Source organism: Euleptes europaea, chromosome 6 (assembly GCF_029931775.1).
Source record: "Euleptes europaea isolate rEulEur1 chromosome 6, rEulEur1.hap1, whole genome shotgun sequence".
Lineage (NCBI taxonomy): Eukaryota > Metazoa > Chordata > Lepidosauria > Squamata > Sphaerodactylidae > Euleptes > Euleptes europaea.
Window position 1 is genome coordinate 99,444,422 of NC_079317.1, and position 72,089 is coordinate 99,516,510.

At 44.6% G+C, this 72,089-nt stretch overlaps 1 protein-coding gene across 1 annotated transcript; it reads left to right on the plus strand.

Moving 5' to 3' along the window:
- Positions 1 to 5,523: 5,523 nt before the first annotated feature.
- On the plus strand, positions 5,524 to 43,776 carry LOC130479319 (acyl-CoA (8-3)-desaturase-like). Its single transcript, XM_056851705.1, has 12 exons — positions 5,524 to 5,770; positions 9,232 to 9,342; positions 14,722 to 14,919; positions 22,759 to 22,860; positions 24,341 to 24,469; positions 28,063 to 28,120; positions 30,634 to 30,710; positions 34,311 to 34,408; positions 36,577 to 36,673; positions 37,457 to 37,536; positions 38,853 to 38,978; positions 43,645 to 43,776. Exons 1-12 carry the CDS (start codon positions 5,549 to 5,551, stop codon positions 43,694 to 43,696), a joined length of 1,350 nt encoding a protein of 449 aa, XP_056707683.1. The 5' UTR covers positions 5,524 to 5,548; the 3' UTR covers positions 43,697 to 43,776.
- Positions 43,777 to 72,089: the final 28,313 nt, after the last annotated feature.

Below are 72,089 nucleotides of genomic sequence, written 5' to 3' on the forward strand. Positions count from 1 at the left end.
TCCCTCTCAAAGTGTTGTATTGATTCATAATAAGTTTATCTATATTGATAAGAGTTTGATCTCTGTTATGAATCTTTGTGTGAATTGTATTTTGTGTTTAATCCTGCAGGATTGCCACTGATGCAACCACGTTACTTCACGTCTCAGAAGCCATTGTTGCAGCAAGCTCCTTAAATGTTATATAGCTGTTGTCTTCATCGCAGAAGGGCGGATACCTGGTAGCTACCCGTCTTCTGCATGGAGGGGGTGTATGGAAGTAACATGTGTCTGGCTTTAAGACTGAAAGTTGCTCTGTGGAGAGTGATTAAGTGTTCGATCTTGATTGGCAGGGGAGGTTTTCTTTAAGGCATTAGCCTCCTCCTGGTGGGGGTGGGTTTTTTTTCTGTTCTGGTGGCCTTCACTAGTGAGTAGGATGGTTTTATTTGCTTGCTATGTATTGGGAAAATTCTTTTATCAGAGGTTATTGGATCGTATGATCATGGCTGGTGAAAGTCAGTTTAAGGCACACGCACACAATGAATAGACAAAGTCCTTTTGTCTTAGCAAAAACAAACTTTACTCACTATAAAATAGGGTAGGGTACACTTGAGGTTAAAACAAGAAAACTCTTGTTCCAAGAGAGTTCCCAAACCTTGAGAAGAGAGTTGCCAGGTCCCTCTTTGCCACTGGTGGGAGATTTCTGGGGCAGAGCCTGATAAGGGTGGGATTTGGGGAGGGGAGGGACTTCAGTGCCATAGCGGCCATTTTTCTCCAGGTGAACTGATCCCTATCAGCTGGAGATCAGTTGTTATAGCGGGAGATCTCCAGCTACTACCTGGCTGTTGGCAACCCTACTAGAGAAAGATTGTCTTGTAGCCATGGGAGTTTGGGTTGAACAGATAGATATATTTCTGATAGTTCTTGCTATTAATCTACACAATTAGATTTTTAAAAAAACTATTTTTAATAATAATCCCAATTCCTATGTGAAATTGTTGCAACCCCATCCATTAAGGAAGGCTGGCTATGGTCCTGAATAGACACTTGGGGACATGAGTTGAAGAAGCATTGTTTTAAGTTATTTATTTGCGTATTAAAGGTAAAGGTGAAGGTCCCCTGTGCAAGCACCAGGTCATTCCTGACCCATGGGGTGACGTCACATCCCGACGTTTACTAGGCAGACTGTGTTTAATGGGTGGTTTGCCAGTGCCTTCTCCAGTCATCTTCCCTTTACCTCCAGCAAGCTGGGTCCTCATTTTACCGACCTCAGAAGGATGGAAGGCTGAGTCAACCTCGAGCCGGCTACCTGAAACCGACTTCCATCGAGATCGAACTCAGGTCATGAGCAGAGCTTTTGACTGCAGTACTGCAGCTTACCACTCTGCGCCATGGGGCTCTAACCATATTGGGAGGCTACAAATAGGGTTGCCAGGTCCTTCTTTGCCACTGGTGGGAGGTTTTTGGGGCGGAGCCTGAGGAGGGTGGGGTTTGGGGAGGGGAGGGACTTCAATGCCATAGAGTCCAATTGCCAAAGCAGCCATTTTCTCCAGGTGAACTGATCTCTATGGGCTGGCGATCAGTTGTAATAGCAGGAAATCTCCAGCTATTACCTGGAGGTTGGCAACCCTAACTACAAAACATCTGCAAATTGTGGATGGCAACACAACAAAGTTCAACAGACTTGTCATGTCATAACATCATCAGGGATAAGGTTTCTGATGGGTTGCGATGCATTTGTGTGGGATGTTGTTGTATTGGGGTTCTTTTGCTTTTCCTTTTGACTATAACGTTAAACCTGGACAATGAAGAAAGCTGATAGGAAGAAAATAGATTCCTTTGAAATGTGGTGTTGGAGGAGAGTGTTACGGATTCCGTGGACTGCCAAAAAAACAAATCAGTGGGTTATAGATCAAATCAAGCCTGAACTGACCCTAGAAGCTAAAATGACTAAACTGAGGCTGTCGTATTTTGGTCACATCATGAGACGACAAGAGTCACTGGAAAAGACCGTCATGATAGGAAAAGTTGAGGGCAGCAGGAAAAGAGGAAGACCCAACAAGAGATGGATTGACTCAATAAAGGAAGCCACAGCCTTCAATTTGCAAGATCTGAGCAAGGCTGTCAAAGAAAGGACCTTTTGGAGGACTTTCATTCATAGGGTCGCCATGAGTCGGAAGCGACTTGACGGCCCTTAACACATACATAACGTTAAATTGCTTCCCAGTCTGAGGGTAGTGTTGTAGTCTGTACACCTGGGATTCAAGATGCCACTTGGCCAGCCTAAGCACGATAACAGAAGCACTCTGCAAAAGTCTCATTGAGGGCTGCAACTCTCTGGAGGGGTCCGTGTAGAGCCTTCCTCTCTGAAACAGTAACATCTGCTATGTATATCAGAGCACAGTGTTGTTCAGTGAAGTGGTAATAGGGCTGTTGAATTTTTTTTTGGTAAAATTCGGATTCGGCAAAATTCGACCTGTTTTTATTCGGGAAATGCTGAAGTCCAAACTCCCCCTATTCGGATCCGTGGAATTCGGCATGAAATTCGGCATTCCTGAATAAATTCGGCCGAATAAAGCTATTTAAAGCACATTCGAGGGTTTCCGTGACTTTGGGGGGGGGCTTTTTTGGAGGTAGAGGTCCCAAACTTTCAGGGTAGCTTGGAGGGACCCTACGTGTAAGAACCCCCAAGTTTGGTGAAGATTTGCTCCGCTTTACCTTGGGAGCAAAGCCCCACCATGCTCTTACTTCCGAGTAAGCAGGCCGGAGGATCAGGACTGCCCGCCCTTTCCTCTACATTTCGCTTCCTCCTGTCACCGCTTCCTCAGCCCCGGGGGCACCCCAAAACAACGAAGACCGGGGTGGGGGGGAGTTGAGGGTGGAGACAACGTGGCTGAGCTGTCACTGTCAGGGGAAAGGAGAAATTCTGAGCAGGGACACCTGCTGGGGGCTGGGGAGGGGGGGGAATAAGCAGGATACTGCATTGTACTGCACACAACACCACTGGCGCATACAGACATGCATGCCTGCTAACTGCCGTTCCCTCCCCCCCCATTGCGCAAAAGAAGGCAAAAGCTCGGATTCTATGGACACGGCCCACAGAGACAATCAACCCCCCAAGCAGAACAGCCCCACCGCAACAAGAAGATGCAAATTCCAAACGAAGGAGAACAATGGGGCAGCCAGAGAGTGAGGCTCACCAACCCACACTGACCTCCAGGCAAAGGTGGCAACCAGTGAAAACAGAAAAAAAAAACTAGCACAGAGGCAATCAACTCCCCCAAGCAGAACAGCCCCCCCGCGACAAGAAGACGCAAATTCAAACGAGGGAGAACAATGGGGCGGCCAGAGAGACTCACCCACCCACACTGACCTCCAGGCAAAGGTGGCAACCAGTGAAAACAGCAAAAAACAAACAAAAAAAAAAAACACTAGCGCAGAGGCAATCAACCCCCCAGCAGAACAGCCCCCCTTTGGCTTCCCCCCCCACAGAATCTCTCCCCCCCACATACACACACACAGGAAAAATGTTATAGAGAAAAGCCCTAAAATGGGTCAAACTGTGGATGTCTTCTCTTCCAGCAGAAGCAGGGGTCAGGAGGAGTAATCCAATCTGATTCCAGCAAGCAGCAGCAGGTCAGCTCAGCTCAGGATCTCTCATGATCAGCACAGGAGCAGCACAGGAGCAGCAGCAATGGAAGGAATACAGACTCACACGCACAGACTCTCTGGCCATTTAAGCTCGGGAGGTTTTGCCTTGGATTTGCTGCTCTCTAGATGCACATTTTCCCTGTCCAGATTCTCAACACTCTGCATGGGAGCTTATTGTTGAGTTTTGAGAATTTGGATGGGGAAAATGTGCATCTAGAGATCGGCAAATCCAAGGCAAAACCTCCCGTGCATAAATGGCCTCTCTCTCCTCCCCCTGGGCTGCACAGCAACCCAGGACCACACACATGCACCCCCCCACACACGGGGATCTCTCTCTCTCACACACACAGACACTCTCTCCCCCCCCGGGCTGCGCAGAAACCTGGGACCACAGCCCCCCCCCAAGGGGATCTCTCTCTCACACACACAGACACTCTCTCTTTCTCTCCCCGGGCCGCGCAACGGGCTCACGCACTCATCCACGACTGATTGGCCAGAAGAAGATCCAGCTTGGCCACTGATTGGCCGCGGGAGAATGCTGGTTCGGGGGCTCTGAATTTGTACGAATTTATCCGCCATCCGCCTGAACTCGCCAAGTTTGGCTCGTAGTTTTCCTGCCTTTTTTGACTTTGGTTCTATCCGAACTAGAAACCGTCGAATCAGGGCAAATTCGGCTGTTTTTCAATTCGGATGGAACCGAATCGACAGTCCTAAGTGGTAAAACTATTCCTTGAGTTGGACTGCAGAAATAAACTAAGGTTACAATCTGAATTTACCTGGGAGTAAGCCATATTGACCAGGCAGCATATTAATTGGACCTGGGGTATGGTTGGAAGACGTGCAATATAGCATTCTTGCAGACCCCTGCCCCCCAATTCGCATCCGGGTCAGAGTAAAGTTTTTTAGCCTCTTTGACCCAGCTGCTTTTTAGGTTCATTTTCTCCTTGCAATATATTTAAAGACATTTTGTTGCTTTTAGCAATATGCTCCTCAGTTTTCCCCCTTGCCTTATTGTCAACTAACATTTGTTTTGACAGAGCATGTGTTCCCTTTTTTCTCATTTGGGCAAGTTACCCTCTTGGCTTTTTGTACCCTGGAATTGTGAACTGATTGGGACTCAGATTTCTAGTCTTCCAGTGCTGCAGTTTGTGACCTATCACCCCAGGGACTGTCTGAAAGGAATATGGGCAGAACATCCCTTGATCAGGCTGGTTCCGTGAAAGTCAGTAATGACTGTGGTCTCAAGCAATCCCAATCTATACACTGAGAAGGTACTTCTAGTGTACTGCAAGAAAACACAGGCTACTCTAAGAGCGGATAATGCTTGATTATACAGCCTCTAAAGTAAACCCTTTTGAGTGCAAGAACACCTCCAGTTTTAAGTCAGAAAAGTGGCCTCAGCTATTAAATCTTTGGGAAAACACTGTTGCAAAGCTGTGGCCAAATGATAATGTATATTTTTGAATTAGAATGTTATGGGAATGATCTTGTCTTTCCTCTCATTCCATCCCTGACGTCTTTCAGGATTTATTATTATTTTTCTTACATTCCTGTTAATGTACCACCTGAATTGATACTCCTTCAGTGTCAGCAGAGTCCTGTGGCACCTTAGACGTAAATCACAGTATGAACGCTTCTACTCCCATATCTATTTTGCAATAACATTATGCATTCATAGAGCAGTGTAACTGATGTTATCTAGGGAAGTCATTGTCTGAGATGAAGAAATAGCATGAGTTCATGTAGGAAGAGCAGAACTGGAAACAGTTGGGGCTGGAAGATTTGTGGCTGGTAGAAGGTGTCCTCTGCTCTTTTGTTGAGTGGTGGCATGAAGCTGGTAGAGTTTACAACAGCTAAATAGTCTCTGGCGGAGCAGCAGAAAAGGCCCAGGGGAGGAGAAGCTTATTACTGGGTATACAGAATGGCTCCACAGTCAGAACCTACACTGGGAAAACCGGAAATTGGAGCCAGTGTTCCACAGCTTTTTACCTGGGAAGAGATTGGAATTCACTCAGGTCAGGGTTCTTCCAAGCAGGACCAATGGCTGGTCATCAACAGGAAGGTTTATGATATCAGCAACTTCTACCGGCAGCATCCGGGAGGAAGCCGTGTCATCAGCCACTTTGCAGGACAGGATGCCACGGTGAGAGTCTTTGTTAGAGATTTTTCACATTTGCTACGAGATAGCATAGGATTTCAAACCATGGGTGCAATAGAATCTTTGGAGAAGATGAAGGAAGTATCTCCACCAGGCCTGGTCTTTCATGTGGAAGCAGCAGGTAGAGGGGACTTTCTGTGATGACTTAAAGCATGTGTACCTGATTCTCAGGAACAGTAGATGATATTCATAATGGGTCTGTTTGTATGTGGGGGCAAAAAGTACCATACGACAATCATACACATCTGGGATAGAGGTAGCATGATGTATGATTTGGATTAGGTCTTTTGTAAGCTAATCAATAGGGATGATTACAGCAAATTTAATGATCAAAGCAGATCCCCTTCTCCTCCAGCATGCTTGTAGGATCATATTCTAATTCATGAGACTTCTGGCAAGGAGTCCAGTTAGGTTTACTTAAGCAAACAAACCATTGTTTCCCTCAGACGCAGGAGGGAATTGTTTTTAATGCCATGTTCATACATTCCCTTGATTTAGGATCATGCCAGATGTACTCTGTAAGATTTGCTGGTATCTGCCAAGCATGGACACTGACATTTTATTTTTGCAGTTCTTGGTGTACATTTTTGAGATTAAGGATTCAGTCATATTCTTAAATATGAAAATGTCATTTTTAATGTGATTAGGGGTAAGAGAATATTCCCTGTTTAATATCTTTTAATATACATTTATATTTCTGCAGGGGTTTCAGATCTTCTTTTTTTGATGTTGGTTTTATAGATCCATTTGTATTGTGCACACATGTTGTATGGCTTTTACATGCAATATATATGGTGTGTCATGTATACACATATGATAGCATTATGTATAATTCTGATTTATCGACACACTAATGTTGAAAAATGTGCACCTTTTATGGGCTAGAAATTAATGTGAGGAAACATACAGTGGTATGAAAATAAAGAATCACAGGTTTGCTTTGGATATGGGAGGCACAAATTGAAATGAGGATTTGGAGGCTGAAACAGTGAGTATGAGAAATTCAAAAATAACCCCTAACAGTTTTAGTAAGTAGCACTTTGTAAAAGAGTTCAGATCCTTGGCAATATGACAGGTCTTTTGCAAGCCAATTAACCTAAAAAAGTTAGTTCCTTTGCATAACAGTTCTGATTTATGCAGCGGCCATTTTTTCTATTGGCTGGAGATGTAATAGCAGGAAATCTCCAGCTAGTACCTGGAGGTTGGCAGCCCTAATTATTAAGTGTGTGCAAATGGGCACATCATCATCTTATATTCTAATAGCAAAGGTGGCCAATCTTTGGATACTTAAATCTGGCGACTGGAGCTGTGATCGGACAAGGCATATCTTTCTACAAACCTGAAAAGGGCCCCAGGTTTGTAGAAAAAATATGAAATCTAATAAATAAATAAATAAATAAATATGGGGGGTTTAAAAACCCAAAATGATAAAAGAGTGCCTATATCTATAAGCAACAGTGGCCTTCAGTGGCCACTGCTGGGCAACCACAGTATTGTAGGCTTGGTTCTCTCAATAAAAGTTAGGGTGAGGGGGCAGAGCCCTTCCCAGACCTATTTTGGCCTTTGAGGGAGGTTTTATTGAGGCCACGCCTGGCTAGGGTTGCCAGTTCCAGGCTGAGACATTCATGGAGATTTTGTGGTAGAGTCTGAAGAAGGCAGGGTTTGGGGAGGGGAGAGGCCTCCGCCAAATATAATGTCCTACAGTCCATACTGCAAAGCAGCCATTTTCTCCAGGGGGACAGATCTCTGTTGTCTGGAGTTCAGTTGTAATTCTGGGGGATCTCCAGGTCCCACCTGGAGGCTGGCAACACTAGGCCTGGTAGCCACTTCTGAGAGGCTTGATATGACCCAACCTGTATGACTCAACTAGGCTTGGCTGTTTGCTACTGTTCAACAGTAGTCACTCTATGAAAGCCAGGGTGATCTAGCAATTAGAACTTCAGAGTAGGGTCTAGGAAACCCAGGCTTGAACCCCATCTTGCTGTGGAATCTCACTGGCTGATTTTGGACCAGTCATATATTTTCAGCCTAACATACCTCACAGGGTTGTTGTGTGAATAAAAAGGAGGAGGAGAGAATAATTAGGCTTGCCAACCTCCAGGTGGTGGCTGGAGATCTCCAGCTGTTAGAACTGATCTCCAGCCGATAGAGATCAGTTCACCTGGAGAAAATAGTGGCTTTGGCAATTGGACTCTATAGTGTTGAAGTCCCTCCCCTCTCCAAACCCCACCCTCCTCAGACTCCCCCCCCCAAAAAAATATCCAGGTATTTCCCAACCCCGAGCTGGCAACCCTAAGAAATATGTAAGCTGCTTTGCCCCTACTGTTGAGAAAGGTGGGGTATAAATGAAGTGAATAAATAATAAATATAGCTGAAGATTGTGGGAGGACGGGGATACAGGGGAAAGTGAAGTGCTACCCCATAATTCTTTGAGGGTTCCCTATCATGCATGTGGGCCGCCGGCATCACAAAACTGGGCCACAGTTTTCCTAGGTAGAGGCTGTCGGGGTCAGGAAAGCTTAAGGGCAGAGAAAGGAAGGTTGGCTGTTGGGTAGGAAGGAGATACAGTTGCCAATCTAGTCTAGGAAATTTCTGGAGATTTGGGGAGGGTGGGGTTTGAGGAGGGGAGGGACCTCAGAAGTGTATAATGCCAAGTGTATAATGCCACCCTCTAAAGCACCCATTTTCTCCAGGGGAATAAGAATTGCCAACCTCCTGATAGAGATCAATTGGAATTAACAACAGATTTCTAGATGACAGATCAGTTTCTTGGAGAAACTGGTTGCTTTTTGGGTGGAGTCTATGTCATTATACCCTGCTGAGGTTGCTTTCCTCCCCCCCCCCCCAAACCTCCCCATCCCAAGGCTCCACCTTTAAATCTCTAGGAATTTCCCATCCTGGAGCTGGCAACCACACAGGGAACCGATCAGTGTAGCTTGGAGATCTGTTGTGATTCCAGGAGATCTCCAGGCCCCACCTGGAGGTTGGCAGCCTTAGAAAGAGAGAAGGAAGTAGAAGAATGGGAGAAGCTATGAGGGCTTTCAGGAAAGGGAAAGAGGAGATAGTGGGGGAGGGGGAAATGAGACACCTCCTGCAAGTCCTTTGTGGGTTCCCACTTGTTATTCATCAATTATTAAAACAGGTGTAATTCTTATGGCACTTAAAGAAATTCAGAGGTGGTTTGCCGTTGCCTGCCTCTGCATTGCACTCCTTAGTATTCCTTTGTGGTCTCCCATCCAAATACCATACAGGGAAGACCCTGCTAAGCTCCTGAGATCTGATGAGATTGGCCTAGCATAGGCTATCCAGCTCAGGACACAACACGGCTTAGCTGATCATGTCCTTGTGGCTGACATTGTAACATAGCTTTCCTGATTGTTCATGTGAGAAATATTTCTGACATGCTTTCTCTTTCTTTCATGTTTCATTTCTATTGCGCTTCGTAGGATGCCTTCACAGCTTTTCACAAGGATGAAGCTTTGGTGAAGAAATACTTGAACTCACTGCTGATTGGAGAGCTGGCACCAGATCAGCCTTGCTGCGAGCCCAGCAAAAATGTGAGTGTCTCGAAGGCTCTGTGGTTACGATGTGCTTTGATCTCTCTGTTGAATTTACTGAGTAGTTATCTCAGTTCACAACCTCAATGATACATCTGTAATTCAGGAATTATGGTCCTTACAGTTCCTAGGACCAGAATAGGGGCAGATTGGTACTGACGGGCATTGACTTGCCCTTATGTCCTCCCATTTATTTATTCGTTAATTAATTAATTAATTAGATGTTTATTCCTCCCTTTCCTGATTGAGGTTGGGCTCAGGGCAGCTCACTACCATAATAACAAATACCAACACAATACATCATAATACAATAAAACTTATGATGAAAACCTATTATTCATTTTCAGTCTTCAGTGCAACCCCACATGTGGGACTGAGCCTGCGTGCAGGCCTGCCACCGGAAAACTTTTACTAGCCTCAGAACTCTAACTGGGGATGCCCCTCCCTTCAGCCGCGGTCGGCTTCCCGCCGAACCCATCGCGTGCTCCTGGGCGGGGCATCCCCTCCCTCCTCAGTTCCTTCTTTGCCGCCGCCGAGTAAGGAGCTTCTCTAGACCTCAGCGTTTAATTCTCCTTGGAGTTACTTTCGATATCGTGAGTTTTTTCTCTGCGAAGCCTACTGCTCGATCCCTATCAAGCCTTTTGGCATTCTTGCGCAGAGCGCAAAATCCTCGTCCATTGCCTTGATCCCCCCGGCCGCGTGCCGAGGGCTGGCATGGTACCCAAGATGCCGTTCAAGCTGTGTCCTAGGTGCGCAACAAAGATACCGCATACAGATCAGCACGAGTTATGCCTACTCTGCCTGGGTAAGGGACATAATGTCTCCATGTGCAACATTTGTCAAAACTTTTCCACCCGCGCTCGCAACGCCCATGCTAATCGGCTCAACGCAGAGCTCTGGAAGAAAGCCTTGACAGCACCTCCCCCCTCCACTGACCTGGGAACCCCACGAGATGCCCGCTCCGTTCACTCGGCTCCGACCTCCAGGAGCCCCGAATCCGGCTCGGATCCGTCCCCAGCCTTGGATCCGACGCATAAGAAGCACAAGCATAAGTCCAAACATAGAGAGAAGACTGCCAGTGCTAGTTGCCCATCCTCCAGACCGGCTACGCCCGCACCATCGACCTCGGATCCGATGATCCTACTGCCGGATCCGACCCTGGTTCTGAGGACCCTGTCTTTTCACTCGGGATCCCCACTCCATTGCTTCTCAGAAGTGGAGCTGGATCAGTTGGACGAACCACTCCTGCCCCCGGATCTGACCCCATAGGATCTGAAGAGAATCATCCAACCCCACATGATTCCAGCTGCTCAACCATCCATCTCTCCAGCGCTACTGCAAGAGTGGATTGGATTTTGCAGATTCAAACAAGTTACTCTGCAGGGCAAGCCTTTACAGTCAGGCACTTCACAACTACCTTCACCCTTCTATCATCTCACACAGAGGAGTCCTAGAACTGAATCTGAACCAGAGGACCCAGGGACCAGAGCCTCAGTCGACGGTTCAGAAGGCATATCAGAACCATCCCCTGACAAATTAGTAGGGGACACGGAAGCAGTCTCTCTGACTGAGGACCTGAAACTCAGAACCGAGCAGATGATCCGTATGGTGGAAGCCTTGGACATCAATATATCCACCTCTGATAATAAGCCTAAAGATAAGTTTCTGAACCGCCTGTATCCTGACAACCCAGGCATTGCGGCATTCCCCATCCTTGAGGGTCTCTCAGGGGTCACCAAGTTGGTGTGGAAGAAACCAGCTTCTGTCACCCCTTCCACAAAGAAGATAGAGAACCTTTACAGGGTCAAACAGGACTCTGCAGAATTCCTAATGGTTCACCCTCCCCCTTATTCCATAGTGACGGGGGAGATGCAAACTCGTCAACAACAAGGTCAGCACTCAACTCCCTTGGACAAGGAGAGTAGGAGGATGGATCAGCTTGGCCGGAAGGCATATACCTCCGCAGCCCTGAACTTTTGCATTGCGAACTACCAAACTATAATGGGCGGGTACCAGCTCTTCCACACTTGGAATACTGTGTACAGTTCTGGTCACCACACCTAAAAAGGGATATTACAGAGCTTGAGAAGGTGCAGAAAAGAGCAACCAAAATGATTAGAGGACTAGAGCAACTGTCTTATGGAGAGCGGTTAAGACGCTTAGGGCTGTTTAGCTTGGAAAGAAGGTGGCTGAGGGAAGACATGATAGAGGTCTATAAAATTATGCATGGTTTGGAGAGAGTGGACAGGGAGAAGTTTTTCTCCCTCTCCCATAATACTAGAACACGGGGTCATCAGCTAAAGCTGGAGGGTGAGAGATTCAAAACAGTTAAAAGGAAGTATTTTTTCACACAACTCATAGTTAAATTGTGGAACTCCCTGCCCCAGGATGTGGTGATGTCTGCCAGCTTGGAGGGGTTTAAGAGGGGAGTGGACATATTCATGGAGGAGAGGGGTATTCATGGCTGTTAGTTAGAATGGATACTAGTCATGCTGCATACCTATTCTCTCTAGTATCAGAGGAGCATGCCTATTATTTTGGGTGCGGTGGAACACAGGCAGGATGGTGCTGCTGCAGTCGTCTTGTTTGTGGCTTCCTAGAGGCACCTGGTTGGCCACTGTGTGAACAGACTACTGGACTTGATGGGCCTTGGTCTGATCCAGCAGGGCTTTTCTTATGTTCTTATGTTCTTAAGTAGGGCATCAGCTGCTTAGCCTGGTGAGGATGGAAACTGCCAGTCTGGCTTGTGACTTGTGCCTCCATTGACAGGGAAGCAACCAGAGTGCATGTCCAGGCCCTTAATGGTTGGTGCAAGTGTTAATGGCACCGTGTAAGAGTTGGGAGCCGATGACCCATTTCCGACTCTTCCCAGCCCAGCCGCGGGACCTCTATATTCAATGGATTCCGTTTCAGCGGGCTTTGTTTCAACCATCTCACCATGACTTTCAGGCACCTGGCCAGTGTATCTGGGAGAGTATCCAGCCAATCCTCCATCAAAAGATATAGGTGGCTATAATCTGCATACTGATAACAACCTAGCCCGAAACTCTGGACCAGCTGGGTGAGGGGGCACATATTGATGTTAAATAACATTGGGGAGAGAATCGCCCCTTGAGGGACTCCACATACCAGAGGGTGTCATGGTGAAACCCTCTACCCTAGTGCCACCCTCTGTCCCCAATTGTGGAGGAATGAGAGCAGCCACTGAAGTCCTATCCCACGTACCCCAACATCGGTGAGGCAGTGGGTCAATAGATCATAGCTGAGTGTGTCAAACACTGCTGTAAGGTCTAATAATAACAGCAGCACTGACCCACCTCGATCCAGCTACCTGTGGAGATAGTCTGTGAGGGCGACCAGCACCGTTTCCATCCCATAACCAGACTGGAAACTGGACTGAAATGGATCCAGAGCTGATATATCCTCCAGAAAAGCCTAGAGCTGTTCTGACTGCTACCACTCTGTCAACTACTTTACCCAGGAAAGGTAGATTAGGCACTGGGTGGTAGTTGGCTAGGTCATCAGGATCCATGCTGGCATCAATTGGGCTCTAGATTGTTTAGCTCACCTCTGGCTGATGGCAGAGGGGGAAGAAGGTGACAGGTGAGACTGTGCCTCTTGTTCCTGGCCAATGGCTTGTGCAAGGGCTTCTTGGCTTATATGCACGTGGTGGTGGTGGTGGTGTGAAAGAGGCCTTTGCCAATTGCTTAGACTTGGGCAACAATTACAACAGGCATAAGCCTCTTACATTCTGCTGTTGGCTGGGTCCAGAGTTCTTTGGCATTAACCTGACTGGCAATGGATTGGTATGGGAGGAGGTGACAGGTGAGCCTGTTCCCATGGTCACATCTAGAGAGCTTCTTGGCTGGGACCTAAATGTCATGGCTGCTGTAGGAGGCCCCCTATCTGCAGAAAGGGATTTTAGCAGTGCTTGTTCTGGTGAGCATAGCTACCAAAGGGGGAGAGGTAACAGGAAAGGTTGTCCCCTAGATTTGTGTGCACCAGCCATGAAGAACTTTAAGGATACAATCATATCTACACTTATCTGGGAGTACCCATCATTAAACTTAGTGGGACTTCTGAGTAGACAAAGGATAAGATTGCAATGCAAAAGTAGTAACCAACACCTTGAATTGAACCCGATAATTAATAGGCAACCAATGAAGTGTCTGGAGCACAGATGTAATATAAGTAATGTTCTTTGCCTCCTATTATAGACGTGCCAGTGCGCATCTATAAAAGGAGTTTCCAAATTGACTTCAAGAGTAGTTCCATGTAAAGAGTGGTACAATAGTCTCATTTTAAGGTTACTGTGACATGGATCAGCATGACCAGATCAGCTGAGTCAGTGTAGGGAGCCAACTTCCATACAAGTTGAAGTTAGAAGAAGGTACTTTTCACAATAGCACTTGCTTGGTTTTCCTAATAACAGAGCAGGTTCCAACATGACTCCCAAATTCTGAACTGTTTTCAGAGAAAACCAACCGAGCCCCATCAAAACTGGGGACAATCTACCTTCAAAATTTCAGTTTTACAAACCAGTATCACTTCAGTCTTGTCAAAATTCTTGTTCACCTGTAGCTGCTTAACCATGGCTGTCACAAACTGTCCCAGGATGAAAATGGCTGCTTCTGGTAGTTTAGCCAATGAAATGTACAGCTGGATGTCACCAGTTTATTGATGAAACCCTACGCTGAATCTACAGATGATCTCTCCCAAATACTTCAAGTAAGGGTTAAAACAGTGGTTCCCAAATTTCTCGGGCCACCACCCCCTTGGTCGCACAAACTCCACCCCAGCGCCCCCTACCCTATCCTATAAAAAGCATTATTCAAAATAGGGGTTTGCATGCCTCACTAAAGAAGATAATAACAATAAAATTTCAAAACAGTAACAATTGCACATCTATTCAAAATCAAATTAAAACTTTTTAGTTGAAATTTATTCAACAAAACTGATGAACTTGATCCAGTGGTACCAGCTCTTCAAAGTCTGAAAAAAAATTCTGATAGTTTCCACCAAATTTGCCAGCATGGTGCCATCGCTTGATCTTTTGTAAATTAGTGAACAATGATTAGAGAAGAGGCCCACCTCTAGCGCCCCCTTGCTGCCCCCTTGCCTCTTAGTGTCCCCCTAGGTAATACCAGCCCCCCAGGGGGTGGTATGCCCACTTTGGGAACCACTGGGTTAAACAATACTGGGGATAATACTGAACCCTGTGGCACGCCATAGCACACCTCCCATGCAGCTAACCTATGCTCTCCCACAGCAACCTTCTGTATATGGTTGGAAATATATGGATCTAAAACATTTTAACACATAATGTTTTTACTATTACACATGCCCAGAAAAGAGTTTTACTGTTGATTCCTTCCACAGGAGTTGCTGGTAAAGGATTTTCGTGATCTCAGTGTTACTGTCAAGAAGATGGGACTCATGGATTCCAATTATCTCTTCTTTGCCCTCATGTTCCTACACATCATTCTGTTGGATATTGCTGCCTGGATGATTATCTACTATTTTGGAACTTCCTGGGTGCCTTTTATTTTTAGTATGTTCACATTTGCAATTGCTCAGGTAAATATACCAGTGTGAATGATAGAGTTAGGGCCAGACTGCTCTTCAAAGCCCTAAGAATCCGCGCAGTGATATGTAGTGCTTTCTCTATGGAATTCACCTGCCCCTCTAAGTAACATTACAAACACCATATTATGAGTGAGGTGAGGCTGAGGAATTGCTCTCTACTTATCCTGAGTCAGACCACTGGTTTATCGAGATCCGTACTGCTTATTCTGACTGGCAGCAGTTTTCCAAGCTCTCAGGTAGAAGTCTTTCCCATCACCCACTACCCATCCTTTTAACTGGCGATGCAAGCATTTTGTATACAAAACAGATGCTCTGTCCACCCTGACCTCCATTTCAACTGTTACTAGTGTTGGCAAGACTTCTTACCACAACTTAGGGCCTATGACCTTTATGGTCTGGAAACCACTGCAGGGTGACTCTTCCAACATCCACTTTGGAAGAAGCCCTCTCTCTGTGTGTCTCTCTGTCTCTCTCACACAGGCATACACTTTCCCTTTTCTCCACCCCCACCCACCATTTCCCTCTCCTTCTCCAGCTCTTGTTCTTTCCAGGTTTTTCTTCCCCTCCTCCCATTTTCTACACTGTCTGTCTGCCTGCCTTCCTAGCTTTTCCTTTGCTTTGCCCCAGTCATCCTGCCATGTTCCTGTCCCAGCTGCTGCTGCTTTAACTGCATAAGCTGAGGCTCTGGTACCTTAACTGCTAGGCACCCCTACAGTGGATTCTGTGATCTTCTGATATTTCATAGGTTCTCAGTCAGCATTCTCTGTTTTGGGGAAATTTTAACTCCTCACTCCTTTTTAAAAAACTGTTTGTATTTTTCTGCAAGCCTTGCCTATAGAAACATGCCCGTTGTCTGACATGGACTTTTTATGTGCATTTATTGATCCACATTTCGTGCCCAGGTTCAGAATTAGATATTAGAGATGTTTCGTTACTATTAGAGAACTCTCAAATCCAGCAGGTTCAGTAGGCAAGTGCACAGTGTTTGCCTGCTGTGTCTGCCTGGGGGCCAAGCCTTGGATTTCCCTGCTTCACCATAGTCAGTGTTGAGCATCTGCCAAATGGTGACAGGTAAGGCATGGCAGGTGGCACTTAGGGGTGGCAATGGTGGTGGCTGTTTTCTGCAGGAGAGTAGGTGCAGTGTTGGTGGTGAGACTCCAGGGAAAGGTGCAAGGGAAAGGGAGCAGGCGCAACAAACAGAGTTGAGCCTCTCATGGACAAAAGAACAACCTGTTGAGCAGATGACTCCCTGATTATAACCAGTGGGCAAGGTGTGAGCTGTAATGGTGCATGCCCAAATGGGGAAGTAGATAGTGGGGAGAGAGGGAATGTTCCTTGGAGACTGTCAAAGCTTTTAAGCTGGTACATGTATTGCAGCAGAAGTTCTCTGAGCCAGAACCCATTTCGTCAGGTACATAAAATGTTAATGTCTATGGTTGAAAGGCATATGAGGCAGCAGTTCTGCTGAAGCTGATCAGGTCTGGTCTGCATCATACTGAGTGTCTTGCTTAAGATACCTGATGTTCCACAGCGGAAGAAAAGCAGGCAAGATAAATGCAATAAATGAAATTGTACTGTAGGGTTTCCAGATCCATCTATATGATGTGTCACATATATGCACAGCATGTTTGAAAAAAAGAATTCAAACATAGGAGTAAATCATCTCATCAGGGTATATATGGACCATTTCCGATTTCTAATGAACTGACAAAACAATTTGAATAAAGTACAGAAATCTCTAAAACAGAGACAGAACATTTATGTTAGATAACTAGCTAGGCAGTTGCCAGATGACTGAAAGTATCAATCAGTCAATCAATAATTTATTTGCAGTCATAGACCATCAAATAAGACAAATTTGCATAGTTAAATAGCATAGGATAAAAACAAATACAAAATAGGTTTGCTATTAAAATGGTTAAATGGAAATGGCAAGATTATCAAAGTGCATAACTAATTAATATCCGAGCAAATACTAAATGTGGGTAAAATTGGAATGCTTGATAATATCCTAAAATTACAGAGGCTAAAACTAGAAGGAAAAATAAATAAACAAACATGTATTCAAACTGCAGGATTAAATAGTATTCATTCTCTATTTCCTTAGCTATTGTAGGTTCTTAAGCACACTCTGCCTGATTTTAATTGCTAGCCAAGCAAACCTGGCCATGCTTGCAGATAGGTTAGCCATAGTATCCGATAGGAGGAGCTCTAAACGTCGCTTTCTTAAAGGTCTGGGGCAGTCCACTAATAATGGGATCAATGAGCCTGTACGAATGTGATCATAAAGATTACACTCAAATAGCACGTGTTCAGTGGTTTCAAGCGCACCCTGTTTACAATATGCATTTATGTACTTCTAATGGTCGTTTATTATATAACCCATCAAAAATATGGAAGGCAGGTTATTATTTCCCGAAGAAGTATCAAAGCTCTGCGATATTCAGAGTTAGTAATATTAAACTGATAGTATCAAATCTGCATATAAATTCCAGTTCATCAGCTTCATGCTGTGCAACCGTTTTGCATTTCTTAATGCAACTTTCAAGTTTAACGGGCTGATTCCAATCAGTTATGCAGTTTGCAATCACCATTACTCATTCACACACTTTTAATGGAGAAACCTGACAACATTATTTGCAGCAAGCTCCATTCCAACGTTCTGGTGTCATCTTTGAGCCTAACTAGATGCTACAATCTGCACAAGTTCACCACGGGAACTTGCAACTGTTAGTTCCTGGTGGCAACTTGAGTGTAAATGTGCAGCAGGGCAGAATTTGGATTAGGACCACTGCACAGCAGGCGGAATTCCTGCCTTCTCCCCCGTGCTGTTTTTGGTGGCTGAAACAGCCCAGGGACCTCAGGGAAGAGCGTTAGTTGCTCCGTCGGGAGCCAGTACCTGCACTGGCTGCTCACATGTGCTCACAAAGTAAGGCTTCCTTGCTGTTTTCCCACTCTCAATTACTAGGCTTACCAGGTCCCCCTTCTTCGGCAGGCAGTTTTTGGAGTGGGGGGGGGGGGTCGCGCGCATTTGGAAGTGCTGCATCACTTCCGGTTTACACCTGGAAGTGCTGCATCGCAAGGGGCCTTTACCACTCAAACTGGGAGTTTGAATGGTAAAAGGCCCGTTGTGATGCAGCACTTCTGGGTGTAAAACACATCACAAGGGGCTGTTTACCACTCAGGCACCTTATTCTTCTCCCTCCAGGACAAATAGCAATGGCAGTTGGCTATTTTGATACAGACTTTCTGTGAAGAACAAGGTGTATCATACCACCAGCTCCTGGCTCCTCTAGTGCCCTGCAGCTAGGCTCACTTCTGTGGCTAAATGGGTGACACAGTGGCAGGTTCTGTGCATCCTCTGTACTGTTTATGGTTGGTTATAGTCTAAAAGTCAAAGCAACAATGAACAGATAGCAGATTCAGATCTACTAGAGCTGTTGTCCTCATCAAGACACCTGTTTGATGAGGCAGATTGTACCAGAGCCAAGCAGTAGCAGGAATCCCAAGGCCATTTTTGATGTAATTGCGACAGTAAACAGTAGGACTGACTCACTGTGATCCACATTCATATCTTTTTATTATTTTATTTTTGAATGCACAGTTGACAGTGATTATTATTACCATTTATAGCCATGCAGTCTGAAAATTATTATGCTTACAAGCAGGGGACCTGCAAGGACTTTGGGGGTATCTCATATCCCCCTCTTGAACTATTTTTTTGTTCCCCTTTCTTGAAAGCACCCATAGCCTCTCTCCTTATTTTGCTTCCTTCTCTCCTTCCTGCCCAACAGACAACCAATGTTTATCTGCCCCCCTATCTCCAGCTTTCCCTACCCTGGAAGCCTCAGCTTAGGTAAACTATGGCCCTGTTTGTGAAAGACCCCTTGTCCCACAAGAGAGCTTCAGGTGAAGGTCAGGAGCAAAATGCACAATACTGGGGAGTGAATCCTCACTGCCTAGGGTAATGAGCCACCGCAGCAAAGCTAACCATCAGCTGAGAAACAGAGGGACCAAGTCTCTAGCCCTACCGGGTGTTAATCAAGAAGTCATCCCTGCAAGGTAGGGCACTTGCAAGCTGAGTTCCACAAACAATTACATGGTAAGAACAGAAGAAGAGCCCTGCTGGATCAGACCAGTGGTCCATCTAGTCCAGCATCCTATCTCACACAGTGGCCAACCAATTCCTCTGGAAGGCCAACAATAGGACACAGAGGCTGAGGCCTTCCCCTGATGCTGCCTCCTGGCACTGGGATTCAGAGGTTGACTCTTCAGCCTTTCCTCATAGGGAAGGGGCTCCAACCCTCTAATCATCTTGGTTGCCCTCTTCTGTACTTTTTCCAGCTCTAAGATGCCATTTTTTAGATAGGTTGACCAGGACATTATCATAATGGCCATTTAGAGTTGTGAGTACTGACCATTTATTCCTACTCTTAGCTTGCTGTCATTTAACCAATTTTAAATCATCAAGCGAAGCCGTTCTCTTATCCCATGATGGCTAAGATTACTGAGGAGTCTTTGGTGAAGTACCTTGTCAAAAGCCTTTTGACAGTCCAAGTATATAGTGTCTACTGGGTCACCACTATCTACATGTTTGTTCACTTTCTCAAAGAACTCCAAAAAGTTGGTGAGGCAGGACTTCTGTTTGCAGAACCCATGCTGATTTTCTTTCAGCAGGTTTTGTTCCTCTGTGTGCCTAACAATTCTATCTTTGATTACAGCTTATACTAATTTTCCTGGGACAGACGTCAGGCTGACCGGCCTGTAATTTCCTGGTTCCCCTCTGGACCCCTATTTAAAAATTAGTGTAACATTTGTTAGCCTTCTGGTACTGTGGCTGAGTCTAGTGATAGGTTATGTATACGGGTTAGTAGATCAACTATCTCACATTTGAGTTCCCTAAGAACTCTCGGGTGTATGCCATCCTGGAGACTTATCAGTTTTTAGTTTCCCCAAAAGATCTAGAAGTTCATCTCTTGTCACCTCAATTTGATGCGGTTCTTCAGACTCCATTCTTAAAAATAGTGGCTGTGCCATGGGTACATACATGCCTCACACATTCCACAGTGAACACAGAGGGGGAAAATTCATTGAGTTTCTCTGCCATCTCCCCATCTTCCTTTAGCAATTTCTTTATTCCTTGGTCATTCAAAGACCCAACTGCTTCTATGGCTGGTTTCCTGCTCCAGATATATTTAAAGAAATGTTTATTGTTTGTCTTGATGCTTTTAGCAACCAACTTCTCAAATTCTCTTTTTGCATGCCTAATTCTCTCTCTCTCTCTCTCTCTCTCTCTCTCTCTCTCTCTCTCTCTCTCTCTCTCCCTATCTACCTACCTACCTACCTACCTACCTACCTACCTACCTATCTTTGCCAGAGCCTATCGTCCCTTCTGTTCATTGGGGGCAGACCTTCCCCCTTTTAAAGGAAGCCTCTTTACTCTTTATAGCTTCCTTGACTTGAGCTGTTGGTAGCTGTAGCCAAAATAGGCTAAGGTACTGTTTAGATTGAATCCCCAAAACCCAAATAACATCACAGGAGTATAATTACTAAGGTTTATTAGAAGAAATGTGCAAAAGTATACAAATATACCAGCAGCGCAAAGCAGGGAATAAAATAATAAAACCAAGTAACTATCCTATAATACTTATTCAGGCTTTAGGCCTCTGACCCAGATGTTATCTCATCAGGTTGAAGGTACAAAGTCCAGATAGAAATCCCAAGTCCAAAATTCAAGAAGCAGGTATTCCAGATGCCAAGGACCAACCTATAGTCAAAAGGATGGGAGGAAGGAAAGAAGGTCCAAAGGATCAATTAGAATCAATGGTCTTGCTTTATGCAGGACGTGCCACAGCTGGCCTATTTGGCCAATCAGGTGTGTTGCTAAGACCACATACCTTGGCAGCTGGCATGTACTCACAATATAGCAATTCACTCATGCCCAGGGTTCCTTGCACTAATAAGATGAAACGAGAATGCAAAATTCTCTCTGGGTCTCTGGTCTTGAAGCTCCCAGGCCTATGATCTCACTTGCACCTATGCCTGACTCCATCTTATCCCTTATCTCTCTTGAAACAGCATGTCATTGTGATATTAATTTCCCAGAGAGGAGCCTTCAGTAACTTGACTAGGGCCAAAAGCATGGACCAAAATGTGAAAGGTTACGAAATGACAAGACAAGGCCATTTTCTTGACACAGTTGTCTGGGGCTGGCTGCTGGGCCAGGTTGCCTTGCATGTTGGGGAACTCACAAAGACTTGTGGGGGTCATCTCACTTCCCCCTTGCCTGCACAGTTTCCTTTTTCCCTTCTGGCACCCCCACCCAATATCCTTTCCCTTTCCCTGCCTTAACCTCTTTGGGTTTCCCAGACCCTACTTTGAAGCTCTAACCCCTGTATCACACTAGCTTTCATAGGATAGCTGCTATTGAACAGTAATAAACAGCCAAGCCTAGGTGATTCATTCAAGTTGGATGGTATGAAGTAACCCACTGGCCCCTCTGAATCATCCCTCAAAGGCCAAAACAACCCTGGAAAATGGTCTTGTTCCCTCTGCCTTTTACCGAGGAAAACCAAGCCTGGAATGGTTTGGCTGCTTAACACTGGCCACTGAGGGCTTCCATTTCTGAAAGCTACAGGTGGACCTTTTATCATTTTAGGAATTTAAAAACCCTGACAAGGTTTATTTTAAAGTTTCAGATTTTTCTGCAAGCCTGGGGTGTTTTTCAGGTTTGTAGAAGGATCTGTCTTGTCCATTCATGGTGCCAATTATCAGATTATGTATCCTCAGATTTGGCCATCTTTGCTAATAGTATATAGATGATGGTAATGCTTAGAATGATGCACCTCCCAGATTATTATTAAGCGCTTTCTGGGAAGCCTTAACTAGTAGAAAGTTGATTTGACAGTTGTGTGTCCTGATGCGTTGTGATACACAGATGTGAAATTAGCTCCCAGGCTACATTGCTTGCGGTCTTTCAGATATCCCTGTTGTGAATATTCAGCTATATTAACTTTGAAGGATTACTTGGGACTCTTGTGCTGCTGCTAAGGTAGCTGTTTTATTTCTTGTATAGTTCTATTTTTATCCACTGGGTATTCCTATATAGAGAAGAGGCCTATAATTACAGAGGCAGGGTTTGGGGAGAGGAAGGACTTCAGCAAGGTATAATGCCATAGAACCTGTCATTCAATTTTCTCTTGGGGAACTGAGGACCCACCTAGGGAGAAGGAATAGGGTGGTATACTGTATACAGTCCTCTCACATCCAGTTTAGAGGTGGCCCTTTCTTCTTTGGTGTCCTTCCTTCCGGTTTGCTGCAATTAGCTGGCTGCATGTGAGGAGAGGGAGGCTAAGGGAGGAACATCTAAGGATCTTCCAGGCTTATAAGCACCAAGCCATGGTTTGTCATTACTTTTGAACAGGGTTTAGGCCAGGGTCTTGATGTTTGAAAGCAAGATCTTGTCACTAAAAATAAAGATGGCACTGAAGAACACTGAAGTGCAGCTAAGAACAGAAGAAATTTATTAAAAAGAGGGCGGCTACCCCCAGCTATAAAAAGAGGCAGTTTTCATGGAGAGTGAAATGAAATCACAGGCGCAACAGCAGTTTCAACACCACCCAAAGTGTATAGTTCTGCTTATTCTTTTTTTCTATTAGGCAGTCCTGCTTTGATGCATGAGTAACCATGTATATTGCCCAACATCAATGTTGGTGCAGTTGGTGGGAGTACAGTGATGCATACATGTATATGATTAGGAGTAGTTAGAACAGTAGAACAAGTTACTGGGAGTCAGATTTGGCTTTATGAGCAATCTGTTTTACTTTTCAGGTCCAGTATGGGTGGTTCCAACATGATCTGGGGCATATCTCAGTCTTCAAGGGCACCAAACACAACCGATGGTTTCACATGTTTGTGATGGGTATCTTCCAGGCAAGTACCTAGTGATGCATTTATTTAAATATTTTTATTTAAATCTTTCTCTATGTAAATTCAAGTCTGTCTGTCTGTCTGTCTGTCTGTCTGTCTGTCTTCCACAGGGACTCAAGGCTTTCTCACAAGGACTCAAGGATTACACACAGTGCTCCAGCACAATCACAAAAAAAGGGATTTAGATGTCTATAACCATCAGAAAGAACTGAAGCATAGCATAAGTATTCACCTGACACATTAAGTGGTACAGAAACAAATTACATAATTACTCGAAGTGGTCATACAATACAATATGAACATAAACAAAAATATCCAACCAAGCTGACCACGTGCGTGTTTGTTAAGTGCCGTCAAGTCGCTTCCGACTCATGGCAACCCTATTAATCAATGTCCTCCGAAACGTCCTGTCTTTAACAGCCTTGCTCAGGTCTTGCAAACTGAGGGCTGTGGCTTCCTTTATTGAGTCCATCCATCTCTTGTTGGGTCTTCCTCTTTTCCTGCTGGCTTCAACTTTTCCTAGCATGATTGTATTTTCCAGTTACTCTTGTCTTCTCATAATGTGATCAAAGAACAATAGCCTCAGTTTAGTCATTTTAGCTTCTAGGGTCAGTTCAGGCTTGATTTGATCTAGAACCCATTCTGTCTTGAATGACTCTGCTAGGATTTTAGTCTCTTGACAGAGTCTAGACCCTTTACCGCATTGCTCCCAGCTTCGCTTCGCTGACACATACAAACGCCCTCACAACATTAAGGTGTGCACCAAAAAAGGGAAGCTGACCATAGTCAAACTCAAAACAGGCAGTGAGACACAAGGACATCCTAGGGTGGTCCTGGTTCTGGCAGCACAGCTCACATAGGGTCTCAGGATGCAAGCAAAAGGCCACGGGCCAAAATAGAGGCCTTTAGCTCATACCAAAGTCTCACCCCCATTTGTTACCATTGCAACCTTAATATTTGTGTGTATACCAGATGCATACACAGACTGCAAGACTACTTGGAGGGGAAGTTGCCTCTATTTGTGTATTTTTTGCACAAACAGAAGTTCTCTCAAATATGCAGAATGCTTCCCGTTCTCTGTGGCTGGCCCCATTGCATGGATTTTTCTATCTCCATGGGGGAAAGGATTTAAGAACATAAGAAAAGCTCTGCTGGATCAGACCAGTTGCCTGTCTAGTCCAGCATACTGTTCACATTGTGGCCAACCAGTTGCCATGGATATATTAGATGTATAGATGGGTTGTGTCCTATACGTTGAGTGGGAAGCAACCTTCCAGTGCCAGAAGCTTTCCTCTAGAAGAACAGCCCATTTCACCATGGGAAGGCTCCTTGGGATGATGGAAGGGTCCACATTTAGCTAAGTAAAGTCTCAGAATACAGTTCAATGGCTGTACCTTGCATGCACCAAGAGATCAAAGATGAAGAGTCTGATCATTTTTGGTACCATTCTGGTTGGAAGGTTTCATTACTGCGTTTTCAACAGGGTGGACCAGCTAGCTGGTGGAACCACATGCACAACCAGCACCATGCGAAACCCAACTGCTACCGCAAGGACCCAGATCTCAATATGCACCCCATCCTGTTCAGCCTGGGGAAGACACTGTCTCGAGAGGTGAGCATATATATGGGGTTATTGTATAATTACAATTATAGCCAGTTGTTTCAAGGCACAGAATGACAGTGGAGAGAAACAAAGGTTCATAACTGATAAAATTCAAAAGGAAGATTTCCCCCGTTCTTCTCCTGTGTTTGCTCCTGTCTAATTCACCACCTCATCCTTTGCAGCAAGAAAAAGAATTAGAAAGAAGTGGGGGGCTCATCTTTCTCTTTCATTTATGCCACTGGCCTGGCACTGGTGGGATAGTTGCAGGGCCAGTTCCAGGTTTTCATGGGCCCTGGGTAGCAGGTATAGCTGGGCCCCTTCCCCCTTTGGTATAGCCCCTTTCTTCTAACTACACCCCATCCATTTGGCCTCTCTCTTTGGCTCTTCTTCATTCACATCATTTTCCATTTCAATTTGCTTACTCCAGTAAGGAGAAACCATACAATTTTTTTGCTCAGGATGAGGAGCAGACAAGAAGCCCCCCCACAGACACACATGCTTCATTCCCAGCTGCCATCTCTCCCCACCCTATAGACCGCTGATTATCTCCCCCAGCCTCTCTCTTTTAGAAACAACTCTTCAACCTCCCCAGCACAAACATCTAGACCTGAGGTTTGACTCCGACTAGGGCTATGCGTATTGGGTTTACCACCCAAAAAAGGCATTTCGGCTTTTGTTGGGTTTATTTGGGCCGAATATTGAAATAGAGAATAAAGCCTAAACCAGATGGCCAATTGCCGAATTAGCCAAATAGATGTTCGGCTTATTTGGCCTTCTTTTTTCCCAAGGCTTTTCTCTATGGAAATTTATTTTTGAGGAGCTCTGGGGCGAGGGCATGTTTAGAGGTTTAGTTTTCTAATTTTTAGGGTAGCTGCAAGGGACTCTCCTTGCATGAACCCTGAAGTTTGGTAAAGTTTGGGTCAGGGGGTCCGATTTTATGGGTCCCTGAAGAGGTCGCCTCCTCCATAGATAAGCATTGTGAACTTCACAATGCTTTTCTATGAAGAAGGGGGTGACCACTTCGGGGCCCCATAAATCAGACCCTCTGTCCCAAACTTTACCAAACTTCAGGGTTTGTGCAAACAGAGTCCCTTGCAGCTACCCTGAAAAATTGGAAACTCTACCTCTAAAAATGCCCCCACAGAAGCTTCGGAAAAAAAAAACTCCCATGGGCTAAAATGAACCCATTTTTTCCCCGAGAAAACCTTAAAAAAGCCGGAATAACCATTTACTGGTATGGGTATTTGGCTTATTTCAGGTGTCCCCCCCCCCCAAAAAAAAAATCGGGTTCAATAAACCCGAACCCGAAATTTACTGATTAAAGTTTTGGAGTAGGACTTGGGAGACCCAGCTTCAAATCTCCCTTTTGCTTATTTATTGGCTTTTTTAAAAAAAATTATATCCCACCTTGATCAGGACTCACAATGACTGTTCACATTGTTCCCCCCTCCTCCACTTAATCCTCACAACAACAACCTTGTGAGGGTAGGTGAGGCTGAGAGAATGTGACAGGCCCAAGGTCACCTGGCAGGCTTCCCTGGTTGAGCAAGGAAAGCGAACCAGGGCCCTCCTCTCTTAGAGGATGTACTAAAACAAATGACAGGACTGTCCATTGGGAACAATGGGAGATGCTGGCATGCCCATTGGATTTAATGGGAGCCAGGAATGCCAGTTGACTTGGGTCTGCCCATTGAAATCTGTTGTAGCACACATAAGTTTCAATGAAAATGTGGAATAGATTTTGAATGAAAGTTTCTGGGCCTGGAATGACAGCCCCCAGAGTGGAATCCCTAGCAATAGAATCAGTGCTCAGGGACTAGATTGACAGCCCTTTGAGTGGAATGACAGTCCCAACTCCCTAGGAATAGAACCATGGGCCTGGACTAACAGACCCTAGAGTGGGATGACAATCCCTGGGAGTAGCAGAGGTGCTCTGGGACTGGAAAGACGGGCCCCACAGTGGAGTGATGGTTGCTGGACCTGGAAAGACAGGTCCCAGGACATTTCTGCTACTCCCAGGGGCTATCTTCCTACTCTGAGAAGTGGCATTCCAGCCTGGAACACTTCTGCTACTCTCAGGGTGTCATTCCACTCAAAAGGCCATCCAGTCCCAGACCACACCTGCTACTACCAGAGGCCGTCATTCCACTCTGAAACCGGTCGTCCCAGGCCCAGAACACTTTTGCTACTCCAAGGGGCCATTATTCCACTCTAGAACCTGTCAGTCCAGTCCCAGAGCGCTGATTCTATTCCTAGCGACAGTTATTCCACTCTGTGGGCCATCATTGCAATATGAGCCCTGATTCTATTCCTAGGGACTACCATTCCATTCTAGGGGCTGCCACTCCAGGCTCAGAGCACTCAGGCTACTCCCAGGGGCTGAGAGTCATCATTCCCTGAGAGTCATCCCAGTCCCAGAGTATCAATTCTATTCCTAGGCACTGTCTTTCCACTCTGGGGGTCATCATTCTAGATGCAGAACACTTCTGCTAATTCCAGAAGCCGTGTGTGCGTGTGTGTGGGGGGGCACGCACACCTTATCTGAGGCTAGGGTTGCCAACCTCCAGGTAGTAGCTGGAGATCTCCTGCTATTAGAACAGATCTCCAGCCGATAGAGATCAGTTCACCTGGAGAAAATGGCCGCTTTGGCAATTGGACTCTATGGCATTGAAGTCCCTCCCCAAACTCCGCCCTCCTCAGGCTCCACCCCAAAAATCTCCCATCGGTGGCGAAGAGGGACATGGCAACCCTATCCGAGGTTGTTTTGGCACTTGAAAGGAGCTTCATGCCTTGATAGGGTTGCCAACCTCCAGGTGGTGGCTAGAGATCTCCCGCTATTACAACTGATCTCCAGGTGACAGAGATCAGTTCCCCTGGAGAAAATGGCTGCTTTGGCAATTGGACTCTATGGCATTGAAGTCCCTCCCCTCTCCAAACCCCACCCTCCTCAAACTCCACCTCCAAAATCTCCAGATATTTCCCAACCAGGAGCTGGCAACCCTGTGCCTTGAGCTCATGCCGGATCGGGGTCTTGCATCATTTTAAAATCACTGTGAAATGGCCATGGCAAACTTGTGGTTACCACGAGTTTGCCATAAGGTTAGCTGGATTCTCAGAAGCATCTCTCCCCCCTCCCCCATTAGCCCTGAATTGCAGAAGAAGCTGCAGCCTGCCTCTTGCCAGAGAGGAGTTGCTGGCTGCTCCTGCATCACCTGCACCTGACTACCAGGGGAAGGGAGGAAGAAGACTGGGCCCATTCTTCCACTTTCCTCTGCTCCTATGAGTGGGCCCATAGGAAGTCCTTGGGCCCCAGCAAATGACCAAGTTTGCCATCTTTTCTTGCTGGCTCTGGCTAGTTGGATCCCTCGTCCAAGTATGCTGGGTTAAGGGTTGTTCATACTACAGGACTATGTGTCTGGAAGGATTAAAAAAAAACCAGAGGTACAGATCAAGGTAAATTCAGACATAGGGCACTTTCACACAGGAATGAATGAGAGGGAAGAATCTATAGGTATGAATGCATTTAAGGGCAATGTGAGAAATATATTAGGTCCTGCCTCTACTGCTAAGCTTGCTGATTGTGGTGCTGTCTCTGTTTATAGCTTGGGAAAATGAAGAAGAAATCTATGCCTTATAACCACCAGCACAAGTACTTCAGCCGTGAGTGTCTTTACTACCTTCCACAACCCAATGTACTGCAAATAATGCATCTGTCTCCACATCCCCCTTAGGGCATGCCTTTATGGTTTTATACACATAAAAGTGAGGATGTGCAACAAAATGTTGCTGGCTGCAAAGGAGACAACAGTCTCAGCCCTGCAGCAGAAAGAACTGCCTCTCTCCCCCTCCCCTTTCAGAAATCATCAGGGCTATGCTAGCATGCCCTGACCTGGATAACCCAAGCTATCTTGATCACATCAGATTTCACAAGCAAGCAGGGTTAGCTCTGGTTAGTATTTGAATGGGCAACCTCCAAGGAACACCAGGGTTGTGACACAGAGGCAGGCGATGGCAAACCACCTGCAAACGTCTCTTGCCTTGAAAACCCTACAGGGTTGCCATAAGTCAGCTGTGACTTGATGACGCAAAAATATATATGCTAGCATGCCAGCTAGGACAGTCGCTGCAGGGCAGCTCTCATAGAATTTAGGATACCTAGAAATGACGGGGGGACTGCCCTACCCTTTTTCAAGCACCCTTGAGCCTCTGACCGCATGCCAGTTACAAAAATCCCTGGCAGGTGTCTTCTTGCTGCCTGAAGAATGGCTGGAACCGGGAGACTGTGTCAGCCATTCCTGGAACTATGAGAGCACATCTGCTAGGACTACCCCAGGAGGCATGCTCTCTGACCTGATAATGGGGGGAGGTGAAAGGGTATCTGAGAGGACCCACAGGGGAGAGGAAATCTCTTTTTCTCACCCCTGCTGGTCCCTGCTGCTGTCTTTCTTGTATCCTCCATCCCCTCCCTGAACCTCATTGTTGGGGCCAGCAGAGTTCCCAAAGGTGGCTTGGAGCAAATATCCCATCCTACTCTGACTCCCACTTTCCCCCTACTTCTCCCATCATGTCCCCAGTTCTGCATCTTATTCTTCCTTCCCATCTCTCTTGCTGGACACCTCTTCCTCTTCTTTTCTCCCCTCACCACCTAATTTCTAGGGTGGCCAGGTTGGTGCTTTTGGCGGGCAATTTCCTGCCAATCCACCCAGCTGCTCCAGAGTAGCGATTGTGAGTGTGTGCAGCCGCGGTGACATCGCTTCCTGCTTTACTTCTGGAAGGTGCATTGGCGTGGCTGCTTTAGCACTCAAACCCTTAAAATTTGGGGGGTTGAGTGTTAAATCGGCCACAGTGATGCGGCGCTTCCAAAAGTAAAACCGGGAGTGACGTCATCGTGTGCGCGCGGCCATGCATGCACGCAGCTGCCCCCGCCCCACCCTCTAAAACCTCCCTCCGATCAAGAGGGGGGACCTGGCAACCTTTCTCTTCCCCCCTCAATTGCCACTTTCTCTGGTTCTCCATCTCCCTCTGTTTCTCCAGCGTGGTGTAGTGGTTAAGAGCAGTGGTTTGGGGCAGTGGACTGTTCTGGAGAACCGGGTTTGATTCCCCACTCCTCCACATGAGCAGCGGAGGCTAATCTGGTGAACTGGATTGGTTTCCCCACTCCTACACACGAAGCCAGCTGGGTGACCTTGGGCTAGTCACAGCTCTCTTAGAGCTTTCTCAGCCCCACCTACCTCACAGGGTGTCTGTTGTGGGGAAGGGAAGGTGATTGTAAGCCGGTTTGAGTCTCCCTTAAGTGGTAGAGAAGGTCAGCATATAAAAACCAACCCTCCTCCTCCTCCTCTTCCTCGCCATTGCTCCAAGCCTCTCACCACACTGTTGACCAGTGGGGTTATGTATAGTGCATCGAATGTGACTCTTGCATCACCTAGCTAGTGGCAGAGGCTTGGAGCTGGAACAATGCAGGTCCCACTTTAAAGCCTTCCACCATTCTGTTGACCTCTGTATTCTTCACAGCTTTGGAAGTTTGAGTAGCAGTTTCTCTGCTTTCACAGAAATCACCTCTCAATTTTTTGGTTTTTTAAAAAACCACCCACAGTTGCCTTCACTGCTGATTCCGTTGCATCTATCCACACAAAATATATGAGGAATGGCAGGCTGTACCAAGCGGGCATGCCCTACGTGTGGAGAAAAGCTATTGCCAATGCATGAACCACCACCCCCACCTTCACATCTCCCATCATTATTCCTTTTCTACCGAACATGGTCTGTGGGAAGCTTCTTTGAAAATGTTCCCTTAAATTTATGGGAAATTCCTGCTCGTTCTTGGACAATGGGGTTCAGAATTAAGACTATATGTTGAATACAGGATAGTCTTTCAAAGATCTGACAGAAATATGATAGATTTATCATTACCTACTCTATACATATTCATTATTCTCTGTTCCTCTCTGTTCAAAGAGGTTTTGTAGCTTCCTGAAGCACTACTAAAAAACCTTCAAATGTGTTTGAACAGAGGTCATTTTGCCACAGGAAATAATATGGATGCAGGCAAAAATAGATTTATCACGCTATCCTGAAAACTCTGGTAATGCTTATTCATGGCAGAGGGGAGATTTAAGCCAAGGACTATTTGATTTGTAATGTAATGGCAACATTCTTGTTTCTTCCTCTAGTGGTTGCCCCAGGTGCACTTGTCCCTTTCTTTCAATGTATTTCACTCTACTTCATATACTCGAGGAAAAGGTGGTTGGTATGTATTCCTAGTTACTATTACTGTGATCCTTGCATACAGTGTGCACAGAAAATCATATTAACAATGTTCACTTCACACAACTATTTTCTCTTAAGCTGAGTATCCTATATGCTTGAATTGCTGATTTGTGTGCAATTGAAAATTAGCATTTTTTCAGCTGTATTTGCATTAGGGTTGCCAACCTCCAGGTGGTGGCTGGAGATCTCCTGCTATTACAATTGATCTCCAGATGACAGAGATCAGTTCCCCTGGAGAAAAATGTCTTCTTTGGCAATTGGACCCTATGGCATTGAAGTCCCTCCCCTCTCCAAACCCCACCCTCCTCCGGCTCCACTCTTGAAATCTCCAGGTATTTCCCAACCATGAGCTGGCAACCCTGACTTGCATCTTCACAGTTGATGGTCTACATCATGACAATGGAAGTTGGTCAGCTGCCACTATTAATACATTCTCAGATCATATTGGATTGTAGTTTTCTTAGCCTTCTGATGCAGTTAGGGAAGCCTGGTAACTATAGCTAGTAAGACGTTGTGTGGGAAGAGTAATTTATAGGGAAAACAGATCCCAGTCAGGCCTTTGTTTGGCAGCTTCCAACACGGCGACCATACTAAATTATAACAGATCAGAATCGATCTCATTCTACATTTATACTATTAAAATTCAATATCAATATCAAAAACCTTTATTGACATAAAAAAGAGCATGTTAAGATAGTACAATACTTATCAAGTTCAATTTAATACAATAGTTGAGTTCCACTATAAACACCAAAGAACACAAGCAATTGGCATAACTATTACTTGTCAATACTAAAATCAATAGCTAAAATTTTAGCCAAATATTCAGCAACTGCTTCTGTAGAGTTGGGGGACTTATCCGCTAGTAAAAGTTGGGTAGTCCTATTCGCTGGACCAGGGAGATTCATGATGATTGGATCTATAAAACGATTTATTAAACTGGAGAAAAATGGGCAAAGCAGTAAAATGTGAGTTATGGAATCGGGTTCGAGGTGGCAGAATTTACATAGACTGTTTCTAAATGGGATATTATGGAATCTAGTAAAATTAATCCGAATTTAAAACTCATCTCTATAGTGATATGGCACCCCTAATGTTGTGGCTGGATAAAAAACTTCAAGGAGATGAGAGTGGGAGACGCAATGAATAAAGGGAGACACTATATTTCTCAACTGGGTCCAACAAGGAAAGGAAAAAGGGAGGGGAAGAAGGGAGAAGAAGAAAGGGAAAAGAGAGGAGAAACAAGGGGGGGAGGAAGAAGGGATAAAGGGGGAAAGGGGAAGGGAATCCTAGCCCCAATCCCCTGCTAGTGGCTGGGGAGAACCTGGCAACCCTCGTGTACAGTAACACTGAAAAGCAAGTTCTGTGCTAGGTATTAGTAGGAAAGCAACTGAAAACAGAGCAGCTGGTCTTATAATGCATTTGTATAGATCTATGATGCAGCTTCATTTGAAATACTGTGGATAGTTCTGGTTGCCCTATCTTGAAAAGGATACTGTAGTTCTGGAACAGCTGCAGAAAAGGGCACTAAAGTGATCAAGAAAGGCTAAGGAGTTTGGTGCTTTTCTACTTTTAGAGTAAATTCAGTTGAAGAGGGGTCATGACAGAGGCTATACGTGGGATTGAAAAAGGGAAGAGACAGAGCGTTTTCTTCCTCTCCTATAGTACTGAAACGTGAGGGTAAGCAGTGAAACTGATGAGCCATATTTTCAGGACAAACAAAAGTGAATATACTGTCACAGAATGCAGTGGTGCCCACTAGTTTAATTGGCTTTATAGTGGGATTAGACAGGGAATACAGAACCATTAGTGGCTATTACTGTCAATGATGACAATGGACTCTCGACGTCCAGAGGAAGAAATCTCTTGAATACAAGTGCTGCCAGGGGTGGGGTGGGGGTGGGGGGAGACAACCAACAAGGACTTTAAATCCTGTGACCTGTCTGCAGTCCTTCTCAGGGTTTTGGATTGGCCACTGTGTGAAACATGATGTTGGAGTAGATGGAACATGGTTCTGTCCCAGCGTGACTGCTTTTATGTTTGTAAATGCATATGACCAGTATTACCTAGTTATTCCACATAATGACTGTAGCTCAACTTTATTTATTTATATTTACTCCTCCCTCTGGGAGGGGCTGTGGTTCAGTGGTAGAGCCTCTGCTTGGCATGCAGAAGGTCCCTGGTTCAATCCCCGGCATCTCCAGTTAAAGGGACTAGGCAGGTAGGTGAGGTGAAAGACCCCAGCCTGAGACCCTGGAGAGCCGCTGCCGGTCTGCGTAGACAAGACTGACTTTGATGGACCAAGGGTCTGTTTCAGTATAAGGCAGCTTCATGTGTTCATGTATACCCGTCCATGGTGGTCAAAATAAGTGGCTACAGTGAGAGGGCAGTATTGGCAAGCATCACATCTTCCCTCTTCCAGGAGTGGAAGTGCCTCCCACAAGCTGAAAGGAAGCTTATGATCTGAGCCACTGTCTCTGATTGGAATATGGTGGGGGGCAGACGGGAATCCCTTGGAGGCCAAGTTTGGCCTCAGGGCCACCATTTGCATGTTCCTCCTTTTTGGGTGAAAATAAAGAGGCATTCTTTTGAGCTAAGTATCCTGTGTTGAAGATGGAGGTATTCTATTGGCCTTTGCCTTGGTCAGCCTTTGGGGGTGCCCTGGAGACAGCTCTCAGTCCCTAGAATCATAGAGTCATAGAGTTTTTTGTAACTTTCAGGCCTGTTGCTAATATAGCGAGGTGTAGTGGTTACGAGTGGTGGTTAAGAGCAGTGGACTCTAATCTGGAGAACCGGGTTGGTTTCCCCAGTCCTACACATGAAGCCAACTGGGTGACCTTGGGCTAGTTACAGTTCGCTCCAAACTCTTTCAGCCCCACCTACCTCACAAGGTTCTGTTGTGGGGAGGGAAAGGGAAGGCGATTGTAAGCCAGTTTGATTCTTCCTTAAGTGTTCTTCTTTTTCGTCTTCAATTGAAGAGCTGTCGGTGAAGTCATACATGTGGCATGTATTAAATCTGAACTGGATCAGCCCACTTCTTGAGCAGAGTGGTCGATTCCAGACATGTCCTAAAAGGAAAGACCCAGGTGAACAGCCAGTTCTAACTGAATGTTTTCCATTTTATTCTTGCATGGAAATCATTCTGTAAGAACAGCATGCTAGAACAGGTTCTCTGCAATTTTCAGTGGCATAAATAATAAATAGACAATTTGATGTGGGTTGCTAAGGGATTAGGTTAAAGATAAATCCAGACTAGAATTACAAATTATGTCATGTTCAGACCTGAAGGTTTTATTCAACACACTTGTATCCTCCAAGGAGCTCAGGCTGGTGTACATGGGGTTGATTATCACAACAGGCCTGAGAGGCAACATTAAACTATGACAAAGTAACTGGCCTGAGGTCACACAGTGAGCTTCATGCTGGGGTGGTTTTATGCTGTACAAATCCAACTGTCTAATTATTTAACAAGCAACTCTCATACAGGTTTATAAAATGCCTTCTGGCACATAAAGGATAAGTTGTAGTGGCTTAAGAGAATTCCCTTTTTAATTAATTTTTTTAATGTACCATCTGGCAGGAGTTCTTTTTCGTATTGATCTTCCATATCCGCATCTTTCTCATGTATATTCCTTTAATGGGATTTAGGAGCTTCATGGCACTCTACTGGACGGCCAGGTAATAAAACTACTTCTTGGCTACTGCTTTTTAGAGTGTACAGATTTATAGATTACAAAAAGGCACATTTCAGAAAGTTGTCCACATTAATATGGTGTAGCAAAATCAACAGTCCTGTGGAACATTAAAGATGAGCACATTTATTATGTTTTGAGCTTTTGTGTAAGTTGTGTGCAAGGTCAGAAGAGAGACTCAAATGCATGTGCAGATCAGGTACTCCTGGAATGTAGGAGAGCTCATGGAGGACGGATGCTCACAACTTCTCTGGTCATGATGTCTGGCCTTTTTTCTTTCATGCTCTAATTTGACTGTATTCATAGCAAACAGCTTATCTTAATCAGGGGGGTTAAGCAAAGTCTGCAGCTATATATACTCTGCTGCTCAAGCATGCTTGGGAATTATTATTAGAATATGATTTTATTTTGCTGAATCTGACCAGGGTCCATCTAATCCAGCATTGTGCGTGTGTATGTGTGTGCAAACAGCAGCCTTTGAGCACCCACAAGCAGGACCACAAAGATGATTGCCAATCCTTTATGCTTTCCCCTTTTCAATTGGGATTTTGAGATGTACTGCTTCAATGTAGGTTTGTCCAAAATGTTTTGATTTTGTTTTCATTCCATTTTCAAAACTGTTGTGCTTCACTTGTTACTAATCTTAATTATTTTCATTATTTAACTTTTGTTTTTATTGGTTCCAATGGGAACACATGTTTCTGGTTGTATCTTTTTTCCATCACCAAACATTATTCCTCCCTACCCTAGAGACACTCCCTGCCACATTTCAAGCAGATTAGAGAAAGGGTCTAACTTTTATAGGCAATTAAAAGTCTTACTTCCAGAGCAGGCAGGGGTGCACATTTGGTATCCCAGAAAGCAAGCAGCTTTGCAGAACAGGCACAGGGAGGCATTTGGTTGGTACCCAAAGAAAGGTAGGCAAAGTTTTACAGAAGGCACATGGGAGTCATTTGGCTCCTCAAAAAGGCCGACAGCATTACACAGTGGTCAGTGAGTTGCTTTTTGCATTCATAAGAAGCTAGACAGAGTTATAGAGGGGTCCAGAAGTAGATGCTTTGGTCACAACTCCAGGAAGTCAGGCAACAACACAACAGAGTGGACATAACTGGCAGTTGACTTCCCAAGAAGAAAGACCCCCCCCCCTGCTTTGAATGAGGCTCCTATCCCAGAGGCAGGCACAACTCTTTGTCTGTTTTTTCACTGTGCACACAAGACTCACAACATTTAGGGGAAATTACTTGAATAAGAATATGTACATCACAAATAAGACGCACAGAGACAGACAAACTCAGAGTATGTGCACACTGACTTCAATCAGCAGTATACACTTCATTCAGTAGTATACACAGAGAAACTTGGTAGTTGTGTGTGCTGAATGACATGCAAGACCCCCAAATAGCCCAAAGACCTACTGCCATGAAAGGGAGAGACTTAGTGGCAAACTGCACAGATCACCATTCAGCATAAACTTGGTTCAGACAGGGCAGAAAAAGGTAGCTGTCCAGATGCAGAGCTACTATATTCTTGCTTCCAGAGCATCCGTTTCCCTCTAATATTATATACCCCCTCAAAAAAAAAAACCTGGCACTGGGGTGTGCTAACTGGGCATACACCCCCATGTTAGATGGCTGCTGTGAAGAGTGAAATCCTGCACAGCAGTGATTAACTATAAAGGAGGAGCAAGAGGAAGGGGAAAGGGATGCTGGTGCCCCCTCCCCTCTTGGTGCTGTGAGGGTGCTGTGTTCTTAGTAGCAAATTGGTGCTGTGCACTCAGCCCATTACAGTACCGATAAAATAGGTACAAGCAAAAAGGGGAAAGGAAGAATTATGTTATCGAGCAACCAATTATTACATGGGCCAGCAACAACAAGGTGATTTAAATGTTTGATGGCCATGTTATAACACTGTGTCTGAGGTTTATCAATGCATTTGAGGGTCCATAGGATTGAATGCTCCCTCATACAAGCCACAACAACAACAGCCTGGAAGCTCCAGTCTTGCCTTCGCTGTTACATGATAGTTTTCTGAATATAGGCCATATTTTAATATGGGGAAGCATTCGATCACATGTACCCTCCCCATCAGTCTGAGGTAGCATAGCCCTGGCAAATATTTACCACTTCACTGACAGTAAGACTTTTGTCTCCACAGGTTCCTGCAAGCTTGTTGGTTCATCTGGGTCGCACAAATGAACCACATCCCAATGCACATTGATTATGACAAGAATTTGGACTGGGTCTCTTCTCAGGTACTGTCTGTGTAATATCAAGCTGTGAATGGGTACCCCCCTCTCCAAACACACATTTTGACAATTTGAAGATGGATTCACAAGTAATTTTTTTTTGTACTGGACTACACATACCTGGATATATGTGGATCCTGACATGTTATCTAGAGTGTTTATGATTAGATTATAATTCTGCCTTAATAACTGCCTCCAGGCACCTGTTCACAGTTTCCACAGCCTCCCTGGGATCTGCTGGAAATGCAAGATAGACCTGAGTGTCATCTGTGTATTGATGGCAACTTAGCCCAAATTGCTAGACGACCTCACCCAGTGACTGCACATAGATGGGAGTAGGGTTGCCAGGCCCATGCCCATGAATCACAGGAGCTTTTGGGTGGCAGATGCCTGGAAGGGGGAAATGTTGCAGACGCCTTTTGGGTGATTACCCAGAAGTGACATCACAGCCCCCCCTCATGTGTGTGTGTAAGTGCCGTCAACAGCCCCCCCAAAGAGGGGTAATTCTTAGAACATCACAGATGCGGTGACTTCACTTCCAGGCAATCACCCAGAAGTGACGTCACAACACATGTAACGTTGTTTCCCATCAATTTCCCCCTGCTGTTCAGTTGATCAAGTGCAGGCGATTGAGGGCTGGGGTGGGAGTTTGCCTGTTGGAGGCAGGCAAATGGTAAGCCTAGATGGCAGAAAATAGATGGAAGGAGGAAGGGCAGAGCCTGGGTAAGAATAAATAAGGCCATGCTTACTACAGCTGCATATGTCTTTTTTTCTGGGTCTCTTCCTTAGCTGGCAGCAACATGTAATGTGGAACAGTCTTGGTTCAACGACTGGTATACTGGACACTTGAATTTCCAGATTGAACACCAGTGAGTATGGTATAGGAATGAAAGTGGGTGCACTCTGAGAATATTCTTGGCAGAGACCTTAATCAAAATAGTGGAACTGGTTATTACGGGTCTAAGAGAGCCAACGTGGTGTAGTGGTTAAGAACGGTGGATTGGAGCGGTGGAGTCTGATCTGGAGAATCGGGTTTGATTCCCCACTCCTCCACATGAGCGGGGGAGGCTAATATGGTGAACTGGATTTATTTCCCCACTCCTACACACAAAGCCAACTGGGTGACCTTGGGCAAGTCATTCCCTCTCAGCCTCACCTACCTCACAGGGTGTTTGTTGTGGGGAAGGTGATTGTAAGCCCGTTTGATTCTCCCTTAAGTGGCAGAGAAAGTTGGCATATAAAAACCAACTCTTCTTCTTCTAACTACAAATTGTGGACGATGTTGTGGCATGTGTGTCTCCTTGCAGGTGACAGCAAATGGTAAATGGGAGTGCAACAACAGCCTGCTCAATGACATTACATCATTAGTTTCTTTTGCTACACATTGTTTGAGAGATGTGTTGAGGAGGGGGAAAGAATGTGAGCAGCAGGTACAATTTAGGCCCTTCATATTTAGACTCATTGAATCATAGAGTTGGAAGGGGCCAAATAGGCCATCTAGTCCAACCCCCTGTTCAATACGGGAGCAGCTTTTGTTTTGTAGAATTCCATTGTAAGGCAAGTGTATTCAGGCAATAGAGTTGCACTGTTGTAAATGATTCCCAAAGTTACTTGGATAACGAACGAACATATAAACAAACAAACAAACAAACAAACAAACAAAGACCAGTAATAAGAGTGGAGAGACTAGGAAGACGTACTGTGAGGGTTCCTTCTCCTCTGAGGTAAGAAGGGCATCTTGCCTGCCTGGAGAAAAGGAGATTAAAAAAAAAGGAAGTGGAAGCAAGACACTCAACACTTTCTAGACAATCAAGCAGCACATTAATTGTCAGCAGGAATAGAACTCTGAGTGTGGTGAAAAATAGAGGAAAAGAGGACTTCATTCCGTACTCCTTCCTCTTCCGTACTACTCTTAATCTCTTGTGACATGTTCTTTCACTATTTGCACTACATTGTTCTCGCTGTTAATGTCTCTCACATTACTAGTTGTTACCTATATCTTATCCACAGTCTTAAGTTTAGCTTACATTTTTAGTATTTAGCTTACATTTTTAGTATTTTTGTAATCTGAATTGTTCTATTTTCTGTAAGCTGTTTTGAGACTTGTTAGGGCAAAAGTGGGTTATTTTTTTTATCAGCCAACTAATAAATACAGTAACTGCCTCTTCCTCTTTTGTTCCCACAGTCTCTTTCCCATGATGCCCCGACACAACTACTGGAAGGTGGCCCCCCTGGTGAAATCCCTCTGTGCCAAGCATGGTGTTGACTACCAATGCAAGCCACTCCTCACTGCTTTTGCAGACATTTTACAGTAAGTACCATTGGCGGTAAAATGTCAACTACATATGATGCTTTGTGAACAGAGCTCTCACTCTTTTTTAAAGAATCATGTGCTCAGGGCAGAGCCATAACTCGCTGATTTTGTGCCCGAGACAAGAATATAAAATTGAGCCCCCCATACTTTCATAGTAGTTATTTTGGTAAAAATAACACATGATTTGTAGAGAAAAAGAAATGCTGGGTGTTCTGTACATGGAATCCCCAGTGTTGTGTCTGTTTTAGCCCTTATGAGTTAGGCAGCTTTTGTTGTATAAGCTCATTTTAGCCTCCACTTGGGTCTGACTGATGAGAGAAGAAGGAAGCAGCAGCTGAATATAGGCAGAACATTGAACGAAAACAGAGGATGAGGTTGTGGATGCAGTGATGTCATTTCTGGTCTTTGGGACTGTGACTCTACAAATTTCCAAAATCTCTGGTATTTACCATAGGGATTTGGAGAAATTTTTAGAATATCAGTGACATGATGGAAGAATTTCTAGAGCATCACTCCCAGTGTCACTCCCCTCCCTATGCTCTGACCCCAAAAAGATCCCAGGGGTTGCCAGCCTGTGCTGAAAATCAAGCCCAGTGTATTACTAGATTATTAAAATGGCAGTTTTACAATTATCCCTTTTTGTCTGGTAGTAAAGTCACATTCTCAAATGATAACAATCTTGCACAATCTTTTTTCATACTCTGTTTTTATTGAGACCACTGTCTACTTCCTTGCCTCTCCAGAGCAAAATCTGAGAGGCTCCCTGCCTCCTCCTTCTGTCTAAACATAAATATTTTCTAGATGTTCCGAAAGCTCTTTTCAAATATTCTGAGCGGGAGAAAGAATCTGTGGTGGTGCTGAGGGACCAGGGCTGCGGTGGCAGCTTTACCTCTGAGATGTTCATATTTATTGGAAGGTAGTGTTACATAATCCCCAGGTCCCTGAGGAGTGAGAGATCTCACGCTTATATTATTTTTATTTTGGTTCCTTTTGGATGAGAGCATGGAAGACTTAAAGTGTTTTTGCAGGGCCAGAGACACTCCTACAAGGCAACAGATTTTTCACCCCATATCACAACCTAGACTAAGAGAGGTTGAAGCAGCCCCAAGGCGCTTCAGTCAAAACACAGTAGTGCCTGCTGCTGTTAGGATCATGCAAAAAAAAAAATCGGTAAATTTTGGGATTGGGTTTATTGGGCCTGATTTTTTTGGTAAACCCAGAATAAGCCAAATACCCATACCAGTAAGTATGGGTATTCTGCTTACTCCGGGTTTACCAAAAAAATTCAGGCCCATTATAGTCTATAGGGATTTTTTCAAAGCTCCTGTGGGGGCATTTTGGGAGGTAGAGTCACAAAACTTTCAGTGTGGCTGCAAGGGACTCTCCTTAGATGGTCACCGAAGCTTGGTGAACTTTGGGACAGGGGGTCCAATTTTATGGGCCAGCAAAGGGGTCACACCCATCCTCCAAGCATTTATGAGCCAAGCTGTCAATTGGTTTTCAGGTTCAGAAGTTCAGCATTGCCGAGGACTGGTGGAAAGAACCTATTGGCAGGATGGCGCCTCAAAGTCTGGGGCTCCTTTCGTATCTGGGGCTCATAGCATGATGTCCATGCAAATTAGCTTACAAACTAAGGAAAAAGGCTTAAATGCAAGAAAAATAAGGCATGGAAAACGTTTCTTTTAGTGGCAAATGACATCCTGTGAACAGTCCTTTATTATAGTCATCAAAAATCTGATTTCAAGAGATGGTCACACTGCAGGGAAACGAAGCCTCTACTCGGGGTGACCTTCAGTTTGAGGGCAGGTTTTCGGGGGGGGGGGTGACATCGGAGCTAGCCGAAGTCTTGACCACAGGGGCTGTTCTGAAGGAGACTGCTCATACGCACGGGTGAGGAAGTCTCCTTCGGAAGCCAGGTGGTGCGAGCAGCTGTTGAAGCCAGTTCTTTTTAGTTGGAGGGTATATCCCTCTGGACGGGACTGGGTGAGCCCCATCTTTTAAATAACCGTTATGCTTGATTCAGATTAATCCGCTGAAACATGATGGTTGGTCAGACCAAGTTGGCTCCAATTACATGACCCCTACCTCAGAAGGGACCCAACTATGGGGCCCTAACAAAACCAGTCAAAATATAGAAAAATGGGAGAAAGCACAGACCGTGCATCTGGGTAAAGGTGAATAGCCGAACCCCAAAAAGACAAATAATTATTCGGCTTTTTCGGGAATCGCCTATTTGACTTTGGGCAGATTTCCAGGTTTTGGTATTTGGTCTACCCAAAACCTGAATATTGCCGAAACAGCTAATTTCAGGTTTATTTTCGGTTCAGGTATATTGATATGCCCAACCCTAGCTGCTATCATACTGCCCTTGTACAAATCTATGGCGAGACCACACATGGAATACTGTGTACAGTTCAGGTCACCACACCTTAAAAAGGGTATTGCAGAGCTTGAGAAGGTGCAGAAAAGAGCAACCAAAATGATCAGGGGGCTAGAGCAACTGCCCTATGAGGAGCGGTTAAAATGCTTAGGGCTGTTTAGTTTGGAAAGAAGGCGGTTAAGGGGAGACATAATAGAGATTTATAAAATTATGCATGGTAATGAGAGAGTGGACAGGGAGAAGCTTTTCTCCCTCTCTCATAATTCTAGAACATGGGATAATCTGCAGAAGCTGGAGGGTGAGAGATTCAAATCAGATAAAAGGAAGTATTTTTTTCACTTAATGCATAGTTAAATTGTGGAACTCCCTGCCCCAGGATGTGGTGATGGCTGCCAACTTGGAAGGCTTTAAGAGGGGAGTGGACATGTTCATGGAAAAGAGGGATATTCATGGCTACTAGTAAAAATGGATACTAGTCATGATGCATACCTGTTCTCTCCAGGATCAGAGAAGCATGCCTATTATATTAGGTGCTTTGAAACACAGGCTGCAGCATGGCTTTTCTTATGTTCTTATGTTCTGTCTGCTTTTCCCTTAGTCTGTTCCAGAATTTAAGCTGCTGTTTCTTCACATACAGACACACTCCTGTTCCATTCCTTTAGCTGAGAGTGCATGGTCACCCCTCCAATCCCTTATGGGATCTTGGCCAGGCCCATCTCCTCCAAAAATATATATTTTTATTATATGATATTAATAAAAACAAAACATAAAACAAATTACAGAAAGAACTGAGATTACTACAAATGCTATAGAAGGATTAATGCCAAGGTCTACTTTCGAAATAACATAAGAAACATAATAGGAAACATATTTCCTGGAAAAAGATAAAAAATTCAGTAGCAAGTACAAGAATAGGCAATATATGATGAGTAATTATGATACAAATTGGCACGCTGTTTATATTAATTCCTGTGTATAGTCTGGACTATCTCCTAATGCTTGAAACCCATTGAGATGAAGTGTCTAGAGTTTTCAAGAATCATTTCCATTCTTTTCTCATAGCCTTTGACTTTCCAAAGGCATGCCACTTTAGGCCAAGCCAATAGGATAGAACCATTTCTTGTACATTTATAACAGTAGGTATACAACCTATGTATAACCACGTGCATGTGTGTAGTGTTTTCTCCATGCAACTGAGAAGTTAAAGCTGGGTTCCCAGTTGCATGGAAAGAATCACACACACATACATGTTACATTGATCTACCCCAGGGGTCTGCAAACTGCAACTCCTGAGCCGCATGCAGCTCTTTGGCCTGTTGAGTGCGGCTCTCTGAACTTGGTTTGGAGCCCCTGCTCTCGCGCCCGCTCGTGCCAACAGCCGGGCTGCGGAGCCGGCGCGCCTGAGAGAGCGAGAGCGAGCGAGTGCGAGAGAGCAGGCGAGTGGGCGCGCTGTCTCTCCCCCCCCCACCGTGGAGAATGGCCAGGTCCCCCTTTCCCTTTCCCTCAATGGTTGGGAGGCTAAAGCCTCCCCTCCCGTCCCCTCTAGCCACGCGATTGCTGGGTGGGCGGCTCGGCAGTTCCTGCCCCCCACCTATCAGCTGTTGGGCGGGGCGGGCTTCCTTTGGTACACCTGGCCTCCAGCTGAGTCCCATTGGGAGGCCATGTCTACCCTCTGGTTTTCTTGGCGGTAGACCTGGAGTCCGAGGAGGGGAAAAAGTCCCCCTTCAGAGGCCAGGTCTACCCATTGGCTTTCTTGGCGGTAGACCTGGCCTCCCAATGGGACTCAGCCGGAGGCCAGGTCTACCAATAGGCTTTTATGGTGGTAGACCACGCCTCCAGACGAGGACTCCAGGAGGGGAGGGGGAAATGGAAGGGACTTACAATTTAATTTTTTTCAATAAATAAGATCACTATTAAGTATATCAAGTTTTATTCAGTGTACCTATAATTTAATTAAGACTTAAAACTTTAATTAAAGTTTATTAATTTAATAAACAGTGTACCTACCTATATAGTTTAAGTTTAAGAAATTTGGCTCTCAAAAGAAATCTCAATCGTTGTACTGTTGATATTTGGCTCTTTTGACTAATGAGTTTGCCGACCCCTAATCTACCCTATAATATGTTCCAATGAATGTATGTAGGTCAGAGCATGCTGCTGTGATGCTGCTTTCTTTGTATGTTAGTTTTCCCATTTAGAATGTCAGAAAACATGCTAGAATGTCAGAATGTCAGATATGTTTTATATCAACTGTAATTAATGAGATGCCTTCTCTTTTTACAGCTGTCTAAAGGAGTCAGGAGACACCTGGCTTGAAGCCTACTTACATGCATAAGAAAAAGAGAGATCTTCGAAAAGAGTAATCTTTTTCATACGGCTGCTACCACAGAGCTCCAGCATTTGGGGGGAAAGGCAGACCTGGTGTTGAACTAATCCCACCATGAACGAAGATCTTTCTGATCAGTAGCTGAAACTTGATCTAACCAATGGACCCTGAATAACTATGAGATATTAGGGATGAGTCAGACAAAGAATGGACTTCGTTCTTGGATAAGAAGCTGCTTTGTTTTGGTTTAGGGTAGTTTCTATGAGTTCCTTTCCAACTGGAATGATTTGGGGGCTTCAGCTGTTGGGAATTATTAACCACCAGTGTGGTGTCGTAGTTAGAGTGTTAAATGAAGTTTGAGGAGACCCAAAGTCCAAATCTCCACTTGCCCTGAAACTCACTGGAAGACTTTGGGTCAGTTAGTCTTTTCACAATCTAACCTACATCTCAGGACTGCTGTGAGTATTAAATGGAGGAAGGGGGACCTTATATGACATCCTGAGCTCCTTGAAGGAAGGGTGAGATAAAAATGTAATATATAAATAAAGTTTTGGAATGGAAGCGTTGTGTGTCTAGTTCTAATATGGAGGCCTGAACACATCATCCAACAAAAAAGCATAGTCACTCCAGCCATACTACCCAGACGCCTCTAGTGCCCGGCTGGCAGAAGCAAGACCAGGGCCTCTCCCAGGCAAGGGTTTAGCTTGGGAGGAGGGAGTGCCCTGATGAGCAGCTTTTTTGCAGGGAAAGGGGGACACAGGCATGATGCAGTTAGACCCAGTTGCGAAACCAGCTATATATACTGGAGCAGGAAAGAGTGCAAAGAAAGGCACACTGCTATAGAACAGCACAAGCTTTGCACGCATCAGGTCTTTAGTTCAAGCCTTGCGATACTGGGTAACCTTGGAAGGAGTCCCAAGCACAGCTGAGGTTTTGCACTGTCAGATTCAGCCACAGAACACTGTCCATGCAGGCATCCATCCACTGCATTTATAGGGTGCGTTATTGCTGCTGTTCATCCCAACAACCTTTGTCCTCTGTCTCCACATTCGCAAGGATTGTGAACCTGCTCCTTCCCCATGCAAGAACACAGTGGAGGACCCTCTCATCCCCCTTAGAATGTGAGCCCCATGCTGAAGACAAATGTTTTCATTGCTTGGAAATTTCCTCAGCCCTTCTGCTTCTCTATGGAGAATTGAAAACAAGCATCGCATAGCCATTTAAATATGAAAGCATTTATTGTAGCATAAGCTTTCCCGAGTCTACCATCAATTGCAATGAATTGAATCCTCAGCAATATTTTTTACATGCATAGAGAAGAAAGAAAAAAACTGAACTAAGGGTTAAGTGGCCTCGTTTTTGAGTCTTGTATGCAAAACTGAAAACTGTAGAAATTAGTACAGTGATCCAACATAGCAACTACAATTGGTTATAACGCAGAATGTTTAGTTATGTTAAGCAATTTAAAACCTATAGAGATAAAGAAAATTATCAGCCCATTGCCAAATGCTGTCAAACCTATTGATGAATTTTAATTTAGCAGTTTCCCACTGGAATCTTTAGTTCAGGGGTGGGGAACGTCAGGCCCGGGGGTCGTTTAAGACCTGCGAAATCATTTGGTCTGGCCCTTCGTGGGTCCTGGCAGATCTCTAGCTCAGAAGGATCTAAGACTAGTGATCCAGCCCCTCCTGCGGACAGGAATAGCCTCTATTCAAGGCAGATGTCAGTTTGTTTTGCTGAGAAAAGGAACCTTCCCCCCCCTTGCAGAAGAGTCATTAGCTATGAAGCTGCTAGGACCGCCCAAGAAACTGTGTTAGCCCTTTCCCACCCATGCCATGGAGAAACATATTCCTTCTGTACTACAAGAGGGCTGGGGGCGGAAGTGGCAACAATGGAGGGGTTAAAGGAGGCAGAGCCAGAATGCGCGCACGCGCCGGGGGGGGGGAGTTCTTAGCCAATGTGTCCTCATTTCATCCCGGCAGGCGGAGGTAGCTGGAGCTGGTTGTAGAATCCGGCCCCAACCATGCGGAGCAGGAGCAACTCTGGCATGTGGTGGATTGCTACACCCGGCTGGTGCAACATACCATCCTGTGCCACCAGGTGGGTGTGTGCACCACTGGTTGGATGCCTGCCTGCTTGCCCGCGTGTGTGTGTGGGGTGTCATCTGGGGCAGTTGCCTGCTTGGGGCTTGGTCGGCTAATTTTAAGTTGATCATTTTGTATGGCCCGCCAATTATGTTATAAATATCCAAATGGCCCTTGGCGGAAAAAAGGTTCCCCACCCCTGCTTTAGTTGGAGAAAGCAGACTTACAAGTGCAGGCAGGCATGGGGAGGTATGCCAGAGCCACCTCCAGCTTCTGCTCCTGGGGGCCACTGCCGCTATATTTTCACATGTCATTTGTATTGCTATGGCAACTTACAGTCCAGGGAAGTCAAATGTCAGTAGTAATTAGGAGTTTATAACCCCAAATAATTTTTGCAAAAGAAGCTGTGATTGTTCTGCAAACTTGAGAGTTTGTAGAAACCTATAACATAGCTTCCCTAGTCACAGAGAAGCTAGATCCTGGCAGTTATGTATAGATAGAATGAGCGAGGGGAGAACTATGGGTCCCATCACAGCTCCTTAGAGGAAGGGTACAATAAAAAAGTAATTAACACATATCCATTCTTGAAGGCTCTCTCTGATTAAGAAGGGAGCTAATGTTTATAGCTCTATATTCTATATATCTGACAAGGTCTCCCCAATTTATTTCATCTACTGCTTGATTAATAAAAAGGAGCAGGAATGGGGGCGCTGCATGATCCTGGCCTGCAACTGGAGACTCAGGTCTCCTCTACTGCATGCTGTGCCTTTTATTGACTTCAGCTAACATGCCAGCTATTAGCTACTCCTTGAAAAGTGTGATCTGTCCCCACCCCTGCCTCCTGGTGATCTATGCTCTAATCATATCCAGGTTAGATTATGCTAATACACTTTACATAGTGCCACTTTTGAAAACTGTCCAGAAACTTCTATGGATCGAACATGCATTATATCACTGCACTGGCTGCTTGTCTGTTTCCAGGGACAATTCAAAATACTAGCTCTTATGCTTGAGGCAAGCGCACTAGAAGGACTACTTCCTTCCATACTGTCTAACCTACCTGTTAAGATCATCTTCCCAAACCTATTCTTTGAGTCTTCACCTGCAGAGGTGAGGCTGGTGGCAACCATAGACATGTCTGTTTTTCAGAGTATTGCCTTGACTTTGGATTGGCTTTCATCTTGTGGCTCACCTGGCACCTAATTTACTCTCTTTCGAGCAGTGGCCCCAAACATTTCTTTTTTGTCCGGACTTTTGACTGAATGGTTCCATCTTTTAGGTGGTATTGTTACTGCCTGCTTTTAGTCTGAGGGCTGTTTTGTGAAGACCTTATGAGTAGATCTCTTGACAGGTGAAATATTTCTGAACAAACAAACAAACAAAACAATAATTGTTTGCTACAACTACTTTGCCGTGGTCCTTGGTTCAGAATGCGGCTGGTCTCGGTTTGAACCGTTGGGCTGGATCGACTGCCCAGACAACTCTGCTTTTCACCAGATTAACACAGACTGCCCCATGTCATCACTAGCTGCTGCGAAGGGGCTCAGGAGGATACTGGAGCCTTCTCGGATTTCTTCGGAAGGCTTTGAGAGCCCCTGGGAAACTCGCGGCTGGCTCAGGAAGCTTCAAGTAGCTCCAGAGGACCCCTCATTAGGCGATCCTCCAGGAGCTGTTGAAGATCTTACTTGGAGCCTAGTCTGTGGTCTCTTGAGGCTGCCACTGGACAGAAAGACCTTATCGACCAGGATGTTTGGCTCTCTGCCAGAGGTTACTTTTGCCTTATTTGAACTGGGCTTCATAGCTCACACCTTAGTTTGGGACTCTGGATGTCTGCCTCTATTACCTGAGATTGCACACAACACATAGTTAAATTGTGGAACTCCCTGCCCCAGGATGTGGTGATGGCTGCCAACTTGGAAGCCTTTAAGAGGGGAGCGGACAAGTTCATGGAGGAGAGGGGTCGCCCCCTTCTTCCATTAAAACCAATAGAAACGGTTTTTAATGCATTCCAATGGAGAAAGGGGGCAACCTCTTCCAGACCCCATGATCTCGGACCCCCTGACCCAATCTTCACCAAACCTGGGGGTTCTTGCAAGGAAAGTCCCTTCAAGCTACCCTGAAAATTTGAGACTCCTACCTGCAAAAATGCCCCCCCAGGAGCTTCGTCAAAAAAAAAGCCAATTATACCAATCTGTGGGAAAAACAAGCCATGCCACTTACCAACAGCAGGCTCCCCTGGGAGAGACTGTCAACCTATCCTTTAGTATGGGAGTTTTCCCAAGGAGTTTGAAAGAGGCAGTGGTATGGCCACTCTTAAAGAAACCATCTCTGGATCCAAGAGATCTTTCTAACTACCACCCAGTGTCAAATCTTTCGTACCTGGGTAAGGTAGTTGAGAGAGCAGTTGCTGATAGAGGGAGAGGGCATCGTGGGAGCTAAGAAGCGACTCTGTTCTTCCCTGGAGGAGTCTGACAACAAGGCTGGGAAACAACAAAAAATGGATTGTTATCTGAAGGTCTGGGATTCAGATACCTTGCTAAGTTCAGTCCCTAACCAGCAACAGATTTTCTTTGCTAGAGCAAGAGCCTCTCCTTTCCTCTTCAGATGAAGACGTGAGGTCACCAGCTAACCTAAGAAATCTTTCAACCACGGAGCTACTTCCAAAACAGCAGAGGATTTTGAGTGCAGCAGAAAAGGCAAGTGAAACAGGGCTTCTGCTTAAACAGTCCTCACTTATAGCTGATACTGTAATAAGTTTGTACTCAAAGATAGATCAAATAAACTTAAAATTAACTGACCTGAAAGCGGAGGTGAGTATACTGACTGAAGAGCTGCATAATAATTTGAAGAGTGGGGTGAGCAGCAGAGTCAAGTCAAGGGTTCGTGCTACCCTTTTGGAGAGGGGCCAGCATGAGAGCAAACAATGTAATTTAGTGAACATCTCTCCTTTGAACTGTAAAAACACCAGTATTTTGCGGAACAACCAGGTGGCTCTGCTAATTGGCAACATAAAAGTTAATTACAACTGCTGGAGCAGCAAAAGAGCAGTGGAGACTTCCTTGAGTCAAATTCTGTCTTGTAAGCGGTCTGCTCCACTGGCTGCCAAGCTTGAACTTTCATAGGAGATGAAATGCCTGTTTGTCTTATAGTCCAATGATAACCAGGAGAAGGTTAAGCAACAGTTCTTTAGCTAAACACAGACCTGGGGTGAAATAACCATAGATAAAATGCAGGGTTACTCATCAGAGAACAAAGCATAGGATTGAGTCTTTATACCACACGATCGGGGGATGGCATTTGCCTTACATGGTAGTATTTCGTATAATAAAGAACCAATAAACATTAGTAGCATCTTCTAATAAATTAACATACCCCATGAGAATGGCCCGAGGGCGTAGCATAGGATAATGTCTTGTTTTCCTCATTAGGAAACAACACTTTACTTTCTTGCAGGTGCATTAACTCAGACCTGTCATTTTCAAGGTCGTACTGACCTCTAAGCAGTGCACTCTGCTGGCAATTCATAATAGGGATTGCCAACTTATTCAAACTCTCTATGTGAGTGTACATGTGTGTGTGTATATAATTACTACATGCCTTTATATAATCAGGCATTACAGAGATTGGTTATCACATTCCGGCAGTGCAGAATCTCTACAATGCTCTTGCGCCGTCAGGAAGAATTGAAAAGATATCAAATTCTCCTAACAAGAGTTTTTAAGGATAGCGTGTGTTTGCCTCTGTGTAAACAAAGGGTTAAACAGCCACAGAAATGTACTACAGCTGGTCTCAAAGCCATGGGCACGATAAGAAAGTCTGCGCCAATTAACTCCAGGAAACTGGCCACTTATTGTGCCAGGGAACTCCTCCAGATAAATTACCAAAAGACCAAGGTCATGGTCTTTGGCAAGCGTCCCAAAGTTAGAACTTGGAAAATAAATGACCAGCAAATTGAACAGGTTACTAAGTTTAAGTATTTAGGAGTGATTATTCAATCATCTGGATCTAGGAGTGACCACTGCAAGCATGCGGCCGAGCAGGGCCAAAGATCTGCAAACTCCATACTTAAATTTTATCAATCCAAGGGTGGGCACTTTATACCAGCTGCTTTGAAACTATTCGCTGCAAAGACCTTGGCCCAACTTATGTATGGCTTGCTCCTAGGGATTCCTGAAACATGCATAGCCTCCTTAGAGAGGGTTCAGTCAAAATGTTTAAGGACCGTTCTCCAGCTTCCCCAATGCATTTCTAATTCTATGGTTCGCTTGGAAACAGGGATGCTTAGAATGGAGGATAGGATCTGCATGGCATCCATTACAAACTTAACAAAAACCCTCAGGGATAATATCGATGACGACAAAGCCTCATAATCATCGATATTGCACGACAAATTTCAGTCGTCATGGCTTGTAAGTGTCCAAAGTAAATTAGCACATTTAGGTTTTTCTACCCATTTTATAATAGAGCTAAGCTTAGATCAGGCTATAACATTAGTTAAACAGAGAGTTAATGATGACAATTGGACTTGACTAGAACACCATCCTTTATTGCCCCAGCTACAACTAAATACCTGTTGGCACTAGCCACATATTTGCTTTCCCTTGAAGCAAATAGACATAGAAGAGTATTCACACTTGCCAGATGCTCAGCTTTGCCCTCAGCCTTACTAGAGGGTCAATATAAAAAAAATCCCCAGGGCTCAAAGGTTTTGTCTGTGTCAGTGGGCAAGTCGAAACCATGGAACACATTCTACTATTCGGTCCTCTTCATGTAAATGCTTGTGCTGAAACGATTTCTCCGTTGTTAATAAGATTCCCAGGGCGGGACTCAGCGGATAGGGTCACGAAACTGTTAAGCGGCAAGAACCCTCAGGTTACAACTCAGGTTGCCAAATTTTGTGCTGTCTCCATGAAGCTTCGCAGACTTCTGCTAGAATGATGTTATTGGCACTTATTCCACATTTTTCTACTCCATTCACTTTTATGCAAAGTGTTCTTACAATTTATATAAATATGTTCCTTTTTTAAAAAACACTTTTTTATATTGGTTCTTGTGGGTTATCCGGGCTGTGTAACCGTGGTCTTGGTATTTTCTTTCCTGACGTTTCGCCAGCAGCTGTGGCAGGCATCTTCAGAGGAGTAACACTGAAGGACAGTGTCTCTCAGTGTCAAGTGTGTAGGAAGAGTAATATATAGTCAGAAAGGGGTTGGGTTGAGCTGAATCATTGTCCTGCAAAAAGTATCCAAGGTAATGTGCTAATCATTGTCCTGTAAGTATCAAGATAATGTGCTAATGAGGGTGTGGTATGTTAATATGGAACCATTGTATCCTGAAGATTGATAATCTCATTTACAGAAAAATGGAACAGGGGTTAACCAGCCATACTTCCAGACAGAAGCAAAAGTTTAACAAATTGCAGGAAAAAAGACAGACCAGTCCAAAACTTGACAACAAATGGATTATCTTCAGTCTGAAAGACCGACAACTCTCATCTGAAGAAACTTCCATCTTAGCCAAGGGAGGAAACTTTGCAGTCACTCCCACCCAAATTCCGGTGGAAGACATCATTGCAAATGTAGAAGCTGCCATTTGTAATCTACCTGAAGAAGATGCTGAGGAAATAAGAGGAGAGACAGCAAGAATTCTATGAAAAGCAAAGCCCCTTGCTAGCAATATAACACGCAAGGAGAGAAAAGCCATCAAGACCCTCAATGCAGATCCAAAAATCATTATTCTACCAACTGACAAAGGCAATGCCACAGTGATCATGAAAACAGAAGAATACAAAAAGAAGATTGAGGAACTTTTGGACCCTGCCACATACAAAAAACTAAAACGAGATCCAACTTGCAAAATTACCAGGAAAACTAGCATACTGATTAAGAATTCCACTCTTCATCCAGACACACACAGAAAACTATGCAAGACAGAAGCACAACCACCACGATTATATGGACAACCTAAAATTCATAAGGATTCCGTCCCACTCCGACCCATCGTGAGCGCCATTGGTTCCCCAACATATGAATTAGCTAGATATTTGACCACCCTCCTACAGGACCACATTGGAAAAACCACTTCTTACATCAAAGATTCAACTCATCTCATCAACAAAATCAGTCCGTTGAGACTCAATCCACAGGATATATTAGTCAGTTTTGATGTTGTATCCCTCTTTACCAAGGTTCCAGTAAAAGACACAATCTCATTGATTAACCAGATTTTTCCAGAAGATATAACAGCCTTCTTTCACCATTGTTTGACAACAAGTTATTTCCTATGGGATAAAGAATTTTATGAACAGATTGATGGAGTAGCTATGGGAAGTCCACTCAGTCCAGTAATAGCAAACTTTTACATGGAATATTTTGAAAAGACAGCATTAGAATCGGCACCTTACAAACCTACAGTCTGGTTCAGGTTCGTAGATGATACCTTTACTATTTGGAGCCATGGTGAAGAAAAATTAATGGACTTTCTAAACCATCTTAATAATATCCATCCAAACATCCAGTTTACCATGGAAAAGGAAATTGAGGGTAAACTCCCATTTCTTGATACCCTTGTCATCCGTAAAACAAACTTCCAGTTAGGTCACAAGGTCTACCAGAAATCAACTCACACAGATCGCTACTTACACAAAAACTCCAACCACCCCCCCCAAGAGAAAACAGGAATAATCAAAACATTAATGGACCGTGCAAGACGGATCTGTGAACCACAGTTTCTCAAGGAAGAAACTAATCATCTAAATCACGCACTGCTAGCAAACGGCTATTCCAGAAATGAAATCAGAAGGGCCATTAAACCAAACAAAAATCAGAAAACTCAGGAAAAACAATCTCCCATAGGAAAGGCATTCTTGTCATTTATTAAAGGAGTCACTGATAGGATGGAGAAACTTTTGAAAAAACATAACCTACAAACAGTGTTTAAACCCACCAAGAAAATACAACAGATGCTACGATCAGCAAAAGACAAAAGAGACCCCCTCACCTCTGCAGGAGTATATCGTGTACCTTGCAGCTGTGCACAAGTTTACATAGGGACCACAAAACGCAGCATACAAACAAGGATAAAAGAACATGAAAGATAGTGCAGATTTGGCCAACCTAAGAAATCAGCAGTGGCTGACATGGACTGACACAAACAGGACACAGGGTCTTATTCCAAGACACTGAAAGACTGGACAATTCTACCAACTATTTTGTCAGATTGCACAGAGAAGCCACTAAAATTCATAAACATCAGCACAACTTAAACAGAAAAGAAGAGAGTTTAAGAATGAATAAGGCTTGGCTTCCTGTCCTGAAAACCTCCAGACTAACAAAGACTACAATAGCCATGCAGATTAGTTTTGGATTGCACACATTATCAGATCACTTCAGGATACAATGGTTCCATATTAACATACCACACCCTCATTAGCACGTTATCTTGATACTTACAGGACAATGATTAGCACATTACCTTGGATACTTTTTGCAGGACAATGATTCAGCTCAACCCAACCCCTTTCTGACTATATATTACTCTTCCTACACACTTGACACTGAGAGACACTGTCCTTCAGTGTTACTCCTCTGAAGATGCCTGCCACAGCTGCTGGCGAAACGTCAGGAAAGAAAATACCAAGACCACGGTTACACAGCCCGGATATCCCACAAGAACCAATGAACTCTGACCGTGAAAGCCTTCGACAATACTTTTTTATATTGTTCATGGGAGGTCTATTGTATAGTTTTTTACTGGTCGGATGGACTGTACCAATAAATTATATTATTATTATTATATTATTATTATGCTGAGCAGCTACAGGGTTTTCTGGATGACCCATCAGCTTTGGACCCATTCCAGCCAGGCTTCTGCCCCAGTCATGGGATTGAGATGGCTCTGGTTGCCCTCAAAGACGATCTCCGTCACCAGCTGGATCGAGGTGGGTCAGGGCTGCTGATATCTGTCAACGGCCTTTGACATGGTGGACCATGATCTTTTAGACCACCACCTTGCTGATGTGGGGATATGGGGCACAGCCCTTCAATGGCTGTGCTTCTTCCTTCAAGTTTGGGGACAGAGGGTGGTGCTTGGGGAGATGGTATCGCAGCGACAACCTTTGGTGTGTGGGGTGGCACAAGGTGCGATCCTCTCCCCTATGTTGTTTAACATCCTTATGTGCCCCTTTGCACAGCTGGTCAGATAAAAACTTACTGGTGGTCCCAGGCCCTAAGAATGTGTGGCTGTCCTCGACAAGACCCAGGGCTTTTTCGGACCTGGCTCTGGCCTGGTGGAACTCCCTCCCAAGCAACATTAGAGCTCTGTGGGACCTCAAAGAGTTCTGCAGGGTTTGTAAAATGGAGTTCTTCCACCAGGCCTACAACTGAGGACAGCCACATTGTGATCTGTGTTGGCCTCCCTACCTCCCCCCCCCACGTTATTTTAGTTAGGTTTATAGGGGATTGTCTGGCTGCAATAGTTCAGTGGTAACCATCTTTTTTGGCGCCATCTGCTGTTTTTAAATGATTTACGATTGTTTTTAGTGATTGGTGTGTTTTAATTAATATTTATTGTGCCTGTTGGCTGGTTTTAATGTTGCTACCTGTCCTGAGCCTAGTTTCAGCTGAAGAGGGCAGGACAGAAATGGAAAATAATAAATAAATAAACATTACTACTACTACTACTACTACTACTACTACTACTACTACTACTACTACTACTACTACACCTTTCTGCCCTGATCAGGGCCACAAAGCAAGCAACACCTGAAGGTGGCCAAGGTTGACAGCTATTGTAAGACTCAATGAAGTGTTCTGACTGTCGAATAATGAACTGTCAATCCAGATGCAAGAGAATTAAACAAGTCTTTTATTGTATCCTTGAGCTATATTTGGCTCAGAGTTTATAATGAGACTTAATCCAAGATCAGCTTTAGAGATTTCTTGTCTGTGATTTTACACACTGGAATCTTGTGTTAATAATGAGTGGTTAACTATATTAAACACAGTGACAAACCTTGATTTGTTAATAGAAACAAGGGATCTGCTCAACAGATTCTTTCTGGGGAGAACATTCAGTCTGACAGTTTCATCTGCCTGATCTGAGCTGCTGAACATGGTATCTCCTTAGAGATATCTTTTCTTACAGGCTCCTTTTCCTGTACCTCTTAGTATCATTTTAATCTTTAGATATTAACAGGTCTCTGTGCTGATCTCCATGCCACAAAAAGCTTCACCTGGGCCATGTCCGCACTTACCATTTGTGGCGCCGGCTTCCGTGGGCTTTCCTTGCATGTTCCCACTGCAACTCACCTGAAGGATTCCCAGGACGTCTCTAGAGCGCAGTTTCTCCGCGGTAAGAGGATCCGCTGATAAGGCGAGTTAAAAAAATAAAGCGTCCTCCACACTCGGAGCCTTAAAGTGGGAACATGCAATGCATCCTCAATCTTGCTGCCAGCCAACCCCTGCACTCCCCCCGCCTCCCTTACTAAAGCTGAACCAATCGCTGTCCTTGCTTGGAGCGCCGACTGGGCATGCCTGGAAGCTTGCCGGTCTGGGGATTTTCAAGTGCAGCGGGGAAAGGAGGCGTGGTGGGAACAGGAATTTAAAAGAGGTCTGGATTCTTGTGTACTGGATGCGTGTAATTTGCGAGGTAAGTTGCTAGTGCATCAACGGGCCTGGTTGTTTTGCCAGATTGTACTTCCGTTGAAGTCACAGAAGCAGATGAGGTGAATTTTTTTTTTATCAGATGCCAATGTCAGAAATACAAGCATGTCATAATATTGTGACAGACAGCTGGTCAATAAGAGCTGTCAACTACCTGTCAGATCAGTAGGATCTGGGCTGATGCAAGAGGCTGAAAGAGCCTGGAAGCAGCAGTATGAACTGGACTAAACCAGATATGGCCAGTAAAATGATGTAACGCTGTGGGTGTAACAGCAGGTGGCCTGATAGATATCTGGGTGTAGATATGTATATAAGTGAGTAGCATGTAAAGCTCAGTGTTGGAGTATATGTTGGAGTATATGCTGGTGGTCGGGAAGCTATTGTCGGGAGTAACTGTTGTTTTATACACTGTAAATAAACTAAGCACTTTTATAGTAGCTGAAGTCTGGTGAAGTGATTTGGACCAACTGATAACCCGCTGGCTTCCGCGAAAGCCAACCCTAAATCTCATAGACAATCTTTACTTTACAAACCCAAGGAGATATGCAATCATCTCTGTGAGTTCGACCCCATTCACTCATCATTGTCTTCTTTAAATTAGTGAATACATGAGCTGCCTTATACTGAGTCAAACCATTGGTCTATCAAGGTCAGTATTACCTACTCTGATGGGCAGCAGCTCTCTAGGCTTGCAGTTGGGAGGCTTAAACATCACCTAGTACCTGATCCTTTTAAACTGGAGATGCAAGGGATTGAACCTGGACCCTTCTACATGCAAAGCAGATGCTCTATCACTGAGCCACTGCCCCTCCCCTTGTACATAGAACCAGTTCACTCAAAATTCAAAGTAGGTTGGGAATTCCCTGCAAGATGTAATAGTTGAACAGTCCCTTTATTTGCCATGATGGAAAATTGCCACTATTAGTCTTTATTTTCATTTCCATATCACATTTGCAAGGTTTTTTCAGCAAGCAATTTGATCTTCTTGCTGTATTGTTAACCTGCCAAGGCAAACTAGCTTTACTGTTATTATTGTTACTGTCTTTGACCAGTAAAATACATATTCACATATATAAAACATTCAAGTGAAGAAGAAAACAATTTTCGATAGGGCAACACCAGAAGACTAATTCATGATAATAGTAAGACCGTTTTACCACTTGTAGAATTCCAATAACAATGGAGTCTATAAATAAATCTATAAAAGCTAAAATAAAAATAAATACAGTAAAATATGAATTTAAATTTGAGATTTAAATTCATTAGCATTTTTTTCCATTGTACTTGCGGTAAACTTTATATACAAAAGCACAGAACTTAGCAACATTACTTGTGACTTGTGAATTTTCATCAGAGAGGAGTTTTTCTAGTCGTGTTTTTTCAGAATGGCCTGGGATTTTCTTTAGTAAAGGGTAAATAATCTTCATTCGCATTCCGTTGTAAAAAGGACAGTGAAAAAACATATGTTCTCTAGTCTGTACTTCCCCAAGTATACATGAAGACTTTCTCTCCCAGAAGTGGATCTTTTTGAACCTGCCTTCAAGGGGTGAAAACGCATGGCCACTTTATCCTCCTTTAGTCCCTGTTTCGGCCAGGAACTCACCAGGATCGAGCGAACGCTTTTCACCTAATGTGCGTTCGATCCTGGCTAAAATAGGGATTAAAGGAGGATAAAGTGACCATGCATTTTCGCCCTAAAGCTACTCATGGCAAGGCAGAGCATCTGGCTAGGGTAAATGCTCTTTTGTATCTGTTTACTTCAGACACCCACGATTCCCCTCTCCCCTCCAGCCACATCCCCAGGATGCTGATGAGGCTGGGCTGATGAAGGAAAAACCCTTGACTAGGGTGGTGGCAGCAGGGGATAAGTGGCAAATGTGCAGCCTGCAAACCAAGCCACGCCACTTACCAGCAGGCCCGCTGATGATTGGGTGGGCCAGGCGTGGGCGGGGCCAAAGCCTGCACAGACCTGGCGTGAGGGACAAGGTTGGCACGGGGCTGACTCAAGCCCCACCCAGGCCTCCTTATAGGTTCGGGAGGTGTGGAGTTGGGATGCAGGACTGGGTGGAGCTGCAGAGCCCAGACCCCTATATCAACCAGCCTGGAGCAGAGGCCGAGGAGGAAGGCTGCAGGTCAGGCTGGCTGGTGTAAAGCCTGGAACCCTGGCAACCTCTGAGGAGAGACAAGCTCAGACTCCCCCTCAGAGTGGTCGGAGGCCAAGGAAGCTCCTCTGGCCAGGCCTCTCAAGAGCCCTAGGGCAAAGGGACAGCGCTCCTCAAGCCAGCGGCTCACGACCACTAAGATGGCCAGCCGCTGCCCAAATCCTGGAGGGAGCGAACATGTACAGTGGCTGCTGAACCGGCAGATGCTTTATCCCTGAGTCATTGTTAAGGATGCCTCCCAACAATCCCTTTCATTGTTTGCCAGTGCCTCAGGCACCTGTAGGAGTAAATGGAGGGGGGGAGGGAACGTGCACTGACATCATGCTGGCAAGTTCATGCCACTACCAGTTACAATTGGCAGTGGCATAGGGGACATTCTAGCATTTTGCAAAAATTCTATGGTAAAGCCAAGTCCCAATCCCAATCTCTCCTGGAGGTTGCCAGTTGCCTGCAACCCTGCCATTACCACCAAGAGTGCCACTACTGTGCACTCTTCCTTAATGCCTCTGGGCAGTTGGGAGCACAGGTACAGAGAGGTGGCAGCGGAAGTGTCTGGGTGGGGGTCAACGGGCCCCACCAGAAGTCCTGGGCCCAGGCACCTGCCCCATCTCAAGGTATGGTGATGCCAGCCCTGCATGAAGGAATTTAATGAGGAGGAACAAGTTAATCTCCTTCATAAATCTCATTGTCTTGGCAGTGGCATAAAAGACTTGCATAAAGAATTTCTATGGGATAAACAAACATAAAAGTCTTCTTTTACATGGAATATTACAGTCTTAAGGTTAAAGCTAACCATTATGGAATTATCTTGGTGTCGTGTTTTCGGTGTTGCTCAGGTAATGTGTAAGGCAATACATCTGGGGCTCAGTCCCTTTCTTTGCACATTCAAAAGGAGTAACCTGTTAATATTATGTGACCATTTCTCATGTGCATCAGTTGTTCATTTAAGTAAGACAAACATTCTGTTTCATTGGCGTTCCACCAGGCATACAAAAGCTAAGGCAAATCTTGTCTTTTTATGTGCATTGTGCAGGCACAATAACCAGAGGAGAGCTGAAGCTAAGAAGACACAATTAGTCTTCATGCAAAACTTGTAAAACGTCTCTTTGCATTTCTTGCCATGACAAACATGGTAAACAAGGGTTACCAAGACACTTGGAGTGCCTGTGAATGGAGCTCCTAGGTTTTATTTGGGTGTGGGTGGTGATTCTGATTGGGACTGCAGGATGAGGGGAGGGTAGATTTAATCCTCCACCACCATTTCCCCAACTTAAAATGGCCTCGGGAAGCTGTTATTAGCCCTATGGGGTCAAATATATAGGTGCCTGCTTTTGTTAACATGTCTTTAAAAACAGAGCACTCTTGAAAAACCATAGCCCTTTCCCTGAAACACCAGAGTCAGACTAGAACTCATGGGGCAGCCATATATGTTTATTACTGTTTCTGCCCTTCTCACATATAAATTGCACGTATGGGGGGGGTCTACTTTTAGAGGGAAAGGACTGTGCAAGTGATATCAGTGAAAGCTTTATTCCAAGGATCCCCATTGTGGTGCTCGTGGGCAGCACAGTGAGGTAGTGGTTGTCATTTCCCTCGATTGCGCACTCCTTTTTAATGTGAAAAATAGACTCCCCCTTGCTTTATTAGTGAAGAGGGCATATACATTAATAAATCTGTGTTCCTGCTGACGACATTTGACCCATCTAGACTGGGAGGGTGGGATTGGAAATCAGGAGACCAAGGAATTGCTGAAATAAAAGTGAGTGGCAAGGTTCGTGGTAATGTCCAGTGTCTCTTGCATCTTTGAACTTGCTCACTGCTTGAGTAGTCTACACTGCCCCTCAGAATAAGTAACATTGAAGATGCTAATAACATTTCATTATGTTATGAGAGCCAGTGTGGTGTAGTGGTTAAGAGCAGTGGTTTGGAGTAGTGGACTCTGATCTGGAGAACCGGGTTTGATTCCCCACTCCTACACATGAGCGGCAGAGGTTAATCTGGTGAACTGGATTTGTTTCCCCACTCCTACACATGAAGCCAGCTGGGTGACCTTGGGCAAGTTACAGCTCTGTTAGAGCTCTCTCAGCCCCACCTACCTCGCAGGGTGTCTGTTGTGGGGAGGGGAAGGGAAGGTGATTGTAAGCCGGTTTAAGCCTCCCTTAAGTGGTAGAGAAAGTCAGCATATGAAAATCAACTCTCCTCCTCCTCCTCCTCCTCCTCCTCCTCCTCCTCCTCCTTCCTAGTAGTAGAAGCACTCACCCCTTTCTTCCAGTATATTATGATCTGCTTTCAAAATCAACAACAAAAAAGGAGTTGCGTTGCTTTTGTTCCATAGTTATTTTAGAAAGCTTTCTTTGATCTTATAGTGGTTTTTTAGGGGAAGCCTTCCCCAGTTCATAATTTAATGTTGTTCTAAATGGGTTTGCCTGCTTTTTAAATTTAATTGTGTTTTAAATGTTTACTTAGTCATCTGGATATTTTTTTTAATTGCAGTGTAACATTGTTTTACAGATAGATAATACCAGGGTGTGTGTATGTTAGGGTGTGTACATTGAAATGCACTTGTGTGTGCGAAGGATATAGGGCTTAAATGCTAACCCTTTGCTGCACTGTGCATCATTTTATTGGTTGTTGATGGGTGGTGTACGTGTGTTTAAACCACAGTATTATACTGCTCACACCCACTGCTAGTAAGATGAAAATTATTCTTACTACTTTTAGCATATTAACCATCATTATAATATTTCCCCACAGCACAAACAATTTCATGAAAAAGTAGCTCCCGTAATTACTGCCTTTTCCCTTCCTGTTTATAAGATGCATTGACAGATTACATACCTAGCATACCACAGAGCATCACATTGCTTACACTTGAACATCTCCAGTTTCAGTGATGGGAAATAAAGCCAGCAGCTGACAAATGAATGTGTTAAGCTGCCTTTTATTAAGGAAACCCTTTAGCCTACATAACCCATGGCTGGCAACTCTTGACCAGAAGCAGTTTTCCAGGTTCTGAGGCAAGGATCCTACACATTCCCATTGCCTGCAACTCTTTAACGGAAGATTCTGGAGACTGCACATAGGAAGAGAGCATATGCTCTGCTTCTGCTCAGGCTGAACTATTTTAAATAGAAAAATGACAAAAAGGGTTTACCTTACCTATCCACAAACCATTCCTCTGCTCATACTGGCAGTTTCTTGCATCTCTTTTTTTTTTAAATCAAATCTTTATACAAATAAAGGCTCCTTTGCTTAATATCTGGTTTGGCCTTCAAAGTATCAAGAAGTGAATATATATATATGTGTGTGTGTGTATTAGGGCTGTGGATTCGGTAAAAACCAAACCAAAAAAATACAGAAAAATGCAAATTCGGTAAAATTCGGGTTCAGGTTTACTGAGTTCACAAAATCCGGGAGGTTGGCAAAGCCAAATTTGCCATTCCTGAAAAAGCTGGATAAAAATCTGGCTTTTTCGAGAACGTCTTTCCGTGGCTCCTGGGGGGGGGCTTTTTGCAGGCAGAGGCCCCAAATTTTCAGGGTAGCTAGAAGGGACTCTCCTTGCAAGAACCCCCAAGTTTGGTAAAGATTGGGTCAGGGGGTCCAGAGTTATGAGGTCTGGAAGGGATTGCCCCCATTTTCCTCCATTGAAATGCATTGGCGAAGTGGCTGTATTCAGATGCTTTAGTGTGATCTTTGCAATGTATCCCAATGGAGAAGCTGGGCTTTAAACGGTGGGAAAGAGGGACGTGCGGGCAAACTTTCCCACCATTTAAAGCCCAGCTTCTCCATTGAGATACATTGCAAAGATCACACTAAAGCATATGAACACAGCCACTTCACCAATGCATTTCAGTGGAGGAAAATGGGGGCAACCCCTCCCAGACCTCATAACTCTGGACCCCCTGACAACAATCTTTACCAAACTTGGAGGTTCTTGCAAGGAGAGTCCCTTCTAGCTACCCTGAAAATTTGGGACCTCTGCCTGTGAAAACGCCCCCCAGGAGCCACGGAAAGCCACAAAAAGCCCCCATAGGGTTTAAATGGCTGAATTTTTCAGGAAACCCGAATTTAAAGCTAAATTCCTACCTTTACTGGTATAGGAATATCGGCATTTGGGTTTTCCTGGGAAAAATGGCCAATAAACCCGAACCCGAATTTTACCGTTTTTTTCCCCAACAGCCCTAGTGTGTATATACAATCATAGAATAGAATCGTAGACTCATAGAGTTGGAAGGGACCACCAGGGTCATCTAGTCCAACCCCCTGCACAATGCAGGAATTTCTAAACTACGTCCCCCCCACACCCCCAGCGACCCCTACTCCATGCCCAGAAGATGGCCAAGATGCCCTCCCTCTCATGATCTGCCTAAGGTCATAGAATCAGCATTGCTGACAGGTGGCCGTCTAGCCTCTGCTTAAAAACCTCCAGGGAAGGAGCACTTACCACCTCCCGAGGAAGTCTGTTCCACTGAGGAACCGCTCTAACTGTTAGAAAATTCTTCCTAATGTCTAGATGGAAACTCTTTTGATTTAATTTTAACCTGTTGGTTCTGGTCCGACCTTCTGGGGCAACAGAAAACAACTCGGCACCATCCTCTATGTGACAGCCCTTCAAGTACTTGCAGATGGCTATCATACCCCTCTCAGTCTTCTCCTCTTCAGGCTAAACATACCCAGCTCCTTCAACCTTTCCTCATAGGACTTAGTCTCCAGACCCCTCACCATCTTTGTTGCCCTCCTCTGGACACGTTCTTTCTTGAATTGTGGTGCCCAAAACTGAACACAATACTCTAGGTGAGGTCTAACCAGAGAAGAGTAAACTGATACCAGCACTTCACGTGATCTGGACACTATACTTCTGTTGATGCAGCCCAAGATCACACTTTTTAGCTACAGCATCACACTGCTGACTCATGCTCAGTGTTTGGTCTACTAAGACCCCAAGATCCTTTTCGCACACACTACTGCTCAGACAAGTCTCCCTCACCCTATAATTATGCATTTGATTTTTCCTACCTAAATATAGAACTTTACATTTATCTGTGTTGAAGTGCATTTTATTAGTTTTAGGCCAGTTCTCCAGCCTGTCAAGATCATTTTGTATCCATCCTGGCTCTGTCTTCTACTGTATTTGCTACCCCTCCCAATTTAGTATCATCTGCAAATTTAATGAGCAATCTCCTCTATTCCTTCATCCAAATCATTTATAAAGATGTTGAACAGGGCCCAGCACAGATCCCTGAGGAACTCCACTAGTCACTTCTCTCCAAGTGGATGACGAACCATTAACTAGCACTCTTTGGGTGCGATCTGTCAACCAGTTACAGATCCACCTAACAGTAATAGGATATAAACCACATTTTCCCAATTTGTCAGCTAGAATACTATGTGGAACCTTATCAAAAGCCTTATCAAAAAGGAAAACTCATAGATTCATAGAGTTGGAAAGGGGCCTATAGGCCATTTAGTCCAACCACTCTGCTCAATGCAGGATCAGCCTAAAGCATCCCTGACAAGTGTTTGTCCAGCCACTGCTTGAAGAACGCCGGGGGGGGGGGGGGAGAGAGAGCTCACCACCTCCCTAGGCAGCCAGTTCCATTGTTGAACTATCCTTGTGTGTGTATAGTGCTGTCAAGTTGCAGCCAAATTCTGGTGACCCCAGGAAGGGGCTTTCAAGGCAAGTGAGAAGCAGAGGTGGTTTGCCATTGCCTTTGTTATGTATGTATATAGTTAGGCAATATGCAGGGGGACACTTAGGAGCTTGAGTCCTGGACTAAGGATTCTAAGCCTGCATGCGCTCTGCGGGGTTTTCCTTGGAGGTTTCACTTCCAAGTACTGAACCTGCTTAGCTTCCGAGAACTTCTGAGATCCGGCTATACCATGCTGCCTTCCCTCAAACTACTCTTACTGTAATTTCCCCCCCTAATGTCCAGCTGGTACCTTTCTATGCATAAAACCCATAATTGCGAGTCCTATCCTCTTCTGCCATTAGGAACAGCTCCCTGCCCTCCTCTAAGTGACAGCCTTTCAAATACTTAAAGAGAACAATCATGTACCCCCCCCCCCTCAATTTCCTCTTTTTCAGACTGAACATTCCCAAGTCCCTCAGCCTTTCCTCTGAGGGCTTGGTCTCCAGGCCCCTGATCATTCTCATTGCTCTCCTCTGCACCTGCTCCATTCTGTCCACATCCTTTTTGAAGTGAGGCCTCCAGAACTGCACACAGTACTCCAGGTGTGGCCTGACCAATGCAGTGTACAGTGGGAATATGACATCTTGTGATTTGGATGTTATGGCTCTGTTGATACACCCCAAGACCACATTAGCCTTTTTTGTTGCTGTATAACACTAGCTGCTTATATTTAACTTATGGTCCACCCATACCCCAAGATCTTGTTCACACAGTGCTACCCAGAAGTGTATCCCCCATCCAGTATGTGTGTTCCTCATCTTTGTTACCCAGATGTAGAACTCAGCACTTATTCTTGTTGAAGTGCATCTTGTTCACATCCACCCCCTTTTCCAGTGTGTACAGAACATGTTGAATTCTAACTCTATCTTCTGGTGTGTTCACTGCCCCTCCCAGTTTGGTGTCATCTGCAAATGTAATGAGTACTCTCTCCACCCCCTCATCCTGATCCTTTATAAAAATATTGAAAAGTACCAGGCCCAGAACCAAGCCCTGTGGCACCCCACTGGTCACTTCCCTCCAATCAGATGAAATGCCATTGACAACTACTCTTTGGGTGCGGTTCTCCAACCAATTCCCTATCCACCTAACTATCCTAGAGTATGCAGTGCACCTGCTTACCCATCAGAACACCATGGGGGACCCTGTCAAAAGCATTACTGAAATCAAGGTAAACAACTTTGATGGCGTTCCCACAATCCAGTAAACTTGTCACTTGATCAAAGAAGGAAACGAGGTTGGTCTGGCAGGACCTGTTGGGGACAAATCCATGCTGGTTTGTCGAGATCACCAAGTTGTCTTTCAGATGCTCCCAGACTGACTCTTTTAAAACTGCTCCAGTATCTTCCCTTGGACAGAGGTCAGACTGACTGGCCTGCCATCCCTCCTCCCTTTTTTGAAGATTGGGAAAACATTCTCCCTCTTCCAGCCTTGTGGCACATGTCCCACCCTTCAAGAAGTCTGGAAGATGATGGACATGGGCTCTGAAACCCCTCTAGAAAGTTCTTTGAGTACTCTTGAGTGCATACAGTCTGATCTGGGGAATTTCTACTCATCCAGTGCAACCAGGTGCCTCTCAACAATTTTAGCATAGCATAGGAAGCTTTTGGGATACTGTAGCCTCAGCAAAATGTTTGCTGCCTCAAGCAATGCTCTGAAGAGGCAGCATGAAAATCTTCTGAATTCATTCATATTCACCTTCTCCTCTATGATGCTCCGTTATAATTCATGGATGATTGTCCACTTCATGAAATCCATCTGTGATACATGTACAGTGAGTATTGACCATCAGTCCCATGTGCCAACCTCTATGTTGCAACATCTATGTAAGGGTGCAAATCTCCCATCTCATTTGGAAACAGAGAAACCAGGTGCTTGCATCATTGGTTCTGATATAATCTGTACCTGCTGTCATTTAAATGAGAATTTGAACTTCCCTATGTTATTTTGCAATTATTTATGTAATAGTAATGGCTTGTTGCACCACTACACTGGCACCGATCCCAATTTAGGGCCAAACTACATGTGATGTCTTCCACAGATCTACCACCAAGATTTGCAGCCACATGACAGCTGCAGGTTCTCCAAGAGAACTCCATTTAGAACTACCACACGAGGCTGATTATGGTTGGGGCTCCAGCACAGGTGGAGAAGGAGCGCCTGCCTCCCCATGCCATCCTTCTGACTAAAAAAAAAGGACATTATTTGCCCTATTGGGGGAGGGGCTGCTTGTGTACTGAAAGTGCAGCTCCCTGATGAGGCAAATAACACCCCCGGTGCTGTTTCAGGTTGGGAAAATGGCATAGAAGGGCATAAGTCCTTCCTGTCCCCTGTGCCACTGTCCTAATTGGAATCAGGCTCCTGCAGTGAATCCAAATGGAGTTCCAGTGGGGAACTTGCAGCTGTCCCATGGCTGAAGTCTCTGTAGTGACCCTGTGGAAGACAAAATGTGTAGTCTGGCCCTTAGTCACTTGTAAAGAAAACAATACCAGGACACTAGTTGCATGAGGGAGATGATCAGTGGGTTTCTGATCTGGCTAGTGGGTTGGATCCAGTGATCTCACACAAGGACTGCAGTTCTTCCCTGCTTTCTCCTATCTCCAACAGTCCCCTCTGACTCTGGGAAAGTTGATGTGTTGAAAGTGTTGTGAGATTTGTATAGAGTAGTAGCCATGTTGGTTGGGGGCTACAATGAGGAGAGGGTGAAGTCGCTACGATGAGGAGGGGGTGAAATTTCCTCCCTTTTCCATCTTTCAGTGCAGGTCCTTTGAGAAGAGAGGCAGTCCCTGATTCATATGGCTATTACTCCACAAATATCCCATGACCCCAGGAATCACCTTTCCTGCAGTTGGAAGGGACTGCTGTGGGGAGGACAAAGTGGGCAATATCCCCCACCCACCATCTAATGATGGATCACTGTATTCAGTGCACTGGCTTGAGTGCTTGTTTGTTTGTGTATGCAGTAGGGTTCTGCATATCAATATACCCAAACAAAAAATAAACCCGAAATTAGCTGTTTTGGCAACATTTGGGTTTAGGGTAGACCAAATACCCAAACTTGGGAATCTGCCCGAAGCTGAATAGGCGATAATTATTCGGCTTTTTTGGGTTCAGCTTTTCGCCTTTGCTCAAATGCATGGCTCTGTGCTTTCTCCCATTTTTCTATCTTTGACTGGTTTTGCTAGGGCCCCATATTTGGGGATCTCTTGAGGTAGGGGTCATGTAATTGGAGCCAAATTGGCCTGACCAACCATCACCATTCAGTGGGTTAATCTGGATCAAGCATAAGGGTTATTTAAAAGACAGGGCTCACCCAGTCCTGTCTGGAGGGATATACCCTCCAGCTAAAAAGAACCAGCTTCGACAGCTGTTCACACCAGCAGGCTTCTGAAGGAGACTTCCTCACCCAAGTAGATGAGCAGTCTCCTTCAGAACAGCCCCCATGGTTGAGACTTCGGCTGGCTCCGATATCAACTCCCCCCCATGAAAACCTGCATTCAAACAGAAGGTCACCCCAAGTAGTGGCTTCATTGCCCCATACTGTGACCATCTCTTGAAATCAGATTCTTGATGACTATAGTAAAGGATTGTCCACAGGATGTCATTTGCCACCAAAAAATGTTTTCCATGCCTTATTTTTCTTGCCTTTTCCCTCTGTTTGGAAGCTAATTTGCATGGACATCATGCTATGCACCCCAGATATGAAGGGAGCCCCAGACTTTGCGGTGCCAGCCTGCCAATCGGCTCTTTACGCCAGTTCTCGACAACGCTGAACTTCTGAACCTGAAAACCAATTGACAGCTCAGCTCGCAAATGCCTGGAGGATGGGGGCGACCCCTTTGTGGGCCCATTAAAAATGGGACCCCCTGTCCCAAAGTTCACCAAACTTTGGTGACCATCTAAGGAGAGACCCTTGCAGCCACGCTGCAAATTTGGTGACTCTACCTCCAAAAATGCCCCCACAGGAGCTTTGAAAAAATCCCCATAGACTACAATGGACCTGGATTTTTTTGGGTAAACTCAGAAATAAAGCCGAAATATCCCTTTACCAGTATTTCTCCCTCCTGAAAGTTCCACAGCAATGCAGAGCCTTCTCCCTTGCAAGATTTAATGTCTTGCCATCTTCAGTTTTGTATGGGAGATTTCAAAATCTACCCCACTCAGCAAGGAATTGCCCATGTGAGAAGAACTGTCTTGAAACAATTTCACATATGCTCTTCCATTGCTCCTGCTATGAAAAAATTCGATCAAAATTTTTAACCCCAATCTTGGTAAACAAGACTGGATTTTCTGTAAAGGCGTCTTCTCTCTTGAATAATCGCTCTCTCATCATAACTGAGAAAGTGGCCAAATTATTTCAGAGTGTCATAAAAGTATGACATGACAAAACTCAGGGATTAATACTGTTTATGATTGTAACATAATTTGATCTACATGTAATATATTTTAGTTTTTATGCCATTAAAGGTTTTGGTATTGGTATTGGTACTAAAGAATTAAGGCACAGATGATGAAGTCTTCTCTTTTCTCCTCTCCTCTGTCAATTTTAATAGTCTATTCTTTCTTCCCCTGCAGTTCAAATAATTACTTATACAGTCTTTACTCAGGAAGCTTAACTCAACATCTCAAAACAACTAGACATAGGCCATTTATGCTTGGTAATAAGCGTCACATTCCATTCTGAACTGCCCCGCATGTTAATTTGACTTCTCCACGAGGAATCTTCCATCCAGACGTCACTGCGAAGCCAGTGCATACAAGCCTCGCATTTTTGGGGAACCCTTCTAACGTGACCTCTGCCCCCGCTGCGAAGCATTCACTCAAAGAAGCGTGAATAATCACAGCCGCAGTTAATTGTGATCATGCCTCCCCACCAACCACCCAGGTCTTCCTGCCGCCTCTCTACTGCCCACCCATGTCTCCCCGCCCACTTCCCTTTCTGAGCTGACCCACTGGCAAAGGAAGCCATTTTTTCAATACTAGTGCATTCACTGCAAACCTCCCCCCATCCTTTGTATGTGCAAGGGTTTCCCGGTCTGTAGGCGGTCTGGTTTGCCGAGAACATGCCCCTATTCTGTGATGCTTCAGGAAATATTAATAAACAGAAAAAAGCAGTCTTGTGTGGCCTTTATTATTGGACCACTTCCCTCTCTCCGGAAGCAACTCATGATCCCTTCCTTCCTTTTAAAAAATTTAATTCTCTATTTTTCAATTTAATGCCATATCTTTATAGCGATGTATTTTTTTTAAAAAAAAATATTAAATTTTTTAACAAAAAGGAAAAAAAAGAATAATATAGCGATGTATTGAAACATTGCTTCCCCTGTAGTTGGCTGGTTCTCTGATCCAGGCAAGTCCTGTCTCCTCTGATTTTCCCTGGGCCCCCCGCCCGGGAAGCAGTTGCCTTTGGCAGCCCACCCATGGCACTGAATCTCTGTATTGTTCAACTGAGGCACCCTCCCCTTTGATTGTAAATTAAGCAATATGTCGCTGAGGGTTTCTTTTTAGACGTGAAAACCATGCCTTGGTTTTGCCTGGAGGTGAAGGTGCTTGTGTTTAGAATGGCATTTTAGAGGACCACCAGTAACCCTGCCTGAGTTTTTAAATCGCCTCCTTGTTCTCCTCCATTTTGGGTGTTTCCCACACCCTTCCTGCATGTGAAAGGGAGGGCATGTCAACAAAATGGTGCAGCAAGTTCCACAGTCCAATGGGCGAACAGAGAATCGCCCAGAGATCCTGTTTGGCCAATCACTGGGCTTTCTCCTGAGAAACTGCTGTGGGAGGAACATTTGTGGAAGGAAGGGTTCACGCTATGTGAAGGGGCATTTCTGAGGCGCCATTTTCCTGGAACGAGGATATAGATTGTTCCACAGTGATTTTTGATTGGTTTCCCAACAAGAAGTACTCCTCCGACAATAAGACAACCACATATATGGATACTCGTGATACACTGAAGTTTTATAAAGAAGGTCATGGCTTTTATCTGTATCTGAAGCAAGGCAAGGAATGAAGGCACCTGGAAGGCGGGGGGGTTGAATGACTATACAAACTACCAATGACATGTCAAGGTCATCCAATTCCTGAAACGCCTCTTGGGGAAGATTAAACAGTTTGTAGAGGTGCCCGGGTCACAAGCAGGGGATTGCAACCCTTTGTCTGTCACTATGTACTGATCTCCCTGATTGTACTATCAGCTGCCATTTATTGATAAATAAACACGATGATGCACTAAGGTCAGGTTGACAAATTGTCTACCCTTTTTCCTGTGCAAGGATTGTTACCACAATGATATATCACTATTTTTACACTGAACTGGAAAAAAACATTGTGCCGAGTGAGAGGTACTTGCCCTCCGTACATAAGCAAAGAACACATCTTGCATTGATCTTTAACAAAGAAGCCTTCTAAGGAAGGAAGGAGAGGGTGGACGATTTTCCAAACTACCAACCACAATGGGAGCTTACCCAAATCAGGTAATTGCTGCTCAGGGAAGCATGAAAACTGTTTTGAGGGGTGGGGTGGGGGAATCAGTTTTTTTTAAATAATTTTTTTATTATTTTCCAAAATTATTAACAAAAAGGTTTAACAATAACATATATTGAATAGAAAAAAATGACTTCCCCTGCTTCTCCCTCCATCCTGTAATAGACTTGTAATCTCTTTTGCATAAATTTCTAACCCTAATACCATTGTTAATAATCATTAATCATTAATCACTTAATTATTATATTTTCTATAACAAAACCAAAAAAAGAAAAAAGAAAAGAATTTAATTAATAACATCACATAAGAAGGAGAAAAAAGAATAAAAGATTAAAAAAAGGAAAAAAAATATTAAATCTCCCTAGTAAAAGATGGATTAGTATAGTAAGAAGCATATAATTATTTCTAGTGAAAATTAGTTAATTTGTAAATTCTCCATTTCTCCCTAACACTCGTTTATTGCATGACATTTCTAGTAGATTAATATTTTATGTAATTCCATTTCCATTATAACCAATCCATTTAGATGGTTTCTTGTCAATTTTAACCAGCAGGAAAAAACCAGACTCTTTAAAATTAGTCCCTTTATCCTGAATTTCCAGCGTTTCTGTCTTTTCCACATTTGAAGTAGTTGACACAAGGCATCCTTAGAGATTGTTGGTAAATTCTTTTCTGCAGATGGAGCATAGTAGACCCATGTTGCATTGTCTTCCATCCCAAATTCAAAGAGGGGAATCCTGACCAACCCAGTTTTTCTGTTCCTCAAATCCTCCAAGCCTCTGTTGTAAAATCCATCAGATATATCCAGGTAGCACATGTCAAAAACAGTCACTTTGAGAAGATCATTAAACAAATCCAGATGGTGAAAATGAAACTCAGACTCTTTCCATTCCAATCCGTTATTATCCAGTGAGTTGCTGCAGATTGCTTTGTAAAATTCCCCATGTCATTTACAAGATCCCTTTGTTCTTTGTCACTCTTGTCAGCCAGAAAGTCTTTTGGTGCTTCCTCTGATCTTATTGAGGTGAATGAGGCTTTTATTTCTTTGGTTTCTTCTAAAATAATGTCCAGTTTCTGAATAAGACCTTGAAATGAAGTGTTCATCAAATCCATGAATTGTGCCATCTGTTGAATCATATTTGCCATGAATGCCATGATTGCACCTCCAAACTTTCCTGTTAAAGTTCAGTTAGTGAAGTCCAGGCAGATTCAAGATGAGTAACAGGGAGGTACTACAGGAATCAAAGTCATAAACCTTCCTTCTTTGTAGCCAGAGGCTTAGGAATCATTTACTGGTTACACACTGATATCAGGCTTCTGATTCCAAGTTCTCTGACTTTCTCATGATGCTAGACTGTTGCTGGGAAGGACGTGGCAGGAAGTTTTTATTTAATTAAAAAGACTGTCCTTGAGTTGGGGGGGGATCTCCACTCCTCCCTTCCCTTAATACGTAATAGTTCCTGATTGGTAATTAAAGCGTCTTTCAAATCTTAGCTGTTATGTTTTCCCACTGATCAAGTTGATAAAGCTCCTGGCAAGTTATTGATGCTTTCTTGGTTTTAAAAAGTCATTTAAAGGTTGAGTGGGGAGAGAGAGATTCAACAGATAAGCATAAGAATTTCCTGGGACTTTCAGATCCAGGTAAAACAAAAGAGGTGTTTCAAACTTACTCAGATGTCAGAAGAGCAGGTATAATTACTTATATAGTTGCCAGATGTAGATAGGTAGGGGGGAATGAAGCCAATTTCCAAGAAGCGTCTTCGGCGATGTACTCCTTAGCGGGTGGAACTGCTACTGGGTCTCCAAGTCGTAAATCTCAAGAGATTCCAGGAGTTAACCACACAACGAGGCTGCAGGAGATTTCCTGTTACCGTTCCACTGTTTAGGAATCGGGGGGGGGGCACGATAGCTCCCTTATTTACGACGTTCTTGGTTCCCCTTCCCGGAGCTCCGGGGGAGGCGACTGCTCCACTCCGCTGCCCTAGCGGAAGTCCGGGGTGGGGGAATCAGTTGTGCGGGATTGCTCCCGCCCTCCTCCAAGCAAACAGTGGTTGTAAAGGTTAATAAATGCGCGGGAGCACCAAGGCTTGGGTTACTGTTCTTTGGGCTTTTCTTCCCATTTTTTTCATTATCAATTAAGTGATATATCACTGTTGTTTCACCAAAAATGAAAAAAAAATTCCGGAGAGAAATATTTGGTATGGCTTCCCTTTGCGAAATTCCCACCTAGAAAAAACATGTTTATTCGCAAGGGGGTGCAGCAATGCACACATGTGCAGGATGGCAGAGGGCGGGGAAAGGGGCAGGGCTTTGTCATCCTGCCCCAA

Excerpts from the sequence above, each read along its gene's own strand:
- LOC130479319 (XM_056851705.1), top strand. The coding sequence starts at position 5,549 with ATGGCTCCACAGTCAGAACCTACACTGGGAAAACCGGAAATTGGAGCC. Across the intron at positions 14,920-22,758 it reads TCACATTTGCAATTGCTCAG|GTCCAGTATGGGTGGTTCCA; the intron begins GTAAATATACCA and ends TTTACTTTTCAG. Across the intron at positions 34,409-36,576 it reads GCACTCTACTGGACGGCCAG|GTTCCTGCAAGCTTGTTGGT; the intron begins GTAATAAAACTA and ends TTGTCTCCACAG.